Source organism: Natrix helvetica, assembly GCF_964273705.1.
Source record: "Natrix helvetica genome assembly, chromosome: W".
Classification (NCBI taxonomy): domain Eukaryota; kingdom Metazoa; phylum Chordata; class Lepidosauria; order Squamata; family Natricidae; genus Natrix; species Natrix helvetica.
In genome coordinates this window covers 78,159,313-78,231,401 of record NC_138555.1, presented here as the reverse complement: position 1 = coordinate 78,231,401, position 72,089 = coordinate 78,159,313, and the positions used below count along the sequence as shown (strand labels likewise).

The 72,089-nt window shown below is 42.1% G+C and overlaps 6 protein-coding genes across 6 annotated transcripts; all 6 read left to right on the top strand.

Moving 5' to 3' along the window:
• Positions 1-26,169: 26,169 nt before the first annotated feature.
• Positions 26,170-27,114, top strand: LOC309400302 (olfactory receptor 6E1-like; the record flags this gene model as incomplete). The annotated part of the gene is made up of 1 exon (XM_081968718.1): positions 26,170-27,114. One exon carries the CDS (start codon positions 26,170-26,172, stop codon positions 27,112-27,114), a length of 945 nt encoding a protein of 314 aa, XP_081824844.1.
• A 4,225-nt stretch (positions 27,115-31,339) lies between these two features.
• On the top strand, positions 31,340-36,717 carry LOC309400301 (olfactory receptor 6E1-like; the record flags this gene model as incomplete). The annotated part of the gene is made up of 2 exons (XM_081968717.1): positions 31,340-32,152; positions 36,649-36,717. 2 exons carry the CDS (start codon positions 31,340-31,342, stop codon positions 36,715-36,717), a joined length of 882 nt encoding a protein of 293 aa, XP_081824843.1.
• Positions 36,718-37,045: 328 nt separating this feature from the next.
• LOC309400300 (olfactory receptor 6E1-like) lies at positions 37,046-37,990 on the top strand (the record flags this gene model as incomplete). The annotated part of the gene is made up of 1 exon (XM_081968716.1): positions 37,046-37,990. The coding sequence occupies one exon, from the start codon at positions 37,046-37,048 to the stop codon at positions 37,988-37,990; it is 945 nt and encodes a 314-aa protein (XP_081824842.1).
• Positions 37,991-42,748: 4,758 nt separating this feature from the next.
• On the top strand, positions 42,749-43,693 carry LOC309400299 (olfactory receptor 6E1-like; the record flags this gene model as incomplete). Its single annotated transcript, XM_081968715.1, has 1 exon — positions 42,749-43,693. One exon carries the CDS (start codon positions 42,749-42,751, stop codon positions 43,691-43,693), a length of 945 nt encoding a protein of 314 aa, XP_081824841.1.
• Positions 43,694-49,092: 5,399 nt separating this feature from the next.
• Positions 49,093-50,037, top strand: LOC309400297 (olfactory receptor 6E1-like; the record flags this gene model as incomplete). Its single annotated transcript, XM_081968704.1, has 1 exon — positions 49,093-50,037. One exon carries the CDS (start codon positions 49,093-49,095, stop codon positions 50,035-50,037), a length of 945 nt encoding a protein of 314 aa, XP_081824830.1.
• A 10,490-nt stretch (positions 50,038-60,527) lies between these two features.
• On the top strand, positions 60,528-61,472 carry LOC309400296 (olfactory receptor 6E1-like; the record flags this gene model as incomplete). The annotated part of the gene is made up of 1 exon (XM_081968703.1): positions 60,528-61,472. The coding sequence occupies one exon, from the start codon at positions 60,528-60,530 to the stop codon at positions 61,470-61,472; it is 945 nt and encodes a 314-aa protein (XP_081824829.1).
• Positions 61,473-72,089: the final 10,617 nt, after the last annotated feature.

Sequence of the window (72,089 nt, the reverse complement as noted above, 5' to 3'; positions counted from 1 at the left end):
GGAAGGAAGGAAGGAAGGAAGGAAGGAAGGAAGGAAGGAAGGAAGGAAGGAAGGAAGGAAGGAGGAAGATTTAATATATTTGCATGCAAACTTTTTGTTAACCCAGATGCAAAGTGAATGATTTATCAACAGCTTGTAACAAGTGAAATGCCTGTATTTTAGAGAACCCTATCTCTAAAGAAGACATCCTTGTCCTGAACTGAATAGCTCCTTAATAACTTTGGTTTTGCTCAGATTCTGGTATTTTGGTTCTACCTTTTTTTTGTAATATTTCTATGTATTCTCAATTCTGAATCACCAGTTCCTCTCTCAACAGTGTGACATCCTGACATAATTGGATAGGATAGGATAGGATAGGATGGAATAGAATAGAATAGAATAGAATAGAATAGAATAGAATAGAATACCGGTAGAATGGAATGGAATGGAATGGAATGGAATAGAATGGAATGGAATGGAATAGAATGGAATGGAATGGAATGGAACGGAACAGAACAGAACAGAACAGAACAGAATAGAATAGAATAGAATAGAATGGAGTACTGGTAGAATGGAATGAAATGGAATAGGATAGAATAGAATAGAATAGAATAGAATAGAATAGAATAGAATAGGAATAGAATAGAATAGAATACCGGTAGAATGGAATGGAATGGAATAGAATTAGAATTAGAATCAAGAAAGAGAAGAGAAGAGAAGAGAAGAGAAGAGAAGAGAAGAGAAGAGAAGAGAAGAGAAGAGAATACTGGTAGAATGGAATGGAATGGAATAGAATAGAATAGAATAGAATAGAATAGAATACTGGTAGAATGGAATGAAATGGAATAGGATAGGATAGGATGGGATAGGATAGGATAGGGTAGGGTAGGATAGGATAGGATAGGATAGGATAGGATAGGATAGGATAGGATAGGATAGAATTATTTATTGGCCAAGTGTGATTGGACACACAAGGAATTTGTCTCCTGTGCATAAGATCTCAGTGTACATAAATGTGTAAGTGATAAATCATGATAATTGTCATCATAAGTACATCCATCATGAATCATACAACACAACTCTTGGTGATAGTCATAAGATACTAAATAAGCAATCAACAAAAATTATACTAGGACCTCTTTTTGACTTGTGCCCTTCTAATTATCTGCTGAAGGCTGTGTCTGTCTTGTTTGGTTGCAGAGCCAAACCAGACAGTTCGAGAGGGGCAGATGACAGACTCAAACATTCCTCCGTGGAACTCAATCGGCAGCTCCTGATTGATATCGGGAGATTCTGACAGCTTTGTAGATACCTATAGTCTGTACAATAATGTTACTGACATATATTGGAGCTGTTGAAAGGACTGTGTTGTAGATTGGACAGAGATGATGTCACATCATTCAAAGTCCACATTTTGAACAGAGAGGATCGCTGGTTTGAAACAGGGGTTAAAGAGGCCATCTATGTCAACTTTGAACAGCCCTCTCTTGACAGAGGGGAAGGGATAGGACACCATCTATCTTTAGTCTACAACACAGTCCTTTCAACAATTCCAAAAAGACTCCACACACATTTGAAAGCACTCTGGTTACTCTGACAAAACAGGAAAAAAATTCAGGTGACCTTAACAACTTGCTAAAAGGATGCAAAGGACCAGCTGTCTGCGAGGAGTATAAACCTTTCCATTCCCCACCACCCAGTCAGAGCTGAAGAAGCTTCTTGGATGAGAAGCAAAACCTCTTCAAAGGAAACCCAAAAAGTCCACTTGCTTCTTGAAAAAGCATTTTTGGGACAACTCCAGGAGTGGTATTCTACTTACTTCCCCTATCTGTTCGCAAATGTGAACGCCACTCAGCCTTCTGCGCATCCACTTTGCCTTGAAAGCATGCCTAAATAGAATGGCATAGAGTCAGACAGGTGGCCAGGCCCACCTGTGATTTCCCCTACCGGTTTAGGTGAACTGGTCCGAACTGGCTGAATACCAGCACTGGACAACTCTTGTAGTATCTATTATATTCTCTGCAATTATTCACGATCGCAAAATGGTCGAAAAGCTTTTTTCTCCCTGGATGTAACAAAGTTGTCTCCCATGACATTGAATGTGAGTTGTGGAATGAGACATTTAAGTTGAATGCCAGGTTTTCTGCTTCTGATACAAGGAGGGACAGCAGATGTAAATTCTATCAAGAATACCAAACTCATTAAAGATTTAACTTAAGATCAGACCTTAATAGATATAAGTCATTTAGGCAATCTAAGTGTGTTTAGGATGACACCTTCATATGGAATACCGATCGATACCTGTCATCTTGAAATGAAATCCATGCCAATTGAATGAACTCATTAATTTTGGTTAGGTCATTCTGAATGTCAGAATAAGGGTAGCATATACATGAAACATATCAATGTTTAAGTCCATAAAAAGGCAGACAAATGGCCGTGCCTAAAATGCAAATCTCACTTCAAGCACCATTTGCACATGAAATTCATTTTCAATTTTCTAGATGCAGATCCGGGAAATTAGTGTCCTTCTTCTCGGTGTGGAAATGACTTCTTCAGACAGCCTTTTAAGACTTCTTTGACCTTCTGGTTTCTCAGGGTGTAAATAAAAGGATTCAATAATGGAGTTACCACTGCAGTGAGAAGTGCAGTGGATTTTTGCACCCCCCGCGAATGTCCTTTGGTGGGTAAGGAGTACATGAAGATGGAACTGCCATAGAAAATGCTAGCTACTGTCATGTGGGAAGCACAGGTGGAAAAGGTCTTTCTCTGGCGTTTGGAGTGCATCCGTAGGACGGTGGAAATAATATAGACATGCGAAACCCCGTTGATCGATAAGGAGGTGAGCATCACCACTAAGGACAGAGCTGTCTCAAAGTCCAGGAGGAAAGGCACACTCTTGCTGCAAGAGAGCTTTATAATTGGGGCATAGTCACAGAAAAAATGGTCAACAAGATTAGAGGCACAGAAGGACAGATGGAGAAGGAAGGGCACTGGAATGAGAAGGAGAAGAAATCCCCCAGTCCAGCAGCCCAGGGCCAAAATGACACAAAGGTGTTTGTTCATGATGATGGTATAGCGGAGAGGGTAGCAGATAGCAACATAGCGATCGAATGCCATCACAGCAATAAGAACACATTCACATGTACCCAAGGAGAAGTAGAAATAGCATTGGGCAATACATCCCCCAAAAGAAATAGTTTTGTTCAGAGAAATCAGGCTTACGAGCATCTTGGGGCAGATTGTCAAGACAAAGAGGGTCTCCAGAAGAGACAAGTTACAGAGGAAGAAGTACATGGGGGTCTGGAGGCGTTGGTCCACGCTTACCAGGGCGATGATGGCGAAGTTCCCAGTTAACGTGAGCAGAAAAACTAACAGGAACACCCAAAACAAGAAGCATTCCAAAGTCTTGGAAAGTTGGAAGCCAACTAAGATGAACTCAGTCACCACTGTGACGTTGGGAGAGCGCAGTTCCATCGCCAACGTGAGCCTGAAGATTCTTGTAGCATGAATTCCTGTCATTTCAACACATCCCGAAACTTCGGAACAAATTGTCAGAAGTCCGGATTGTTTCAGTGTATAAGCTTCTAATTGTCCACATTTAGAATATGAAGGACATTTATTTCTCCGCTGCATTTGACCGATGGCTTGATATATTTTCCGTAGGGTCACACATTCAGTAAATTATACAGTTTTAAAAAACAGTCCAAAATGCATCGTATAATCCCCACTCGTGTTTTACCCCACAAAACACTACTTCCTTAAGAAATCCACGTTGCCAATGCTTTTCTTTTCCTTTGTAATTTTCCTTATTTTTCATCACCAAGGATTCCTACATATCCTGGGTTTGAAATGCAACATCCCAGCAGAGTATATACCGATTTTAGATTTTATACACTGTTCAAATGATGCACTGTTTTTTTATTTGTTTATTTACCTAGGCAAAAGTGTTAATAGACTTCATTCATATTTATGATTTGCATTCTCATTTGCAGCTACGTTTATTTTGATGGTCTTCTCAGTAATTAAATCACAAGGACATGAAGAAAATGAGACCAACGTCTTTCCTTCTTGCTTATAGATTCGTTTCGCTTCCGTTGACTCCATGGGCTGGATATCCTGGCTTAATGGTGTTTACAGAAAGAAAGCTGAGGCTTGGTTTATATTCGTGTAACCAAGGATTGTCTGTATGTCACTTTAATTGCATCCTTTAGGAATAAAACCTAACCTTGCGTAGCTTCTTCTCTGTTAATATTGTAGTGCTAACTAGAGGATACAAAACATGTGTTAGACCAATTCTCGAGCACAGCTCACCTGTCTGAAATCTGCACTGCATATCGGACATTAATACAATTGAGCGAGTCCAAAGACATTTCACGAGAAGAGTCCTGCACTCCTCTGCTCTCAACAGAAGACCGTATGCCACCAGACTTGAAATTTTGGGCCTACACAACTTAGAACTATGCTGCCTTCAGTCTGACCTAAGTGTAGTACACAAAATTATCTGCTACAATGTCCTACCTGTCAATGACTACTTCAGATTCAACCGCAACAATACATGAGCACACAATAGATACAAACTTAAGGTAAACTGCTCCAAACTCAATTGCAGAAAATTCGACTTCAGCAACAGAGTGGTCAATGCCTGGAATGCACTACCTGACTCTGTGGTTTCTTCCCCAAACCCCCAAAACTTTAACCTTAAACTGTCTACTGATGACCTCTTCCCATTCCTAAGCGGTCTGTAAGGGCCATGCATAAGCGCACCAAAGTGCCTCCCATCCTTATCCTAATGTTCCTTTTTATTCGTATCCATTTCATGAATCCAGAATCATGTTTACACTTATATATGTCATCTAATGCATGCTTGACAAAAGAAATAAAAGAAAAAGAAATAAAATAAATAAATGTTCATCCTGTAAGAAACTTTCTGATGGTTGTCTCATTCTTTAAATAAATTAAATGCCGAGATTGTGAGGCACAAAAGGAAGAAGTATAACATTTGACTGTTTGATGAGAGATAAATTATGTTTGATATTTCTGGAAGCTTCCAATGAGTTATTTTGTTAAACTCATTCAGGACTGAAAAGATTTCTGGCTTGCGTAGTACAGATATGAGTTAGTGTGTGTGTGTGTGTGTGTGTGTGTGTGTGTGTGTGTTGTATTTGTGCTGATAAAAAGGCAACATTAAAAATAAAAATATGATTTTCTGCCTGGGTGGTCCTCTGTAATGAGCCGAAGGACAGAAAGGGGGAGTAGTGAGCTCCCTCCCATATTTGGGCATACCAGGGGTTGTAACACACACACACACACACACACACACACACACACAAGTATGTATGTATGGAGAGAGAGAGAGAAAGTGAAATGTTATTATATTAATTGGTGTTTGGTATGATGAAGGTTGGAATTTACAACCTTATTAGGGACTTTTTTTTCCTTTTTCTTCTATCATTTCTCCTTTCTTCCTTTCTTTTTTCTTGGAAAAAAGTTTGACTCCCTCTTCTTTGTGACAACCCCTGAGATATTGGAACACGGCTATCATGTCTCCCCTAGTCCTTCTTTCTAATACTACTCCGTCTCTTCCTTTCCTTTCCTTGGATTTCGTTGGTTAGCTTGTCCATCTTGGCAAATTCTAGAATCTTTTGTATTATCTCATCCTCCTTTGGTATTGTTTTCTTCTTCCATCTCTGCACAAATGTTATTCTAGCCGCTGTGAGCATATGTAAGATTAAATATAAGGTCTCTTTGTTGTATTTTGTCGTTGTTGTGTCTAGTAAGAACATCTCAGGTTTCCAATCTGTTTGCTTTCCTGTAATGGTTTCCAGCCAGTTTTTAATTTTTACCCAGTATTTTTGGCCACCTCGCATGTCCACCATGTGTGGTAGTATGTTCCATCTGCTTTCTCACACTTCCAACACTTTGGGGATACGCTTGATAATATTTTTGCTAGTCTCGTGGGCAGTAGATGCCATCTATAGAACATTTTGTACTGGTTTTTCTTGTATGCTACAGACAGGCTTGTGTGCTGAAAGGATGTTGGGCAATTCCTATTATGACTTAATGGCTTTGTCCTGGTTTGGATCTTGAGTGAAGGGCCCAATCCTATCACTCTGCCTTTGTTCAGACTTGGCTGCAGGGAATTTCAAGATATCATGTCTTGAAAAATATGGCATATGCTTCACTTAACCCTCCAAGGAAAGATTGAATGCAAACGAGGTCCAGGCAGAAAAAGATGATCATGGCTTCAAAATCTAAGGCACTGGTTTGGACAAAACTCAACAGCACTTTTTTGTGCGGCTGTTGATAAAAATAGGATCTGCAAACACGATGGCCAACGTCCAATGATGCATATTGCACAAGATGATCCTGTCTTGAATGCCTGCAATATTTGCTTTGCCTATGAATAGATCTGTCTCTTCATCTCTTAAGTGCTGACATCTGCTGTGGGCTATTAAGGAAAGTGGGTGTTGCTTCCTGCCTCCAACAACATGTTTCTCCATTCCCCCCTTTAGGTAAATATAATATTTTGCCTTTTTAATATTCTTGAAAATATTTCATTCACTTTGGAAAGGGATAACGGACACGGTGGCTCAGTGGCTAAGACGCTGAGCTTGTCATCAGAGAGGTTGGTAGTTTGGTGGTTCGAATCTCTAGCGCCACCTAAAGAAGTGAGCTCCTGTTAGTTGTCCCAGCTTCTGCCAACGTAGCAGTTCAAAAGGATGTAAAAATGCAAGTAGAAAAGTAGAGACCACATTTGGAGGGAGGGTAACAGCGTTCTGTGTACCTTTGGCATTGAGTCATGCTGGCCACATATCCTCGGAGACGTCTTCAGACAGCGCTGGCTCGCTGGCTCTTTGGCATGGAGATGAGCACCGCCCCCTAGAGTTGGGAAGGAGAAGTGGTTGCTAACTTTCTACAATATGCACTGCAAGTCAGAAAAACATTCTAATATCATTAAAGTTTTTTTTTTTTTTTGAAAAAAAGTTTTATTGGTTTTTTTAAAACATTTATAGGGAAAAGGGTAAATGGAATGGTTACAGATTTTGGCAGTAGCAAGTGTGACAGGGGCCCCCTCCCTCCAGTCTCATAGGTTACATCCATATATCAAGCATTAATCCATAGTCATAAAAGATCAGCATATTAATTCTAGAAGAAAAAAATTTTTCAGTCAGCTTATATTGTTATAATATATAATCTAGATATAATTTCATTATTACTTTCGGTTTGTTTATAACATTGTGGCTTTCTTATTCATTTTTGTGATCTGAGCTTTCTTGGTATTGCCCCTTCTCCCCCTGCTGGCAGAGCTCCGGCCCCTCCCGTGTCCTGTGTGACCATTGTGGTATCTTCTGTTTTTTCTAGGTTCGCTTTGTTTTTTTCCATAAAGGCCTGTGCCTCTATGGGTGTGTTAATTCTGATTCTTTTCTCCTCCCAGAATATCAGCATACCTTCAGGCATCAACCATCTAAACCACACCCCCTTCTGGTATAATTTATTCGCCAATTGCGAATAATTTTTCCTTATCTCCCTAATTTTTTTGGGAATCTGTTTTAGAATGGTTATCTCCCTATCATGGTATGTGAGTGTTTGCCCCCTTTGCACACCCAGAATTTCATCTCTTGTGCTTTTCCTAAGGAATCTAATATGAACCTCCCTGGGCACATTGTGTGTTCTGGCATATACTGAGTTCACTCTATAAGCCAGATCTATCTCCCATTCCATCTGTTGTTTATCTTTGTGTATGTATTCAGCTAAAATATTGGTCATTATGTCCCTTATATTTTCCCCATCTGTTTCTATTACATTTTGAAATCTAAGATAGAAGGACATTCTCTCAAAATCTGTTTTCATTTGTTGGGTATCAAGTTCTTTGTTTCCCCTCTGCAAGGCCTCAACCCCCCCTCTCGCCTCCGCCACCCCACCCTCCACAACGTCCAGTCTCTGTGAGTTCTTATAGATTTGCACTTGATTTTCTTTGATTTCATCCTTCATTTCCCTTAACTGTTTCTTAATTTCCTCTTGGCCCTGTAAAATTTGTTGGAGCATTTGTTGAAAGTCTATCTCTGTAGTCTTGGGTTGCATCAATTCTGTTATCTTTGACTGTGTAGCTGGGCTAGATGTTGCAGATGTTGGAGCAGAAGTAGCAAAACCAGGTTTTCCAGGAGGTGGTCTTTTTGGAGACATGGTTTAGGAAGCAAGGGAATCAATCACTGTAGAGACTGGGCAGCTGGAGAAGGAGAGCAGGCAGACGAGTCCAGGAGACAGAGAATCCAGACAGATGGGAATTTCTTTAGTAACTCTAGCAATAGGTGAAAGTTTTTTTTCTCCAAAGGGTTCAAAGAATCACAATCCACAAGAGATTCCTCTGGGTGGCTCGGAGACAAAGACCGGAAGCCTGAATTTTGAAGGTGGAGTCAAATTTCACAGTTCACAAAGACAACGGAAGTGTGCCATCTTGCCCTGCCAGTTTTGGGCTCAGAGGCATAGCAAACTTTTAAAAGTTCAGAAAATTCTCAGTTCACCCATAAGTTCTGAATCTAAGTCCAAGGAAAGTCACTTTTATAGGGGTGAGGCATCATTAATTGGCTCTCCCCCTCCCTCCTTCCCCTGGGGGCGAGAGCAAAATCTTTTCAAGCCGCTTGTCCAAGGGGGGGGGGGAAATCCCCCTCCCTCTAGCCGCACCTCCAGCAAAAGTCCGAAAGAAACTTTGTTTAAAAAAAAGCTGAAAAGTCCATTAATTCAAAAGAGAGGGAATGGAGAAGGGAAGCCTCTCACCACACCGCCGCTGCTTCATTCAGAAGTGTATTCTCCGATCGGCATGGGGCGAGACGCGCGCACACGGGCGCCCTCCGATACTGCTCCCCGGTGCCTAGAACGAAGCGGAGAAGCCCCCGCCAGCCGCCGCCGACGCCAGGACCCTCCGCAAGCCGTTCCCTTGGCAGGACGCCTCTCCGGGGCGTCCTGTGCCCCCCCAGAAGCGGGGGAAGCCCACCGGGAGAGCGGGAGCAGGCAAAGGCTTGCCTGTCGCCGTAGCCGCCGGAACCGGAAGTCTAATATCATTAAAGTTTTGATGCCACCAGAATGAATAAGTTTATTTACAAACTTTACTCTCTGGGGAACCCATTAGCAAATCTCTCCAAGGAGGTATCTCAACTTATACTTTTTAAATGTTGATTTATTTAACTGATTGTCAAGAGAGATATTGCTGCTGCCTAGGAGTTAATCATCTGCTGAGTTCATTTTGGGAGAAAGTGTCAAAGGATGGAGGAAAATACAAGCATATTCTATGTTTAGGCAGAATGCCAGACTAAAGAAGATTGGATTGGAAGTGGCCACATTTCTTAGTATAACAGACTTGGAAGGGATCTTGAAGGTCTTCTAGTCCATCTCCCTGCTCAGGCTGGAAACCTTACACCACTTGAGACAAATGGTTATCCAACATCTTAAAAACTTCCAGTGTTGGAGCATTCACAACTTCTGGAGGCAAGCTGTTCCATTGCTTAATTGTTCTAATTTATCCTTAGTTCTACGTTGCTTCTCTCTCCTTGGTTAGCTTTTGTCCATGGCTTCTAGTCCTGCCTTCAGGTGCATTGGAAAATAGCTTGACTCCCTCTTCTTTGTGGCAACCCCTGAGTTATTGGAACACTGCTATCGTGTCTCCCCTAGTCCTTCTTTTCCTTAGATATACCCAGTTCCTGCAGCCGTTCTTCATATGTTGTAGCCTCCAGTCCCCTAATCCTCTTTGTTGCTCTTCTCTGCACTCTTTCTAGAGTCTCCACATCTTTTCTACATCGTGGCGACCAAAACTGGATGCAGTATTTCAAACATGGTCTCACCAAGGCATTATAGAGTGGTATTAACACTTCACGTGACCTTCGTAATAGGAAGAGCTATAAGATATGGGGACATTAAACTGGGAAAGGAACTGTTCTAGTTCAGCTTGAATGGCCTCTAAGCCTACAGGTCAATGATATTATAAGCAGAACCCCACTATCCATGATAATTCAGAAATCTGTACCTTCCAGTATGTCATTTGAAGTAGCACAGATGATGAGGGTCATTCATAGAACCTCAGCAATTATGTTTTCACGGTTACATTGATTGGATTGGGACTAATCTTTACATGTAGAACTTCAGTTCCAGAGAACCAGTTGGGTTCTTCCTTCTAGAAGACACAGACTTCACTAAATAGCTGCCTGAAGAAAGCCTTTAGATGAAAGTATCATTCTGCCTGTCAGTCAAGATGATATGACAATCAGCAGCACTGGGAGTTTCAAAGGAGAAGGGTGCAAAACTCCATTGATAGAAGAGAGTACAGGACTTTTCACATCAATGTCACCTAAGAGATTTCATTTTATTATTTCAAGCTCTACTTGACCTAAAAGAAATGTCTCTTATGGCCAATGTGTCTCACTTGTGCCAATAGAACTACTGAAAACCACCTGTGGTAAGTCAATTGAGTTCCTGCATGGATCTCTCCAGTTTCCTCTAGTGTGTTTTTGAGCTCTCCATATTTTGTTGAATGTACATTACTTAGAGAATACTTTGTTTAGCCAAGTGTGAATGTATTTGAGCCGCGGTGGCGCAGTGGTTTGAGTGCAGTACTGCAGGCTACTTCTGCTGCCTGCCAGCTGCCTGCAATTTGGTAGTTCAAATCTCACCAGACTCAAGGTTGACTCAGCCTTCCATCCTTACAAGGTGGGTAAAATGAGGACCCAGATTTTTGGGGGTGATAGGCTGACTCTGTAAACCACTTGTAGAGGGCTGTAAAGCACTGTGAAGTGGTATATAAGTCTAAGTGCTATTGCTATTTCCATCCCCCCTTCCTTCCTTCCTTCCTTCCTTCCTTCCTTCCTTCCTTCCTTCCTTCCTTCCTTCCTTCCTTCTTTCCTTCCTGTGTACATTAGTTACAGTGAAGCATTGCAGGCTAATTCTGCAGGCTAATTCTGCCCCCTGCCAACAGTTTGAATCTCACTGGCTCAAGGTTGACTCAGCCTTCCATCCTTCCGAGGTGAGTCAGGTGAGTCTGTTGTCAGGCATCTGAATGTAAATCATGCGACCATGGGGCTGCTTTAGAGGTCGTAAGTGTGAAAAATGGTCCTAAGTCACTTTTTTTCAGCGTTGTTGTAACTTTGAACGGTTACTATATGAATTGTTGTAAGCTACCTGGACTATATTCATACAAACACACACAAACACACACATCTCCCCCCCCCCTCACGGTGGCACAGTGGTTAGGATGCAGGCTACTTCTGCTGACTGTCAGCTGCCTGCAATTTAGCAGTTCAAATCTCACCAGGCTCAAGGTTGACTCAGCCTTCCATCCTTACGAGGTGGGTAAAATGAGGACCCAGATTGTTGGCGGCAATAGGCTGACTCTGTAAACTGCTTAGAGAGGGCTGTAAAGCACTGTGAAGCACTATATATGCCTAAGTGCTACTGCCATTTACAGTGTAGAAGCTCTTGGTGTTTTACATAATGTGTCTTATATACTTTATATAATATTTCCACTCTAGCTTGAACTCCTAAGAAGTATCTCTATAAAGGCATTCATGCTAGAGTGGTAATATTGTAGACAGTCCTTGACCATGAAATATACAAAGGAATACTTTGAGTGACTATCACATAACAGCAGCAATGCCACCTTCCTTAATAAAACAAATTCTTGTTTTATGAAAAAAAAACACCCATACAAGTATTCAGTGACTGAAAAGCTGTGATCCAACCAAAGTGTCTTCTTTTGCAGACTCACATTCTGAAGGACAGGTGACTATCGGTACTCAAGTTTCTGCTGCATGCTAGATGTCATTTTGATGTTGGTGCATTTCTATGAGAAGGAACCTGGTGGGGTAGACCCCAGTCACTTGGCTTCAGGAGGCTTTGTCTGGCACTCTTTGATGAGAGGTCTCCAGGTTTGAACTTGGGACTTAAGAGAAGAAGGTAAGATAGATAGATAGATAGATAGATAGATAGATAGATAGATAGATAGATAGATAGATAGATAGATAGATAGATAGAAATATAGATGGATGGATGGATGGATGGATGGATGGATGGATGGATGGATGGATGGATAAATGATTAGATACTGTAGATATATAGACAGACAGACAGACAGACAGACAGACAGACAGACAGACAGACAGACAGACAGACAGAAAGACATGCAGGCATGCAGGCATATTTAATGGCACCAATCTGCAGTGGGTTGTGTCTTCACTCTTTGATGAGAGGTCTCCAGGTTTGAACTTGGGACTTAAGAGAAGAAGGTAAGATAGATAGATAGATAGATAGATAGATAGATAGATGATGGATGGATGGCTAGATACTGTAGATATAAGGACAGACAGACAGACAAACAAACAGACTTGCAGGCATATTTAATGGCACCAATCTGCAGTGGGTTCTTTCTTCACTGGATTTTTCTCCACCAGCAAATTCACGATGGGAACTAGGACTCAAAACATCACAACAGAAGTGACAGAGTTCATCTTACTTGGCTTCCAACTACCAAGGCCCATGGAACTCTTCCTTTTTTCACTGCTCCTGGTTGTGTGTGTTTTCACTTTGGCTGGGAACCTCATGATCATCACCCTGGTATGCGTGGACGTACGCTTGCAAACCCCCATGTATTTCTTCCTCTGCAACCTCTCCTTTCTGGAGGTATTTTTCGTTCTGACAATCACACCGAAGATGTTGACCAATCTAGTTTCTCTGAACAAATCCATCTCCTTCTTGGGCTGCCTCATTCAGTGCTACGCTTACTTCTTCTTTGGTACCTGTGAGATCATCCTGATTGCCGTCATGGCCTTTGACCGCTACATTGCTATCTGCCATCCGTTACGCTACACCATCATCATGAATGGACGGGTCTGTGTGAATTTGATGTTGGCATGCTGGGTTGGTGCTTTCCTGAATAATTTTGGCCCCATTGTTCTCCTGAGCCAACTGTCTTTCTGTAGCTCTAATGTTATTGATCATTTCTTCTGTGATTATGCTCCATTGGTCAAGCTTTCTTGCAATGATGTAGATACGCTCCTCATGCTGGAATCTACCCTCTCTGCTCTGGTGTTACTCAGCTCTTTGTGTGTAACTGTTGTCTCTTACCTCTACATCATTGTGACTGTCTTGAGGATGCAGACCAGTGGCAGTCGTAGGAAGACTTTTTCAACCTGTGCCTCTCATCTTACAGTTGCTTCCATCTTCTACGGCAGTGCCATCTTCATGTACTCTTTGCCCAGCAAGGGTCGGTCATGAGATGCCCAGAAAGCTGTGGCCGTTCTTACTGCTGTGGTTACCCCATTACTGAATCCATTTATTTACACTCTAAGAAATGAGAAAGTCAAAGATGCTTTCCGAGACTGCTGGCAGGGACACAAACGTATTTTGTGAGAAGGAAGGATCGTTGGAAGGATTTTGCCAACCTTGGCTGATCTCAAACCATTTTAAACAGACTTGGATTTGATTAATACATGGATGAGAGAACTGTCATCTACTGCGGTAGCAAGGGGCACACGACATGAACTTTGTAATCTGCTACTTAACATAGTTATTTCATATTTTAATTTGATTAATTTTCTATGTTCAGGCTTATTACAGATTGGAATGTAGGAAAACCTCTACCGTATGGTTGCATGGATTGATTTGACAGCTTTTAACATTCCTAAACTGCAATGATATAATTTACAGAAGGAATTCTTATCTCCTGATAAGGAAAAGATTCTCGGGGTCAACTGGCATCTGGTTATCTAACTTCAAACGAGCTTTTGTAGTTCATGTACTGGGCAAGGAACGGTTTTCTCTTATCTTGTCCAACCAATTTTCCCCTTTCATTTTTCTATGTTGTGTTAACTATAGAAAAGGGATGTAAGATGGGTCTCTAGGTCCTCCTTTTCATAGGGAGAGCCCATTTTATCAGGGTACAGTAATGAACTGCTTTTAAATGATCTCCCAATTCAGTTGCTCCTCGGGAAGGTAAACTAAGGCGAAACTTAGGGCCAGATTTGGCTATCGCTAGTCTAGACTGGAATCTCGAAAATACATTCCAGAAGAGCAAGGACTTCTCTGCTCCTCCTAAGGGAACAACATGGGCAAGGGCCACAATTACAACAGAGTTAAATTTTGTAAAAGTGTGTTTTTCATGTCATGATGGATAGTTCAGGGTTGGGAAAGAATCGACATTGTGAAACTGTTGTTCTTTCTTTTTCTACTTCTAATCCTGATCTTGAATGAGGATTAGCACTGAAATGCTCCTCAATTGGGACTAGAATTCTCGTTTGACTGTTTTCCTCTAACGTTTTATGGTGAATGCATTTTTACAATGACTATGATAATGATCTAGTACGATAGTACATTGAGAGACTGAGTTGTATGTACACCAAAGACCAATTCCTTGTGTGTCTAATCACACTTGGCCAATAAAGAATTCTATTCTATTCTATTCTGTTCTGTTCTGTTCTGTTCTGTTCTGTTCTGTTCTGCTCTGCTCTGCTCTGCTCTGCTCTGCTCTATTCTATTCTATTCTATTCTATTCTATTCTATTCTATTCTTACATCTCAGCATCTCTTGTTTGATTTTCCCTCTTCCTGGCTCTTACTTTAGGCCCAGGGTACCTGCGAGACCACCTACTGCCACCAGTAGCCTCCCACCATCCAGTGCGATCCCACAGAGTTGGCCTCCTCAGGGTGCCGTCGGCCGGACCATGTTGGCTAGCGACCCCCAGGGGGAGAGCCTTCTCTGTGGGAGCGACTTCCCTCTGGAATGAGCTGCCCCCGAAAGCTTTGCATAATCCCCGACCTCCGGTCCTTCCGACGCACCCTAAAAAGTTGGCTTTTCCAGCAAGCCAGCGTGGCCTGAACAAAATAAAATAAATGATTGATTTAATTGTTAATGTTAATCTAATTTTTAAAATGTTAGTGTTAATATTAATTGGGTTTGTTTTTTGGATACTCTATCTAATTTCCTTTTTAACTTTTGTAATATGTGCTTTTTTTTAATGTTGTACGCCGCCCTGAGTCCTTTGGGAGAAGGGCGGCATATAAATCCAATAAACAAACAAACAAATAAACTTTCTACATTTCTATTAGAGGAATGTAACCAGTGATGTACCATGTTTTTCAGAGTATAAGATGCACCTTTCCCCCCGCCACCCAAAAAAAGAGGGTGAAAATCTGGGTGTGTCTTATACACTGAATACAGCATTTTTGGCCTCCTGAAATCCTGACCCGTGAATCCCATTTTTCACAAAAATGGACACATAGAGGGTTTGAGAGGCCTGCAGAGTACTCCTGGGGGCTGGGGAGGGCAAAACTGAGTGAAAACAGGCCCGTTTTCCTCACAAATATGGGGTTGTTTTTTTCCCTCCCAAGCCCCCAGGAGCACTCTGCAGGACTTCCAAACTCTCTGCATGCCCCATTTTTTGAGAAGAATGGGCCATTGTTTGCTCCTTTTTGCCCTCCCCAGCCCACAGGAGCACTCTGCAGGCCACCCAAACCCTCTGTAAACAATGGGCCTGTTTTTTGTTTCCCAGACCCCCTATGCATTGCATTTTTGCCCTCTCGGGCCCCCTAGAGCTCTTTGTAGGCCTCCCAAACTCTCTGCATGCCCTGTTTTTCACCCAAAAAAGGGGGCATGCAAACCATTTGGGAGGCCTGCAGAGTGTTCCTGGGGGCCAGGGAGGGCAAAACTTATTTTTTAAAATTGACCTCTTCAAAATCTTGGCGCGTCTTATACTTCAGTGCATCTTATAGTCCCCAAAATATGGTAATTTCTAATATATGTCTAAGTATGCAGCGCTGCCTTTGCTTGTCAGAAGGTCGCAAAATGTGATTGTATGGTCCCAGGCAGTGGTGGGTTCCGGTACGGTTGGAGCGGGCCCGGAGGTGTCCACATGGACTCAGCGGATCATCACACAGGCGCTGTATGCACCGTATGCATGTGCGGAAGCTCCGAAGACTTAAAGGGAGTGCGGGTGGGCAGGCGGGTGGGCCCTCTGGAGCACCGTACAGGAACGGTATCCGGTGCTCCGGACAGGCTCCGGTACGCCCGTACCGGGGCGTACCACCTGCAACCCACCACTGGTCCCAACAACAGTCATAAACAAGAGAGTTGCGAAGTATCTGATTTTTGATCACATGACCATGGGGACACTGCAGTGGTCATAAGTGTGAAAAATGGCCATAAGTCACTTTTTTTCAGTACTGTTTTATCTTCGAAAGGTCCCTAAACAAACTGTTGTATTTTCACCCCTGAAACTGCCATATCATCCTTTTGTGTTGCAGTATCAATTGAGTTTATTTTAAGAAACCTAAAAGAAAAAATAAAGTTGATATGAATGGATTTGTTCCCCAGTTATAATTTAAGTCATATATGAGCAATATTGGCAAAGGGGGAATAGAACAGAACAGAAACGGTGTAAAAAATAGTTATAGATATTTAGTAAAGGTAAAGGTTCCCCTCGCACATCTGTGCTACTCATTCCCGACTCTAGGGGGTGGGGCTCATCTTCGTTTCAAAGCCGAAGAGCCAGCGCTGTCCGAAGACGTCTCTGTGGTCATGTGGTTGGCATGACTAAATGCCAAAGGTGCACGGAACGCTGTTGCCTTCCCACCAAAAGTGGTCCCTATTTTTCTACTTGAATTTTTTACATGCTTTCGAACGGCTAGGTTGGCAGAAGCTGGGACAAGTAACGGGAGCTCACCCTATCATGCGGCACTAGGGATTCGAGCCGCAGAAGAGCTGACCTCTCGATTGACAAGCTCAGTGTCTTAGCCACTGAGCCAGCTTAGATATTTAGAGGTGTGCAAATATAGAAGCTGGGAGGAAACATGTAAGATCCTGTGTCCAGACACAGACCGATAATTTTCAGTTCATTGTAGCGGGCCTCCAGTGGAGAAAATGTGATACATTTCCTACATATGTTTTGACATTCCGGGTAGATCGTACACCATCAATGGTTCAACACAGCACTGCTTTTCACTAAATAACTATGGAGATTCTCAGTCATCCAGGTCATGGTTGTCCCAAAGGTGCTTTTTCAATTCCCTTTTCCCTATTCCCTATCCTACGCTATCCAATCCTATCTTATTCTATTCCTTATTCCATTCCATCCCATCATATCCTTTCCTCTCCTCTCCTCTCCCATCCTCTTTCCTTTCTTATTCTATTCCCTATTCCATTCCATTCTAGTCCATCCCATTCCATCCCATTCCTTCCCTTCCCTTCCCTTCCCATCCCATCCCTTCCCATCCCATCCTATCCTTTCCTCTCCCATCCCATCTTATCCCATCCTGTTCTGACCCCCCTCTCTCCACGCCTGTGAACAAGCCAAAACACAGCCTTGGCTGTTTGCCACTGTTTAATTGCAAGATAACAAACCCTTTGGCTAAGGGCTCAGATAACTCAAAATACAAGAACAACAAACCAGATATTCAAACACAGCTCTAAGACATTGACTTTCTCCACTGCTAATTTCGAACGGTTGTTTCCTGCAAATGTCCCCTCCCAACGTCTCACCTATAAGCTCTTTTGGGAGGGGCCAATCTACAACCACCTGTGCTAATTATCGTCTGTGAGCCTGCCTGCGAAGCTGCTGCTTTAGTTTCTCAGCCCTTCTCACTCTAACATCAGGGGCTGACTGCCTTTGATCCTCCCCACTGCTCCATGTCTCAGGTGCCTCCTGGTGGGGTCAGCGTTCTAAATACCATGTATGAAATCAATCAGAAACCAAGGCAGAATCATCCTTAAAGTTCCCTTTTAATCATACAGTCAAGTTAGCACGTCTATGGAATTCCAACTCTAATGTTCTTCCTGGAATTCCACCCAGTTGAAAGTTCATGATCTTCTCCCCACACCCCATAATCCATCACATGTTCCAATCATCATCTTCCACGCTGGCATCTACACCCCTCTGCTTCCGGTCAGGTGTCGAGGTGCGGAGACAAAAGATGACCTTGAGCTTCTATAAAAGAATGACAACAATACATTCCACAAATCTACTCCTTTCTATTCCCCCCTCCCAACTACTACACTAATGAAACAGCACAGGAAATTATAAGAAAGTGTGGCAGGCCAAAGATCCTAAAAGAAACATAACTACAGGCCTGACAGGTGGCCAATCAGCCCCTCTGGTCCCTGCTCTGAATCTGCAACCTCCACAGGGTCTTCCACATCACCCAGGGCAGGCTAAAACGATCCCTCGCTATCCGAGTCCAGCAGCAGCTCAACCGGATCCTGCTGTGCCACAAACACCATCCTATCCCCTTTTCTATTCTATTATATTCCCTACTCCCAAATCTCTATTCCATTCTATTCCATCCCATAATATCTTTTCCTATCCTATCCTATCTTATCCTGATTTTTGGTGCTTTAAGAAAATGGAATTTATATTGAACCAACACAAGCTAAAGCATGGAGGAGTTTACCTATCACTCTACCATGCTTGATTGTGCATTGCCTTGGGGATGTCTCCTCGTACATCACCTCTCAGGTTTCCAGGTTTTTCTTGAGAGCTGTGACCATTAGAGGAGAGAGCTGTAACCTCCCTTAGTTGGGCTCTTGGTGACTGGCTACTGTGTCTCTTTTGTAGTGGTTGTGTTTTGGTCTGTGACTGTAAATAAAGTATTTATTTATTTATTTATTTATTTATTTATTTATTTATTTATTTATTTATTTATTATTCGTATTTATAGACCGCCCCCTCTCCAGAAAGGGACTCGGGGCAGTGTACAGTCACTAAAATGCGTTATAAAATACATACATAAAACAGTTAAATAATTAAATACGTAGGTGGAGGAGGTTACAAGACTGTATATAGAATAATAAATATAGTACATTAAAAACTCTAATAACCCAAGAGTTAAAATATTACCCAAAATTACCCATTAAAATATATCCATCGGGAGGTAAAAACTAAGAATGTGCCAGGCCAGCTAATTGAAACAGGTGAGTCTTTAATTTTTGACGGAAGGAACGGAAGTCAGTGGTAGTTCTAATGTCAGGGGGGAGGTCATTCCAGAGGGTTGGGCCCATCACAGAGAAGGTCCTACCCCTAGGCGTCACCCGCTGGCACTGCCTAGTGGACGGCACCAGTAGTAGTCCCTCCCTGTGAGAGCGGATTGGTCGTAGGGATGTGTGTGGGAGGATACGATCCCGCAGGTAACTGGGTCCTGTGCCATGGAGCGCTTTAAAGATGGTAATCAATACCTTGAAACGCACCCGAAAAACCACAGGTAGCCGGTGCAGCTCGCGCAGGAGAGGTGTCACATGGGAGTATCTTGAGCTCCCCATAATCACCCGCGCGGCTGCGTTCTGAACTAGCTGTAGTCTTCAGATGCGTCCCAAGGGAAGCCCCATGTAGAGGGCATTGCAGAAGTCCAGGCGAGACGTCACCAGCGCATGAGTGACCGTGCGTAGGGCATCCCGGTCCAGTAGGGGGCGCAATTGACGCACCAGGCGAACCTGGTGGAACGCCCGCCTTGCCACGGCTGCCACATGGTCATCCATAGACAGCCGGGCATCTAGGAGGACGCCCAAATTGCACGCCCGCTCCACAGGGGGGAGTTGTTCACCCCCTATGGCCAGCGATGGAATTAGCTGGCTGAACCGGGGTGCCGGTAGCCACAGCCACTCAGTCTTGGAGGGGTTGAGTTTGAGTCTGTTGTCCCCCATCCAGACCCCGACGGCTTCCAAGCACCGGGACATCACTTCGACAGCCTCGTTGGGGTGGTTTGGGGTTGAGATGTACAGCTGCGTATCATCAGCGTACAGATGGTATTCAACCCCAAAACCACGGATGATCTCCCCCAGTGGCTTCACATATGCGTTGAACAGGAGGGGCGAGAGGACCGACCCCTGTGGCACCCCACAAGAGAGTGGCCTCAGGGTCGACCTCTGCCCCCCTGTCAACACACATTGCGTCCGGTCAGAGAGGTAGGAGCTGAACCACCGTAGAACGGTGCCTCCGACTCCCATCCCCCCCAGCCGGCGCAATAGGATACCATGGTCGATGGTATCAAAAGCCGCTGAGAGGTCTAATAGGACCAGGATAGAGGAACAACCTCTATCTCTGGCCCTCCAGAGATCATCAACCAACGCGACCAAGGCTGTCTCCGTGCTGTGCCCGGGTCAGAAACCGGACTGGCATGAGTATAGATATTCGGATTCGTCGAGGTGTCGCGGAAATTGCTGCGCCACCACATTCTCAACAACCTTCACCAAAAAGGGAAGGTTGGAGACTGGACGGTAATTAGCTAGTTCCGTTGGGTCCAGTGAAGGCTTCTTGAGCAGGGGCCTCACCACCGCCTCTTTCAAGGCGGTTGGCAAGGATCCCTCACCCAACGAAGCGTTCACCAGGCCCAGAAGCCAGCCTCGTGTCATCTCCCAGGATGCCAGTACCAGCCAGGAGGGACACGGGTCCATTGAACATGTGGTGGGTCGCAGCCGTCCACGTAACCTGTCCAAATCCTCGGGGGCAACAGAGTCAAACTCCTCCCAGAGTGGTCTCACAAGACTCGCTGTTGACGGCTCGTCCGGTCCACTGAAGGGGGCCCATCCGCTCCAGATCTGAGCGACTTTGTCCTGCAGATATTCCCCAAACTCCTCTGCTCTTCCCTGCAGGGGTGCCCCCCGCGTCCTCTGTGATAGGAGGGAGCGGGTCACCCGAAACAGGGCGGCAGGGCGGTTATCGGTGGACGCAATAAGGGCGGCACAATGTCTACGTTTGGCCGCCCTTAATGCCACAAGGTAAGTCCGCAAGTAGGCTCTTACCTGTGCTCGATCAGATTCGGAGCGTGAGGACCTCCACCTGCTCTCTAGATGTCTCCTGTGGCGTTTCATCACCCTCAGCTCCTCGGTAAACCAAGGAGCCCGGGTGGATGGCTGCCGCAGGAGACGTCGCAAAGGCGCAACCCGGTCCAAGGCCCCAGCCGCCGCCCTATTCCAGGCGGCCGCTAGGTCCTCCGACCGGGAGCGGGTCAGGGCTATAGGTATTGGCCCAAGCTCCATCTGGAATCTATCCGGTTCCATCAGGTGCCTGGGGCGGTACCAGCTTAGACAGTCTGGTTCCGCCTCCTCGCGGTGGGAGGTAGCGCCAGGGAAGTTCAGCCAGAGAGATGAGTGATCAGACCATGACAGGGGCGTGATGACTAAATCCCCCATTCCCAGATCACTCGTCCACTGTTCAGATACGAAAACAAGGTCCAGTGTGTGACCACCTTCATGAGTGGGGCCCTGAATTAATTGGGTCAGGTCCATGGCCGTCATGGAAGCCATGAACTCCCGAGCCACCTCAGAAGCCTCTCCCGTCGACGGCAAGTTGAAGTCCCCCATAACCAGAAGCTTGGGGGTCTCAACTGCCGTTTCCGAGATCAGCTCGAGGAGATCGGGCAGGGCTGCTGATACATAGCGAGGAGCCAAGTATACAATCAGCAAGCCCCACTGCCTCCCTGGGCCCCATTTCACACCAAGGGACTCACACCCGGGTATCTGAGGAACAGTGAACTCTCTCGGCTCCAAACATTCCCGAATAACTACCGCCACCCCACCACCCTTACCCAGGGCCCAGGGCTGATGAAATGCCCGGAAACCCGGTGGGCACATTATTATTTACCTATCACTCTAGTGAAATGACCTAACATTTTTTGCATGTTTATGCTTCAAAAATAAATAAATAACAAACCCCTAGATCGTGGTTTAAAAATCACAGAGGTTGAGTTCATAGATGTGAAATCAAAAACAAGCCACAACAAAACTTGGTGTGTTGCATGAGAGATGCAAAAATAAGCCACAAAACATGGGTAACGTGCCCATAATGATTTTCTCTGTCTTTGAGTTTGTCATCTATATTAGAAGGAGATACAGGATACTTGATGCAGATGGCTGGCAATGCATTACTTTGTTCCTTAAGATGTCCCTAAGGGATCTTCACCCATGATCTTCACCCATGAGAATTGAATTCTTCCTATACCTCATGTTTCATAACAGTCACTAGCTCTGTTGAGGCTACTTCTGTGTTCATTGCTATGGGAAGATATTGAAGACAAAAGTCGGAGATATTGCACAGGGGGGTCCATCCATATTCCTAGAAGACAAGGCACCTTCTCAAAAGGACTGCGAATGGAGAATGCTACGTTCCCCAAACATTGAATTAAGGGGTAATGTCTTAATAGATGTTTTTTGCTTTGATTTGTAGGCGTAATGAAAGATAGATTAACCAACTAGTGAATGGGCTTCTACTGGCAGAAATTAAATAAGACAATATCATTAAGGTAAAGGTTTCCCTGACATATATGTGCTAGTCGTTCCCAATTGTAGGGGATGGAGCTCATCTTCCTTTCAAAGTTGAAGAGCCAGCACTGTCCAAAGATGTCTCCGTGGTCATGCGGCTGGCATGACTAAACGCCGAAGGCGCACGGAACACTGTTACCTTCTCCTATTTTTCTACTTGCATTTCTACATGCCCTTGAAACTGCTACATTGTCAGAAGCTGGGACAAGTAACAGGAACTCACTCCATTAAACGGCACTAGGAATTTGAACTGATCAACAAGCTCAGCACCTTGTCCCTTATCTTAGAATATCATAGAACCATGCAAACGACATGAAATACTTTTATGTAGATCGCAAGGGTTAAAAATATTTTGCGTCCTAAAAATATGTTTGGAAGCAAAAGTTGATAGCTGATTTTTTTTTCATTTCTAAACATCTGCTTTTATTTGCAAAAACCTGAGGATGAAAACCAATAGAGATTTTTTTTTAAGTATTGTTTGCAAAGGGTGAGTATTTTTACAACTTTTTCATGCCGATGGTTCTTGACCCGTGATATTACTTCGTAAAATTAAGAAATGTTTAGTAGAGTACAAAAGCGATAGATTAAGGCATGTGGGTTTCTAATGTACAATGTTGGGCGCTGTTTTATAACCAAACATAAATTGAATCTGGTGCCAATGTTTCATACGGGAATACAGTACAGAACTTAGTAGCACTTGGTCTACATGTTAGCTTTAATCATTGCTTTAAATTAAGCCAGGATTGGTGGAAGTACGGGTGCCATAATCCAGGAATTACAAGCCTTCAATGCCCACTGCATGCCACATATAAACCACATAAGGGTTAGGTACAATATATCGTTGTTATTATTCAAAACAATCATCAGTTTTAACAGAATAACAGAGTTGGAAGGGACCTTGGAGGTCTTCTAGTCCAACCCCCTGCTTAGGCAGGAGTTGCATTGTGAGGCTGAAAACAGAAGTTTTCCGTGTTTCACAGCTGCAAAGAAAGAAAGCCAGTGAATACTCCTCACCAGTTATCTTGAAGTCGATACTTAAATGTAGTTCTAATGACATATTTTAAGAAACATCATGCATTTCTCTTAGCAAAATGGGAAAACTTCAGATAAATGGAAAAGCAAAATTGCTACCACTGTATCCTGCCTAAACAGAGCATGTGGCTTGTATTACAACTTTTCCAACACCTCTTCTTACTCTAAATTTGCTCTGTTCTATAGACTTTCTGCAGAGAAGTGAAAAATCTGGGAAGGTCCTTAAATTCAGAATAACAGAGTTGGAAGGGAAATTGAAAGTCTTCTAGTCCAACCCTTTTCTCAAGTAGGAAACCCTATACTATTTCAGACAAGTGGTTGTGCAATCTCTTCTTCAAAACCTCCAGTGTTGAAGGACTCGCCACTTTTGAAGGCAAATCATTCCACTGATTAATTGTTCTTATGGTCAGGAAATTCCTTCTTAGCTCTAGCTTGGTTCTCTCCTTGATAAATTTCTACCCATTGCTTCTTGTCCTCCCTTCAGGTGCTTTGGAGAATAGTTTGACTCCCTCTTCTTTGTGGCCACCTATCAAATATTAGAACACTGCTACCATGTCACCACAATCATAAATAGTACAATACAATAAAAGATTTGGCCTTGGTTTATGTTTAGTGTTAATATTGGTGCATGTGGCTATTCCTCTTGAAGTTTTATCCCAGTTAGAATAAGAAAAGTAGGGAATGGAATTCTGTGATTCATAAGAACAATAAAGCAATGGAACAGCTTGTCTTCAGAAATGTGGTTGCTTCAACCACAAGAGGCTTTTAAGAAGGGTCTGGACAACCACTTCTTTAAAATGGTATAGGGTCTCCTGCTTGACAGGGGTTTGGACTAGGAGCCCCTGAAATACTGGAATACTGCTCTCATGTCACCTCTAGTCCTCTTTTTCTTTTCTTTTTAAATAGCTTTTATTACATATTTTTACCTTTAAAAACAGAAAACACACACACAGATACCCAAAAGAAAAAAACAAGACAAACACAACAATATAAAATAGTTATACAGTCTTCTATATCAGCATTCATGTTTAGCCTTTATAGTTCTCCATTCTCCGTTGCCTTCCCATTGAGACTAAAACATATGAAGAACGGTTGCAGGAACTGGGTATGTCTAGTTTATTGAAAAGAAGGACTAGGGGAGACATGATAGCAGTCTTCCAATATCTCAAGGGTTGCCACAAAGAAGAGGGAGTCAAGCTATTCTCCAAGGTACCTGAGGGTAGAACAAGAAGCAATGGGTGGAAACTAAATCAGGAGAGAAGCAACTTAGAACTGAGGAGAAACTTCCTGACAGTTAGAACAATTAATCAGTGGAACAGCTTGCCTCCAGAAGTTGTGAATGCCCCAACACTGGAAGTCTTTAAGAAGATGTTGGATAGACATTTGTCTGAAACGGTATAGGGTTTCCTGCCTAGGCAGGGGGTTGGACTAGAAGACCTCCAAGGTCTCTTCCAACGCTGCTATTGTATTGTATTTGATTTTAACTTCTGTAATAGTGTAATAACAATTGTACTAATCCTTGTAATAATATTAATTGTTCATATCACCATTATACTTGCATTGTGCTCAATATTTTAATAGTAATTAGTAACTTTGGTTAATTTTTATTCAATACTAATTTAGAAAAAAACACAAACAAAGACTTCTATTTCCTGTTTTGGCTTCCGTTTTCTAGCCACTTATAAATTCTATTCTATATTTTATAGAAACCCGATTCTTCTCTTTCTTTTAGTTCCATGGTCATTTTGTCCATCTCTGCACATTCGAGTACTTTTCTAATTATTGTTTCATCTGCGGGTATATTGATTTGTTTCCAGTTTTGTGCGAAGGTGGTTTTAGCTGCAGTGAGTATGTGTAGTATTATGTATTGAATTTTTTTGTCCGTTTTCAGGTCTAACATTCCTAATAAGAAGGATTCCGGTTTCAATTCTATCTTTTGCGCTGTAATTTCTTCCAGCCATTTCTGAATTTTACACCAATATTTCCTTGTGATGGAGCATGTCCACCACGTATGGTAGAATGTTCCACCTAGAACTCCTTTTCATTATACCAGATATACCCAATTCCTGCAACTGTTCTTCATATATTTTAGCTCTCTCTCTCTCTCGCTCTCTCTCGCTCTCTCTCTCTCTCTCTCTCTCTCTCTCTCACACACACACACACACACACACACACACACACACACACACAATCATCGTTTGTGGAGAATGAGATCATCCAAGTTAGGGGAATCTCAACAGCCATAGCACTTCAGTTTACAAAGTGTTTCATAGTATTTTTGCAGACCTATTTAAGCAGTTTACAGAGTCAGGAAAACGCCCCCAACAATCTGGTCCTTATTTTGCTGACCTTGGAAGGATGGAAGGATGAGTCAACCTTACGCTGGCCAGGATCACACACACACACACACACACAATCATCGTTGTCTATTCACATCGGTTTTGATCACATTCATCTATTCACGTTGGTTTTAGGTAAAGGACTCAAAAGAAAATTTGGACCCATCTCAGGAAAACAGACTGGAGGAAACCGAACAAAGGTGAAATCAGAAAAATAAAAATCATCACCCCGAGACAGATCTTTGCATGTCCACAAGGATGAATTGTTTTTGACAGATTGAAACAGGGAGGGATCCCACCTAACTCCACCTTGGGTTAACCAGACCTGGAATTAGACGATAAGGATATGGAGTTCTTAGAATAACATTTTAGAAGAGTCTGGCTTTAATTACAACCATCATGTTTTAACTTCTCTTTGTTTGTAATGCAAAGGATGGAAACGGAGAAGCTGATGCTCATTTGAAACATGCAATGAAAAGAAGAAGGGAGATTAGAAAATTAAAAATTTCACACTGTTTTTAGGAATGGACTGATGACAAATAGGACCACAGTAAGGGAATTCATATTGCTGGGGCTGACTGACAACTTTCTCCTTGAGGTTAGCCTTTTTCTCCTGCTGTCTGCAATTTATCTTTCGACTTTAATAGGAAACATGTTGATTATTATTATCACACAGGTGAATGTTCAGCTCCGTAGCCCAATGTATTTCTTCCTCCGATATTTGGCATGGGTAGATATTGGGTATATGAGTACTGTAATTCCCAAAGCACTGGTCAACATAGCTACAGGGAGTAAGAGCATCTCTTTAGCTGGTTGCTTCATACAGACATTTCTGTATTTGGCCCTTGGTACCGCTGAGTTTCTCTTACTGGCCACAATGTCGGTTGATCGATACATAGCCATCTGTAACCCTCTTCATTACCCAACCATCATGAATACCCGAATTTGCTCGTTGTTGGTCATTTGTTGCTTGGCTGGGGGAATATCACTAATTCTACCTCCATCCATTCATTTATTTCTGATGTCGTTTTGTGGTCCTAACATCATGGATCATTTCTTTTGTGACAGTGGACCCTTAATGAAACTGGTATGTGTTGACACCAGTTTTCTAGAAATGATTAGTTTTGTGATTGCCACATTCTCTCTCCTTGGGACCTTAAGTGTCAACATTGTCTCTTACGTCAAAATCGTTTCCACCGTTCTGCGCATCCCATCCACCACAGGGAGGAAGAAGACCTTCTCCACTTGTGCTTCCCACTTGACCGTGGTCACCATCGCTTACAGCAGTTGCATTTTCATGTACGTCAAGCCGAAAGGCACCATTGGATTGGATTACAACAAAATGGTGGCTCTTTTGAATACTGTTATGGTTCCTTTTCTCATCCCAATCATATACTGTTTGAGGAACAGACAAGTGCAAGATGCTTTGAAGGCTGAATTGAGACAATGGGTTGGGTTTTGCAAGAAATTGAGATGATTTGCTATTGATTCAGAATGAACCTGAATAGAACAGAAAATCCACAGGGAAGGAATGAAACGTGTGTTCCAGGGATAGAGAATGTAGAAATTTATGTCCGTAAGCTTCCTATAGTGACTACAATATGAGGTAGGCAACAAATTGGTTTAATAAATAAAATGAATAAAACAAACTTCTAAGAAAGTGGTATTTGTTGGTTAATTCAAACCAACCCACAAGCTGATGAACTTTTGAAATTGTAGCATCTCATTTCTCAAGACCTACCAAGAATTCACACAAAGTTGCTTTGGCATATTGGGGGAAGATGGTAGGAAAGACCTCCCTTCCTTTCTCTTGCTCACAATAACTTATAGTTCCATGATGTACAGCTACCCTCAGCTAATTGTTTCTTGTGTCTAAATGTATGTTACTAATACACCCTTTGTGTGGATCATATGCAATACAATAAAAGATTCAGTCTTGGTTGATGTATGGAGTCAATATTAGTGAATGTGACTATTTCTCTTGATGTTTTATCCCAACAAGAATAACAGAAGTGGGGAATATTGGTCTGTGATTATGGAATATCATAATTCCATAATCCTGAATAAACCGGAATATAACAGAAGATGCATAGGGAAGGCATGAAACGTGAGATCTGGGGCTAGAGAATGTAGAAATTCATGTTTTTAAGTTGCCCACAGTCACCTCAATATGAGGTGGATTACAAACAGGCTTCATAAATAAAATAAATCAAAGAAGTTCCTAACGTAGTGATTTTATTTATTAATTGAAACCAACACACAGGTTCATAGTAGTAGCATCTCATTTCTCAAAACCTACCAAAAATTCAGGCAAAGTTGCTTTGACATGTTGTGGGAAGCTGGTAGGCAAGACCTCCAGTGGTGGTATGCTGCCGGTTCGGACTAGTTTCCCTGGACTGGTAGTTCTGAGCACCAGCTAGCCCAACCCACCCACTCCAATATTATCCAGTCCTAGATATCTCACTTTCCGGCTTGCTCGCCCTGCACTGCTGTCCAGCTGATTAGTGCACCTTGCCCATTCTGCTAACTGTGGTTGACCTAGCATAGCAATAGAAAATGGCGAACCTTTTTCATACACTGTGCAAGAAATTGTGTTCCTGAACTTCAGGTTGGCCTGTTGGGACCAAAATCAGCCTTCCCAGCTTCCAGAGCCTTTCCTGAAGCATAGTGAGGGCTGAAACAGTCTCCCTCAACCCTTAGGAAGGTTGAAAAATCAGCTGGCTTGCTTGTGCATGCATACCAGAGCTGACAGCTTGCATGTTGGCAAATATGGCTCCATGTGCCACCTATGGCCACCACGCATGCCATGGCTTCACCATCAGGGACCTAGCAGGGGTGCAAGAAGCCTCCCCCATCAGAAAAGCCTTGTTTGAGTTGTGGCACTCTAATGTGGAAGGCACACACGCTTACATTTTCGGCGAACTGGCTTTTAAAGTGTGTGCAGCCCACCTCTGAAGACCTTCCTCCCATTCCCTTGCTCACTGTGACTTATAGTCCTCATTTTTATCCCCCTTTTGGTATCCAAATGTCAAGGAGGGATGGAAAGAAGGGGGAATGTTCTTGAATGACTCAGAATTCAAGCCAAACTCAACTTAGATAAAAGAAAAATGAGTCCAGAGCAAAAATGGACACCGCCGTCCAAGTTCTGATTAGGTTCTCTGATGCTCTGCAATTCTTCCTCAGGTATCTTCTGTCGGAATCCGCTGTCTCACTGGGAGGTTTTGTTTTATTAATATTGGCCAGTGGAAGGAGACACATGCCACTCCACCTGATTTCCACCATTTTCCATGAGTTTTGCAAAAATTGTATTTCTACTTTTCTACTCCAAATTGATTGAGAGTGGACTGATTTGTATTATTTGATCTGAATCGAACAGATAATCAAATCAATCTTCAACTGAAGCAGGGACAGATTTGCACATCCTTTGGAAATAATTGCAAAACGCCTTGGGTTGACTAGGATTTTGATGGGTTGCATTAAACTGTGTGATAAGCAATCAAATCCCATGAAACATAGCTCTCAAATCAATACTAAGGATAATACTAATTTAAAACCATCTAACATTATTAGTATTGACTAATTAGTATAATACTTTTTTTCCCTGAGCCCCTGAGGAATTGCATGAGCCAATCTTGAATACCTCATGCACCATGGGCTACAAAGCAATGATCATATTTAGTACTTATTGAGAGGTGGCTTCTATCTTCATTGCCATAAAAAGATACAGAAGAAAAAGACAGAGGACACAGGAGTCCAGCTGTGAACTAAGAAGACAAGGCACCTTCTCAACAGCACTGAAAATGGAGCAAGCTGTACTTTTCCCCAAAAAACAATGAATTCAGGGGTAATATTTTAAGAATATATTTTCTTTGCTTCTCATTTATAAGCAAAATAAACATAGTTTAGCAATCTAGAAAATGTTTTTTTACTGGATTAAAAAAAGGCATAGAGATTACAAAAATTATGCAGATACTACTATGATTGATATGATTCCAAGTGGTGAACATTCTATGTTTAACCAAAAATATAATAGCGACTGAAAGTTGGATATTTTTGCTTTACTTCTGATTTGTAACTGTATTAAAAATCCAGAATATTGATTTTATCAGGGTGATTGAGATGACAAATATAACAAGGATCTTGAAAATGTGTGAATACATTTTTTTTTAGTGTAGTTTGCCAGGCGTGAGTGTTTTTTGCATTTTTCAATGTTTCTGATTTTCAAGAGTGGTGAGGTGAAATATTACTTTGTGAAACTAAGGAACAGAGATCAGAGTTCAAAAGAAGATTAAGTCAGGTGATTTCTGATTCATAATGCTTGGGGCTGGTTGGGAAGCAAATATCAATTATATCTGCTTCCAATATTTACATAAGAATATACAAGATAACTTAGTGAACCCAATTGCAAACGCCTTTATTGTTCTTAAATGATGACAAGAGTGGTGAAAGTTGCACATTATACTGGTCACAAACCATGGTTTGCAAACCATAAATGCCTACTTCATGCTACACATAAGCTACACAACAACTGGGTGCAATGCAACTCACTGTTTCTAGTTAAATGAAAAGAAGGACTGGGGGAGACATGATAGCAGTGTTCCAATATCTCAGGGGCTGTTGCAAACAAGTGGGGGGGGGAGGTAAACTTATTCTCCAAATCACCTGAAGGCAGGACAAGAGGCAATGGGTGGAAACTGATCAAGGGGAGAATCAACTAAGGAGAAATTTCCTGACAGTTAGAACAATTAATCAGTGGAACAGCTGGCCTCCAGAAGTTGTGAGCGCTCCAACATCGGAGGTTTTTCAGAGGAGATTGGACAACCATTTGTCTGAAATGATATAGATTTTTCTGCTTGAGCAGGAGGTTCCACCAGAAGGCCTCCCAATCGCTTCCAGTCCTTTCATTCTATTAATTTGAATGATCAGGATTTTCCCCATAGGAAACATTTTTTTGCTAGATTTCTTTAATGAGCTTACATTGTGGAAGTCAAAACATCAAAATTCTTTGCCTGTTTGATTACTAGAGAAAATTCGGAAGTGGAGAATTAGATCATCCAAGTTAGGGGAATCTCAATAGCAATAGCACTTCGATTTACAAAGTGTTTCATAGTATTTTTGCAGACCTCTTTAAACAGTTTACAGAGTCAGGAAAATGCCCCCAACAATCTGGTCCTTATTTTGCTGACCTTGGAAGGATGGAAGGATGAATCAACCTTGTGCTGGCATGGATCACACACACACACACAATCATTGTTGTCTATCCACATTGGTTTTGCTCACATTCATCTATTCACATTGGTTTTAGGTCAAGGAATCAAAGGTGAATTTGGACCCATCTCAGGAAAACAGACTGGAGGAAAACGAACAAAGGTGAAATCACAAAAATAAAAATCAATACCCCGAGACTGATCTTTGCATGTCCACAAGGATGAATTGCTTTTGACAGGTTGAAACAGGGAGGAATCCCACCAAACTCCTCCTTGGGTTAACCACACCTGGAATTAGACGATAAGGATATGGAGTTCTTAGAATAACATTTTGGAATAATCTTGCTTTAATTACAACCATCAGGTTCTAACTTCTCTTTGTTTGTAATGCAAAGGATGGAAACGGAGAAGCTGATGCCCAATTGAAACCTGCAATGAAAAGAAGAGAGGAGATTGGAAAATTAAAAATTTCACACTGTTCTTAGGAATGGACTGATGACAAATAGGACCACAGTTAGGGAATTCATATTGTTGGGGCTGACTGACAACTTTCTGCTTGAGGTTAGCCTTTTTTTCCTGCTGTCTGCAATTTATCTTTCGACTTTAATAGGAAACATGTTGATTATTATTATCACACAGGTGAATGTTCAGCTCTGTAGCCCAATGTATTTCTTCCTCCGATATTTAGCATGGGTAGATATTGGGTATGTGAGTACTGTAATTCCCAAAGCACTGGTCAACATAGCTACAGGGAGTAAGAGCATCTCTTTAGCTGGCTGCTTCATACAAACATTTCTGTATTTGGCCTTTGGTACCGCTGAGTTCCTTTTAGGGACCACAATGTCTGTTGATCGATGCATAGCCATCTGTAACCCTCTTCACTACTCAACCATCATGAATACCCGAATTTGCTCGTTGTTGGTCATTTGTTGCTTGGTTGGGGGAATATCACTAATTCTACCTCCATATAGTAATTTATTTCTGATGTCGTTTTGTGGTCCTAACATCATGGATCATTTCTTTTGTGACAGTGGACCGTTAATGAAACTGGTATGCGTTGACACCAGTTTCCTAGAAATGATTGTTTTTGTGATTGCTGTATTCTCTCTCCTTGGGACCTTAAGTGTCAATGTTGTCTGTTACGTCAAAATTGTTTCCACCGTTCTGCGCATCCGATCCACCACAGGGAGGAAGAAGACCTTCTCCACTTGTGCTTCCCACATGACCGTGGTCACCATCTCTTACAGCAGTTGCATTTTCATGTACATCAAGCCGAAAGGCACAATTGGGTTGGATTACAACAAAATGGTGGGTCTTCTGAATATTGTTATGGTTCCTCTTCTGATCCCAATCATATACTGTTTGAGGAACAGACAAGTGCAAGATGCTTTGAGGGCTGAATTGAGACAATGGGTTGGGTTTTGCAAGAAATTGAGATGATTTGCTATTGCTTTGGCTCTAAGTAGATTTTCAGATTTAATGTGTTAGAATGCATTGTTAAGCTATAATATATGTGGCCTTCAGACGTAGTAATCACCCGCTGAGATGCTCTTACAAGGGGACTTGAGAATGCATAGAGGATGAGGTAATCAGGGATGGAAACATCTGATTGACATCAAAGGCAGAATCCCTGAACAGTTGGTTGCTATGGAAGAAAAATGGAAAAAGACAACAGCCACCCTCTCCTGGTTGAGAATTTACAAAACACATCTGGTTGGAAATTGTTTTACATAGGAGACGTGAAAGCTTCACCTAAGGCTTCTTCAAACCTCCCACCATCTTCTGAAGCAGAACATACAGCAACCCTCTGCTAATTGTGTCCAAGTATGTTTTATTAGTAGGTCCTTTGGGTGGAATTACAATAAAAGATTCAGTCTTAGTTGATGTATGGAGTCAATATTGCTAAATGTGGCGATTCCTCTTGAAGTTAATATCCCAAAGAGAAAAAGGGAAGTGGGGAATGGAGGTGTGTGATTATGGAATATCACCAATGATTCGGAATAAATCTGAATCGAACAGAAAATCCACAGGGAGGGCATGAAACGTGTGTTCCAGGGATAGGGAACGTAGAAATGTATGTTCGTAAGCTTCCTATAGTGACTTCAATATGAGGTAGGCAACAAATTGGTTTAATAAATAAAATGAATAAAACAAACTTCTAGGAAAGTGGTATTTGTTGGTTAATTCAAACCAACCCACAGGTTTATGAACTTTTGAAATTGTAGCATCTCATTTCTCAAGACCTACGAAGAATTCACACAAAGTTGCTTAGGCATATTGGGGGAAGACAGTAGGGAACACCTCCCTTCCTTTCTCTTGCTCACAATAACTTATAGTTCTATGAGGTACAGCTACCCTCTGCTAATTGTTTCTTGTGTCCAAATGTATGTTACTAATACACCCTTTGCGTGGATCATATGCAATACAATAAAAGATTCAGTCTTGGTTGATGTATGGAGTCAATATTAGTGAATGTGACTATTTCTCTTGATGTTTTATCCCAACAAGAATAACAGAAGTGGGGAATATTGGTCTGTGATTATGGAATATCATAATCCCATAATCCTGAATAAACCGGAATATAACAGAAAATTTATAGGGAAGGCATGAAACGTGAGATCTGGGGCTAGAGAATGTAGAAATTCATGTTTGTAAGCTGCCCACAGTCACCTCAATATGAGGTGGACTGCAAACAGGCTTCATAAATAAAATAAATCAAAGAAATTCCTAATGTAGTGTTTTTATTTATTAATTGAATCCAACACACAGGTTCATAGTTGTAGCATCTCATTTCTCAAAACCTACCAAAAATTCAGGCAAAGTTGCTTTGACATGTTGTGTGAAGCTGGTAGGCAAGACCTCCATTGGTGGTATGCTGCCTGTTCAGACTAGTTTCCCTGGACTCGTAGTTCTGAGCACCAGGTAGCCACACCCATCCACCCCAATATTATCCAGTCCTAGATATCTCACTTTCTGGTTTGCTCGCCCTGCACTGCTGTCCAGCTGATTAGTGCACCTTGCCCATTCTGCTAACTGTGGTTGACCTAGCATAGCAATAGAAAATAGCGAACCTTTTTCATACACTGTGCAAGAAATTGTGTTCCTGAACTTCCGGTTGGCCTGTTGGGACCGTTTTTCAGCCTTCCCAGCTTCCGGAGGCTTTCCTGAAGCGTAGTGAGGGCTGAAACAGTCTCCCTCAACCCTTAGGAAGGTTGAACAATCAGCTGGCTAGCATGTGCATGCATGCCAGAGCTGACAGCTTGCATGCTGGCAAATATGGCTCCATGTGCAACCTATAGCCACCACGCATGCCATGGCTTCACCATCAGGGACCTAGCAGGGGTGCAAGAAGCCTCCCCCATCAGAAAAGCCTTGTTTGAGTTGTGGCACTCTAATGTGGAAGGCACACAGGCTTACATTTTCGGCGAACTGGCTTTTAAAGTGTGTGCAGCCCACCTCTGAAGACCTCCCTCCCATTCCTTTGCTCACTGTGACTTATAATCCTCATTTTTATCCCCCTTTTGGTATCCAAATGTCAAGGAGGGATTGAAAGAAGGGGGAATGTTCTTGAATGACTCAGAATTCAAGCCAAACTCAACTTAGATTAAAGAAATATGAGTCCAGAGCAAAAATGGACACCGCCGTCCAAGTTCTGATTAGGTTCTCTGATGCTCTGCAATTCTTCCTCAGGTATCTTCTGTCGGAATCCGCTGTCTCACTGGGAGGTTTTGTTTTATTAATATTGGCCAGTGGAAGGAGACACATGCCACTCCACCTGATTTCCACCATTTTCCATGAGTTTTGCAAAAATTGTATTTCTACTTTTCTACTCCAAATTGATTGAGAGTGGACTGATTTGTATTATTTGATCTGAATCGAACGGATAATCAAATCAATCTTCAATTGAAGCGGGGACAGATTTGCACATCCCTTGGAAATAATTGCAAAACGCCTTGGGTTGACTAGGATTTTGATGGGTTGCATTAAACTGTGTGATAAGCAATCAAATCCCATGAAACATAGCTCTCAAATCAATACTAAGGATAATACTAATTTAAAATCATCTAACATTATTAGTATTGACTAATTAGTATAATACTATTTTTCCCTAAGTCCCTGAGGAATTGCATAAGTCAATCTTGAATACCTCATGCACCATGGGCTTCAAAGCAATAATCATATCTAGTACTTAATGAGAGGTGGCTTCTATCTTCATTGCCATAAAAAGATATAGAAGAAAAAGACAAATTACACAGGAGTCCAGCTGTGAATCAAGAAGACAAGGCACTTTCTCAACAGCACTGAAAATGGAGCAAGCTGTGCTTTTCCCCAAAAAACAATGAATTCAGGGGTAATATTTTAAGAATATATTTTCTTTGCTTCTCGTTTATAAGCAAAATTAACAGTTTAGTAATCTAGAAAATGTTTTTACTACATTAAAAAAGGCGTAGGGATTACAAAAATTATGCAGATACTACTATGATTGATATGATTCCAAGTGGTGAACATACTATGTCTAACCAAAAATATAATAGCGAATGAAAGTTGGATATTTTTGCTTTACTTCTGATTTGTAACTGTATTAAAAATCCAGAATATTTATTTTATCAGGGTGATTGAGATGACAAATATAACAAGGATCTTGAAAATATGTGAATACATTTTTTTTTTAGTGTAGTTTGCCAGGCGTGAGTGTTTTTTGCATTTTTCAATGTTTCTGATTTTCAAGAGTGGTGAGGTGAAATATTACTTTGTGAAACTAAGGAACAGAGATCAGAGTTCAAAAGAAGATTAAGTCAGGTAATTTCTGATTCATAATGCTTGGGGCTGGTTGGGAAGCAAATATCAATTATATCTGCTTCCAATATTTACATAAGAATATACAAGATAACTTAGTGAACCCAATTGCAAACACCTTTATTGTTCTTAAGTGATGACAAGAGTGGTGAAAGTTGCACATTATACTGGTCACAAACCATGGTTTGCAAACCATAAATGCCTACTTCATGCTACACATAAGCTACACAACAACTGGGTGCAATGCAACTCACTGTTTCTAGTTAAATGAAAAGAAGGACTGGGGGAGACATGATAGCAGTGTTCCAATATCTCAGGGGCTGTTGCAAACAAGTGGGGGGGGGAGGTAAACTTATTCACCAAATCACCTGAAGGCAGGACAAGAGGCAATGGGTGGAAACTGATCAAGGGGAGAATCAACTAAGGAGAAATTTCCTGACAGAACAATTAATCAGTGGAACAGCTGGCCTCCAGAAGTTGTGAGCGCTCCAACATCGGAGGTTTTTCAGAGGAGATTGGACAACCATTTGTCTGAAATGATATAGATTTTTCTGCTTGAGCAGGAGGTTCCACCAGAAGGCCTCCCAATCGTTTCCAGTCCTTTCATTCTATTAATTTGAATGATCAGGATTTTCCCCATAGGAAACATTTTTTTGCTAGATTTCTTTAATGAGCTTACATTGTGGAAGTCAAAACATCAAAATTCTTTGCCTGTTTGATTACTAGAGAAAATTCGGAAGTGGAGAATTAGATCATCCAAGTGACGGGAATCTCAATAGCAATAGCACTTCGATTTACAAAGTGTTTCATAGTATTTTTGCAGACCTCTTGAAACAGTTTACAGAGTCAGGAAAATGCCCCCAACAATCTGGTCCTTATTTTGCTGACCTTGGAAGGATGGAAGGATGAGTCAACCTTGTGCTGGCAAGGATCACACACACACACACAATCATTGTTGTCTATCCACATTGGTTTTGCTCACATTCATCTATTCACATTGGTTTTAGGTCAAGGAATCAAAGGAGAATTTGGACCCATCTCAGGAAAACAGACTGGAGGAAAACGAACAAAGGTGAAATCACAAAAATAAAAATCAATATCCCGAGACTGATCTTTGCATGTCCACAAGGATGAATTGCTTTTGACAGGTTGAAACAGGGAGGAATCCCACCAAACTCCTCCTTGGGTTAACCACACCTGGAATTAGACGATAAGGATATGGAGTTCTTAGAATAACATTTTGGAATAATCTTGCTTTGATTACAACCATCAGGTTCTAACTTCTCTTTGTTTGTAATGCAAAGGATGGAAACGGAGAAGCTGATGCCCAATTGAAACCTGCAATGAAAAGAAGAGAGGAGATTGGAAAATTAAAAATTTCACACTGTTTTTAGGAATGGACTGATGACAAATAGGACCACAGTAAGGGAATTCATATTGTTGGGGCTGACTGACAATTTTCTCCTTGAGGTTAGCCTTTTTCTCCTGCTGTCTGCAATTTATCTTTCGACTTTAATAGGAAACATGTTGATTATTATTATCACACAGGTGAATGTTCAGCTCTGTAGCCCAATGTATTTCTTCCTCCGATATTTGGCATTGGTAGATATTGTGTATGTGAGTACTGTAATTCCCAAAGCACTGGTCAATATAGCTACAGGGAGTAAGAGCATCTCTTTAGCTGGTTGCTTCATACAGACATTTCTGTATTTGGCCTTTGGTACTACTGAGTTCCTTTTAGGGGCCACAATGTCTGTTGATCGATGCATAGCCATCTGTAACCCTCTTCACTACCCAACCATCATGAATACCCGAATTTGCTCGTTGTTGGTCATTTGTTGCTTGGTTGGGGGAATATCACTAATTCTACCTCCATATAGTAATTTATTTCTGATGTCGTTTTGTGGTCCTAACATCATGGATCATTTCTTTTGTGACAGTGGACCGTTAATGGAACTGGTATGCATTGACACCAGTTTCCTAGAAATGATTAGTTTTGTGATTGCCGTATTCTCTCTCCTTGGGACCTTAAGTGTCAACGTTGTCTCTTACGTCAAAATCGTTTCCACCGTTCTGCGCATCCCATCCACCACAGGGAGGAAGAAGACCTTCTCCACTTGTGCTTCCCACATGACCGTGGTCACCATCTCTTACAGCAGTTGCATTTTCATGTACATCAAGCCGAAAGGCACAATTGAGTTGGATTACAACAAAATGGTGGGTCTTCTGAATATTGTTATGGTTCCTCTTCTGATCCCAATCATATACTGTTTGAGGAACAGACAAGTGCAAGATGCTTTGAGGGCTGAATTGAGACAATGGGTTGGGTTTTGCAAGAAATTGAGATGATTTGCTATTGCTTTGGCTCTAAGTAGATTTTCAGATTTAATGTGTTAGAATGCATTGTTAAGCTATAATATTTGTGGCCTTCAGACGTAGTAATCACCCGCTGAGATGCTCTTACAAGGGGACTTGAGAATGCATAGAGGATGAGGTAATCAGGGATGGAAACATCTGATTGACATCAAAGGCAGAATCCCTGAACAGTTGGTTGCTATGGAAGAAAAATGGAAAAAGACAACAGCCACCCTCTCCTGGTTGAGAATTTACAAAACACATCTGGTTGGACATTGTTTTACATAGGAGACGTGAAAGCTTCACCTAAGGCTTCTTCAAACCTCCCACCATCTTCTGAAGCAGAACATACAGCAACCCTCTGCTAATTGTGTCCAAGTATGTTTTATTAGTAGGTCCTTTGGGTGGAATTACAATAAAAGATTCAGTCTTAGTTGATGTATGGAGTCAATATTGCTAAATGTGGCGATTCCTCTTGAAGTTAATATCCCAAAGAGAAAAAGGGAAGTGGGGAATGGAGGTGTGTGATTATGGAATATCACCAATGATTCTGAATAAATCTGAATCGAACAGAAAATCCACAGGGAGGGCATGAAACGTGTGTTCCAGGGATAGGGAACGTAGAAATGTATGTTCGTAAGCTTCCTATAGTGACTTCAATATGAGGTAGGCAACAAATTGGTTTAATAAATAAAATGAATAAAACAAACTTCTAGGAAAGTGGTATTTGTTGGTTAATTCAAACCAACCCACAGGTTTATGAACTTTTGAAATTGTAGCATCTCATTTCTCAAGACCTACGAAGAATTCACACAAAGTTGCTTAGGCATATTGGGGGAAGACAGTAGGGAAGACCTCCCTTCCTTTCTCTTGCTCACAATAACTTATAGTTCTATGACGTACAGCTACCCTCTGCTAATTGTTTCTTGTGTCCAAATGTATGTTACTAATACACCCTTTGCGTGGATCATATGCAATACAATAAAAGATTCAGTCTTGGTTGATGTATGGAGTCAATATAAGTGAATGTGACTATTTCCCCTGAAGTTTTATCCCAACAAGAATAACAGAAGTGGGGAATATTGGTCTGTGATTATGGAATATCATAATCCCATAATCCTGAATAAACCGGAATATAACAGAAAATTTATAGGGAAGGCATGAAACGTGAGATCTGGGGCTAGAGAATGTAGAAATTCATGTTTGTAAGCTGCCCACAGTCACCTCAATATGAGGTGGACTGCAAACAGGCTTCATAAATAAAATAAATCAAAGAAATTCCTAATGTAGTGTTTTTATTTATTAATTGAAACCAACACACAGGTTCATAGTTGTAGCATCTCATTTCTCAAAACCTACCAAAAATTCAGGCAAAGTTGCTTTGACATGTTGTGTGAAGCTGGTAGGCAACACCTCCATGGTGGTATGCTGCCTGTTCAGACTAGTTTCCCTGGACTCGTAGTTCTGAGCACCAGGTAGCCACACCCATCCACCCCAATATTATCCAGTCCTAGATATCTCACTTTCTGGTTTGCTCGCCCTGCACTGCTGTCCAGCTGATTAGTGCACCTTGCCCATTCTGCTAACTGTGGTTGACCTAGCATAGCAATAGAAAATAGCGAACCTTTTTCATACACTGTGCAAGAAATTGTGTTCCTGAACTTCCGGTTGGCCTGTTGGGACCGTTTTTCAGCCTTCCCAGCTTCCGGAGGCTTTCCTGAAGCGTAGTGAGGGCTGAAACAGTCTCCCTCAACCCTTAGGAAGGTTGAACAATCAGCTGGCTAGCATGTGCATGCATGCCAGAGCTGACAGCTTGCATGCTGGCAAATATGGCTCCATGTGCAACCTATGGCCACCACGCATGCCATGGCTTCACCATCAGGGACCTAGCAGGGGTGCAAGAAGCCTCCCCCATCAGAAAAGCCTTGTTTGAGTTGTGGCACTCTAATGTGGAAGGCACACACGCTTACATTTTCGGCGAACTGGCTTTTAAAGTGTGTGCAGCCCACCTCTGAAGACCTTCCTCCCATTCCCTTGCTCACTGTGACTTATAGTCCTCATTTTTATCCCCCTTTTGGTATCCAAATGTCAAGGAGGGATGGAAAGAAGGGGGAATGTTCTTGAATGACTCAGAATTCAAGCCAAACTCAACTTAGATAAAAGAAAAATGAGTCCAGAGCAAAAATGGACACCGCCTTCCAAGTTCTGATTAGGTTCTCTGATGCTCTGCAATTCTTCCTCAGGTATCTTCTGTCGGAATCCGCTGTCTCACTGGGAGGTTTTGTTTTATTAATATTGGCCAGTGGAAGGAGACACATGCCACTCCACCTGATTTCCACCATTTTCCATGAGTTTTGCAAAAATTGTATTTCTACTTTTCTACTCCAAATTGATTGAGAGTGGACTGATTTGTATTATTTGATCTGAATCGAACGGATAATCAAATCAATCTTCAACTGAAGCGGGGACAGATTTGCACATCCCTTGGAAATAATTGCAAAATGCCTTGGGTGGATTAGGATTTTGATGGGTTGCATTAAACTGTGTGATAAGGAAATCCCAGGAAACATAGCTCTCAAATAAATACTAAGGATAATACTAATTTAAAACCATCTAACATTATTAGTATTGACTAATTAGTATAATACTTTTTTTCCCTGAGCCCCTGAGGAATTGCATGAGCCAATCTTGAATACCTCATGCACCATGGGCTTCAAAACAATGATCATATTTAGTACTTATTGAGAGGTGGCTTCTATCTTCATTGCCATAAAAAGATACAGAAGAAAAAGAGAAACAAATTACACAGCTGTGAACCAAGAAGACAAGGCACCTTCTCAACAGCACTGAAAATGGAGCAAGCTGTACTTTTCCCCAAAAAACAATGAATTCAGGGGTAATATTTTAAGAATATATTTCCTTTGCTTCTCGTTTATAAGCAAAATTAACATAGTTTAGTAATCTAGAAAATGTTTTTACTAGATTAAAAAAGGCGTAGGGAGTACAAAAATTATGCAGATACTACTATGATTGATATGATTCCAAGTGGTGAATATACAATGTCTAACCAAAAATATAGTAGCGATTGAAAGTTGGATATTTTTGCTTTGCTTCTGGTTTGTAACCGTATTAAAAATGACAATCTAGAATATTGATTTTATCAGGGTGATTGAGATGACAAATATAGCAAGGATCTTGAAAATATGTGAATACATTTTTTTTAGTGTAGTTTGCAAAGGGTGAGTGTTTTTTGCATGTTTTAATGTTTCTGATTTTCAAGAGTGGTGAGCTGAAATATTACTTTGTGAAACTAAGGAACAGATATCAGAGTTCAAAAGAAGATTAAGTCAGGTGATTTCTGATTCATAATGCTTGGGGCTGGTTGGGAAGCAAATATAAATTATATCTGCTTCCAATATTTACATAAGAATATACAAGATAACTTACTGAACCCAATTGCAAACGCCTTTATTGTTCTTAAATGATGACACGAGTGGTGAAAGTTGCACATTATACTAGTCACAAACCATGGTTTGCAAACCATAAATGCCTACTTCATGCTACACATAAGCCACACAATAACTGGGTGCAATGCAACTCATTGTTTCTAGTTAAATGAAAAGAAGTACTGGGGGAGACATGATAGCAGTGTTCCAATATCTCAGGGGCTGTTGCAAACAAGTGGGAGGAGGTCAACTTATTCTCCACATCACCTGAAGGCAGGACAAGAGGCAATGGGTGGAAACTGATCAAGGGGAGAATCAACTAAGGAGAAATTTCCTGACAGTTAGAACAATTAATCAGTGGAACAGCTGGCCTCCAGAAGTTGTGAGCACTCCAACATCGGAGGTTTTTCAGAGGAGATTGGACAAACATTTGTCTGAAATGATATAGATTTTTCTGCTTGAGCAGGAGGTTGCACTAGAAGACCTCCCAATCGTTCCCAGTCCTTTCATTCTATTAATTTGAATGATCAGGATTTTCCCCATAGGAAACGTTTTTTCCTAGATTTCTTTAAGGAGCTTACATTGTGTAAATGAAAACCTCAAAATTCTTTTCCTGCTTGATTACTAGAGAAAATTCAGAAGTGGAGAATTAGATCATCCAAGTTTGGTAAATCTCAACAGCTATAGCACTTCGATTTACAAAGTGTTTCATAGTATTTTTGCAGAACTCTTTAAGCAGTTTGTAAATGTCAGGAAAATGCCCCAAACAATCTGGTCCTTATTTTGCTGACCTTGGAAGGATGGAAGGCTGAGTCAACCTTGCGCTGGCCAGGATCACACACACACACAATCAACATTGTCTATTCACATTGGTTTTGCTCACATTCATCTATTCACATTGCCTTTAGGTCAAGGAATCAAAAGAGAATTTGGACGCATCTCAGAAAAACAGACTGGAGGAAACCGAACAAAGGAGATATCCAAAAAAATTAAAATCAATATCCCGAGACAGATCTTTGCATGTCCAAAAGGATGGATTGTTTTTGACAGATTGAAACAGGGAGGGATCCCACCAAACTCCACCTTGGGTTATCCACACCTGGAATTAGACGATAAGGATATGGAGTTCTTAGAATAACATTTTAGAAGAATCTGGCTTTGATTATAACCTTCATGTTTTAACTTCTCTTTGTTTGTAATGCAAAGGATGGAAACGGAGAAGCTGAGGCTCATTTGAAACCTGCAATGAAAAGAAGAAGGGAGATTGGAAAATTAAAAATTTCACACTGTTTTTAGGAATGGACTGATGACAAATAGGACCACAGTTAGGGAATTCATATTGCTGGGGCTGACTGACAACTTTCTCCTTGAGGTTAGCCTTTTTCTCCTGCTGTCTGCAATTTATCTTTCGACTTTAATAGGAAACATGTTGATTATTATTATCACACAGGTGAATGTTCAGCTCCGTAGCCCAATGTATTTCTTCCTCCGATATTTGGCATGGGTAGATATTGGGTATGTGAGTACTGTAATTCCCAAAGCACTGGTCAACATAGCTACAGGGAGTAAGAGCATCTCTTTAGCTGGTTGCTTCATACAGACATTTCTGTATTTGGCCTTTGGTACTGCTGCGTTCCTTTTAGGGGCCACAATGTCTGTTGATCGATACATAGCCATCTGTAACCCACTTCACTACCCAACCATCATGAATACCCGAATGTGCTCGTTGTTGGTCATTTGTTGCTTGGCTGGGGGAATATCACTAATTCTACCTCCATCCATTCATTTATTTCTGATGTCGTTTTGTGGTCCTAACATCATGGATCATTTCTTTTGTGACAGTGGACCCTTAATGAAACTGGTATGTGTTGACACCAGTTTCCTAGAAATGATTAACTTTGTGATTGCCGTATTCTCTCTCCTTGGGACCCTAAGTGTCAACGTTGTCTCTTACGTCAAAATCGTTTCCACGGTTCTGCACATCCCATCCACCACAGGGAGGAAGAAGACCTTCTCCATTTGTGCTTCCCACATGACCGTGGTCACCATTGCTTACAGCAGTTGCATTTTCATGTACATCAAGCCGAAAGGCACCATTGGGTTGGATTACAACAAAATGGTGGCTCTTTTGAATACTGTTATGGATCCTCTTCTCATCCCAATCATATACTGTTTGAGGAACAGACAAGTGCAAGATGCTTTGAAGGCTGAATTAAGACAATGGGTTGGGTTTTTCAAGAAATTGAGATGATTTGCTATTGCTTTTGCTCTAAGTAGATTTTCAGATTTAATGTCTTAGAATGCATTGTTAAGCTATAATATATGTGGCCTTCAGATGTAGTAATTACCCACTGAGTTGCTCTTACAAGGGGACTTGAGAATGCATAGAGGATGAGGTAATCAGGGATGGAAACATCTGATTGACATCAAAGGCAGAATCCCTGAACAGTTGGTTGCTAGGGAAGAACAATGGAAAAAGACAACTGCCATCCTCTCCTAGTTGTGAATTTACAAAACACATCGCCTAAGTCTTCCCCAAAGCTCTCACCATCTTCTGAAGCAGAACATACAGCTACCCTCTGCTAACTGTGTCCAAGTATGTTTTATTAGTAGGTCACTTGGGTGGAATTACAATAAAAGATTCAGTCTTGGTTGATGTATGGAGTCAATATTGCTGAATGTGGCGATTCCTCTTGAAGTTAATATCCCAAAGAGAAAAACAGAAGTGGGGAATGGAGGTGTGTGATTATGGAATATCACCAATGATTCGGAATAAATCTGAATAGAACAGAAAATCCACAGGGAAGGCATGAAACGTGTCTTCCGGTGATAGAGAACGTAGAAATTTTTGTTCGTAAGCTTCCTATAGTGACTTCAATATGAGGTAGGCAACGAATTGGTTTAATAAATAAAATGAATAAAACAAATTTCTAAGAAAGTAGTATTTGTTGGTTAATTCAAACCAACCCACAAGCTTATGAACTTTTGAAATTACAGCATCTCATTTCTCAAGACCTACCAGGAAATGACCCAAAGTTGCTTAGGCATATTGTGGGAAGATGGAAGGAAAGATCTCCCTTCCTTTCTCTTGCTCACAATAATTTTTAGTTCCATGACATACCGCTACCCTCTGCTAATTGTTTATTGTGTCTAAATGTATTTTACTAATACACCTTTTGCGGGGATCGTATGCAATACAATAAAAGATTCAGTCTTGGTTCATGTATGGAGTCAATATTAGTGAATGTGACTATTTATCCTGAAGTTTTATCCCAACCGGAAAAACAGAAGTGGGGAATATTGGTCTGTGATTGTGGAATATCATAATCCCATAATCCTGAATAAACCGGAACATAACAGAAAATGCATAGGGAAGGCATGAAACGTGAGATCTGGGGCTAGAGAATGTAGAAATTCATGTTTGTAAGCTGCCCACATTAACCTCAATATGAGGTGGATTGCAAACAGGCTTCATAAATAAAATGAGTCAAAGAAGTTCCTAACGTAGCGATTTTGCTTATTAATTGAAACCAACATACAGGTTCATAGTTATAGCATCTCATTTCTCAAAACCTACCAAAAATTCAGGAAAGTTGCTTTGGCATGTTGTGGGAAGCTGGTAGGCTAGACCTCCAGTGGTGGTATGCTGCTGGTTCGGACTAGTTTCCCTGGACTGATAGTTCTGAGCACCAGCTAGCCACACCCACCCACTCCAATATTATCCAGTCCTAGATATCTAACTTTCCGGCTTACTCGTCCTGCACCACTGTCCAGGTGGTTAGTGCACCTCACCCATTCTGCTAATTGTGGTTGACCTAGCATAGCAATGGCGAACCTTTTTCTTACACCGTGCAAGAAATTGTGTTCCTGAACTTCCGGTTGGCCTGTTGGGACCGTTCTTCCACCTTCCCAGCTTCCAGAGGCTTTCCTGAAGCATAGTGAGGGCTGAAACAGACTCCCTCAACCCTTAGAAAGGTTGAAAAATCAGCTGGCATGCTTGTCCAAGCATGCCAGAGCTGACAGCTTGCATGCTGGCAAATATGGCTCCATGTGCCATCTATGGCCGGCTAGAATCACACACAAGCACACACACAATCATCGTTATCTATTTACATCGGTTTTGCTCACATTCACTCTCTTGGTTGGGAATTTACAAATCACATCTGGTTGGACATTGTTTGACATAGGAGACGTGAAAGCTTCGCCTAAGGCTTCCTCAAAGCTTTCACCATCTTCTACCAGCTACCCTCTGCTAATTGTGTCCAAGTATGTTTTATTAGTAGGTCCTTTGAACCTACTAGCACAGTAATAGAGAATCTTTTTCTTATATTGTTCCAAAGGTGCATTCCCAAACTTCCGGTCGATCTATGGGGACTATTTTTCACCCTCCCCAGCCTCCGGAGGTTTTCCTGAAGCCTGCGGAGGGCAAAAACGGGCTCCCTCAGCCCTCCAGAAAGGTGAGAAATCAGCTGGCCTGCGAACACATGCACACTATAGCTGACGGCTGGTGTGTGAGCAAATATGGCCCCACGTGCCACCTATGGCCACCACGGATGCCATAGGTTCACCATCACAGACCTAGCAGGTGTGCAAGAAGCCTCCCCCCCATCAGAAAAGCCTTGTTTGAGTTGTTGTACTCAAATGTGAAAGGCACACACGCTTACAATTTCCGCGAACTGGCTTTTAAAATCTGTGCAGCCCACCTCAGAAGACCTCCCTCTCATTCCCTTGCTCACTGTGACTTATAGTCCTCATTTTTATCCCCCTTTTGGTATCAAAATCTCAAGGAGGGATTGAAAGAAGGGGGAATGTTCTTCAATGACTCAGAATTCAAGCCAAACTACACTTAGATAAAAGAAATATGAGTCCAGAGCAAAAATGGACATCCCCTTCCAAGTTCTGATTAGGTTCTCTGATGCTCTGCAATTCTTTCTCAGGTATCTTCTGTTGGAATCCGCTGTCTCACTGGGAGGTTTGGTTTTATTAACATTGGCCAGTGACCATGTTCTTGAATGACTCAGAATTCAAGCCAAACTAAACTTAGATAAAAGAAATATGAGTCCAGAGCAAAAATGGACATCGCCTTCCAAGTTCTGATTAGGTTCTCTGATGCTCTGCAATTCTTCCCCAGGCATCTTCTGTCGGAATCCGCTGTCCCACTGAGAGGTTTGGTTTTATTAACATTGGCCAGTGGAAGTAGACACTGGCCACTCCACCTGATTTCCACCATTTTCCATGGTTTTGCAAAAATTGTATTTCTACTTTTCTACCCCAAAATGATTGAGAGTGGACTGATTTGTATTATTTGATCTGAATCGAACGGATAATCAAAACAATCTTCATCTGAAGTGGAGACAGATTTGCACATCCCTTGGAAATAACTGCAAAATGCCTTGGGTGGATTAGGATTTTGATGGGTTGCATTAAACTGTGTGATAAGGAAATCCCAGGAAACATAGCTCTCAAATAAATACAAAGGATAATAATAATTTAAAACCATCTGACATTAGTATTGACAAATTAGTATAATACTTTTTTTTCCCTAAGTCCCTGAGGAATTGCATTAGCCAGTCTTGAACACTTCATGAGCTATGCGCTTCAAAACAATAATTATATCTCATTCTGATCAGAGGTGGCCTCTATCTTCATTGCCATAAAAAGATACAGAAGAAAAAGACAGAGAAATTACACAGGAGTCCAGCTGTGAACCAAGGAGACAAGGCACTTTCTCAAGAGCACTGAAAATGGAGCATGCTGTGCTTTCCCCCAAAAAACAATGAATTCATGGGTAATATTTTAAGTATATATTTTCTTTGCTTCTGATTTATACACAAAATAAACAGAGTTTAATAATCTAGAATATGTTTTGAACTAGGTTAAAAAAAAGTCGTAGGGATTACAAAAAATATGCAGATACTACTATGATTAACATGATTCCAAGTGGTGAACATACTATGTCTAACCAAAAATATAATAGCGAATGAGAGTTGGATATTTCTGCTTTGTTTCTGGTTTGTAACTGTATTAAAAATGATAATCTAGAATATTGATTTTATCAGGGTGATTGAGATGACAAATATAACAAGGATCTTGAAAATGCGTCAATGCATTTTTTTTTTAGTGTAGTTTGCAAGGCGTGAGTGTTTTTTGCATGTTTTAATGTTTCTGATTTTCGAGAGTGGTGAGCTGAAATATTACTTTGTGAAACTAAGGAACAGATATCAGAGTTCAAAAGAAGATTAAGTCGGGTGATTTCTGATTCATAATGCTTGGGACTGGTTGGGAAGCAAATATAAATTATATCTGCTTCCAATATTTACATAAGAATATACAAGATAACTTAGTGAACCCAATTGCAAACGGCTTTATTGTTCTTAAATGATGACACGAGTGGCGAAAGTTGGACATTATACTAGTCACAAACCATGGTTTGCAAACCATAAATGCCTACTTCATGCTACACATAAGCCACACAACAACTGGGTGCAATGCAACTCACTGCTTCTAGTTAAATGAAAAGAAGGACTGGGGGAGACATGATAGCAGTGTTCTAATATCTCAGGGGCTGTTGCAAACAAGTGGGGGGAGGGGGTCAAGTTATTCTCCAAATCACCTGAAGGCAGGACAAGAGGTAATGGGTGGAAACTGATCAAGGGGAGAAGCAATTAAGGAGAAATTTCCTGACAGTTAGAACAATTAATCAGTGGAACAGCTTGCCTCCAGAAGTTGTGAGCTCCAACATCGGAGGTTTTTCAGAGGAGATTGGACAACCACTTGTCTGAAATGATATAGATTTTTCTGCTTGAGCAGGAGGTTGCACTAGAAGGCCTCCCAATCGTTTCCAGTCCTTTCATTCCATTAATTGGAATGATCAGGATTTTCCCCCTAGGAAACATTTTTTTGCTAGATGTCTTTAAGGAGCTGACATTGTGTCAATGAAAACATCAAAATTCTTTTCTTGCTTGATGACTAGCGAAAATTCAGAAGTGGAGAATTAGGTCATCAAAGTTAGGCGAATCTCAACAGCCATGCCACTTCGAGTTACAAAGGGTTTCATAGTAATTTTTGCAGACCTCTTTAAGCAGTTTAGAGAGTCAGGATAACACCACCAACAATCTGGTCCTTATTTTGCTGACCTTGGAAGGATGGAAGGCTGAGTCAACCTTGCGCCGGCCAGGATATCACACACACACACACATCTTTGTCTATTCACATCGGTTTTGCTCACATTCATCTATTCACATTGGTTTTAGGTAAAGGACTCAAAAGATAATTTGGACGCATCTCAGAAAAACAGACCGGAGGAAACTGAACAAAGGTGAAATCACAAAAATAAAAATCAATATCCCGAGACAGATCTTTGCATGTCCACAAGGATGGATTGTTTTTGACAGATTGAAACATGGAGGGATCCCACCTAACTCCACCTTGGGTTAACCACACCTGGAATTAGATCATAAGGATATGGAGTTCTTAGAATAACATTTTAGAAGAATATGGCTTTGATTGCAAGCATCAGGTTTTAACTTCTCTTTGTTTGTAATGCAAAGGATGGAAATGGAGAAGCTAATGCTCATTTGAAACATGCAATGAAAAGAAGAAGGCAGATTGGAAAATTAAAAATTTCACACTGTTCTTAGGAATGGACTGATGACAAATAGGACCACAGTTAGGGAATTCATATTGTTGGGGCTGACTGACAACTTTCTGCTTGAGGTTAGCCTTTTTTTCCTGCTGTCTGCAATTTATCTTTCGACTTTAATAGGAAACATGTTGATTATTATTATCACACAGGTGAATGTTCAGCTCCGTAGCCCAATGTATTTCTTCCTCCGATATTTGGCATGGGTAGATATTGGGTATGTGAGTACTGTAATTCCCAAAGCACTGGTCAACATAGCTACAGGGAGTAAGAGCATCTCTTTAGCTGGTTGCTTCATACAGACATTTCTGTATTTGGCCTTTGGTACTGCTGCGTTCCTTTTAGGGGCCACAATGTCTGTTGATCGATACATAGCCATCTGTAACCCACTTCACTACCCAACCATCATGAATACCCGAATGTGCTCGTTGTTGGTCATTTGTTGCTTGGCTGGGGGAATATCACTAATTCTACCTCCATCCATTCATTTATTTCTGATGTCGTTTTGTGGTCCTAACATCATGGATCATTTCTTTTGTGACAGTGGACCCTTAATGAAACTGGTATGTGTTGACACCAGTTTCCTAGAAATGATTAACTTTGTGATTGCCGTATTCTCTCTCCTTGGGACCCTAAGTGTCAACGTTGTCTCTTACGTCAAAATCGTTTCCACGGTTCTGCACATCCCATCCACCACAGGGAGGAAGAAGACCTTCTCCACTTGTGCTTCCCACATGACCGTGGTCACCATTGCTTACAGCAGTTGCATTTTCATGTACATCAAGCCGAAAGGCACCATTGGGTTGGATTACAACAAAATGGTGGCTCTTTTGAATACTGTTATGGATCCTCTTCTCATCCCAATCATATACTGTTTGAGGAACAGACAAGTGCAAGATGCTTTGAAGGCTGAATTAAGACAATGGGTTGGGTTTTGCAAGAAATTGAGATGATTTGCTATTGCTTTGGCTCTAAGTAGATTTTCAGATTTAATGTCTTAGAATGCATTGTTAAGGTATAATATATGTGGCCTTCAGACGTAGTAATCACCCACTGAGATGCTCTTACAAGGGGACAAAATCAGTGATGGAAAAATTTGATTGATATCAAAGGCAGAATCCCTGAACAGTTGGTTGCTAGGGAAGAACCATGGAAAAAGACAACTGTCACCCTCTCCTATTTGTGAATTTACAAAATACATCTGGTTGGACATTGTTTGACATAGGAGATGTGAAAGCTCTGCCTAAGGCTTCCTCAAAGGTCTCACCATCTTCTGAAGCAGAACATACAGCTACCCTCTGCTAATTGTCTCCAAGTATGTTTTATTAGTAGGTCACTTGGATGGAATTACAATAAAAGATTCAGTCTTGGTTGATGTATGGTGTCAATATTATTGAATGTGGCGATTCCTCTTGAAGTTAATATCCCAAAGAGAAAAACGGAAGTGGGGAATGGAGGTGTGTGATTATGGAATATCACCAATGATTCAAAATAAATCTGTATAGAACAGAAGATCCACAGGGAAGGCATGAAACGTGTGTTCCGGGGATAGAGAACGTAGAAATTTTTGTTCGTAAGCTTCCTATAGTGACTTCAATATGAGGTAGGCAACGAACTGGTTTAATAAATAAAATGAATAAAACAAATTTCTAAGAAAGTGTTATTTGTTGGTTAATTCAAACCAACCCACAAGCTTATGAACTTTTGAAATTACAGCATCTCATTTCTCAAGACCTACCAAGAATTGATCCAAAGTTGCTTAGGCATATTGTGGGAAGATGGTAGGAAAGATCTCCCTTCCTTTCTCTTGCTCACAATAATTTATAGTTCCATGACATAACGCTACCCTCTGCTAATTGTTTATTGTGTCTAAATGTATTTTACTAATACACCTTTTGCGGGGATCGTATGCAATACAATAAAAGATTCAGTCTTGGTTGATGTATGGAGTCAATATTAGTGAATGTGACTATTTCTCCTGAAGTTTTATCCCAACCGGAAAAACAGAAGTGGGGAATATTGGTCTGTGATTGTGGAATATCATAATCCCATAATCCTGAATAAACCAGAATATAACAGAAAATGCATAGGGAAGGCATGAAACGTGAGATCTGGGGCTAGAGAATGAAGAAATTCATGTTGGTAAGCTGCCCACATTAACCTCAATATGAGGTGGACTGCAAACAGGCTTCATAAATAAAATGAATCAAAGAAGTTCCTAACGTAGCGATTTTGCTTATTAATTGAAACCAACATACAGGTTCATAGTTATAGCATCTCATTTCTCAAAACCTACCAAAAATTCAGGCAAAGTTGCTTTGGCATGTTGTGGGAAGCTGGTTGGCAAGACCTCCAGTGGTGGTATGCTGCCGGTACGGACTAGTTTCCCTGGACTGGTAGTTCTGAGCACCAGCTAGCCCCACCCACCCAATCCAATATTATCCAGTCCTAGATATCTCACTTTCCGGCTTACTCATCCTGCACCGCTGTCCAGGTGGTTAGTGCACCTCGCCCATTCTGCTAACTGTGGTTGACCTAGCATAGTAATGGTGAACCTTTTTCTTACACCGTGCAACAAATTGTGTTCCTGAACTTCCGGTTGGCCAGTTGGGACCAAAATTCAGCCTTCCCAGCTTCCAGAGGCTTTCCTGAAGCATAGTGAGGGCTGAAAAAGTATCCCTCAACCCTTAGGAAGGTTGAAAAATCAGCTGGCTTGCATGTGCATGCATTCCAGAGCTGACAGCTCGCATGCTGGCAAATATGGCTCCATGTGCCACCTATGGCCACCACGCATGGCATGGCTTCACCATCAGGGACCTAGCAGGGGTGCAAGAAGCCTCCCCCATCAGAAAAGCCTTGTTTGAGTTGTTGCACTCTAATGTGGAAGGCACACATGCTTACATTTTCGGTGAGCTGGTTTTGAAAGTATGTGTAGCCACCTCTGAAGACCTCATTTTTCAGAGTTCTCCTTTTTATAGCCCTATTGGTATAAAGGAGAGATTGAAAGAAGGGGGAATGTTCTTGAATGACTCAGAATTCAAGCCAAACTCAACTTAGATAAAAAAATGTGAGTCCAGAGCAAAAATGGACATCCCCTTCCAAGTTCTGATTAGGTTCTCTGATGCTCTGCAATTCTTCTTCAGGTATCTTCTGTCGGAATCCGCTGACCCACTGGGAGGTTCGGTTTCATTAACATTGGCCAGTAGAAATAGACACAGGCCAGTCCACCTGGTTTCCACCAATTTCCATGAGTTTTGCAAAAATTATATTTCTACTTTTCCACTCCAAATTGATTGAGAGTGGACTGATTTGTATTATTTGATCTGAATCGAACGGATAATCAAATCAATCTTCAACTGAAGCGGGGACAGATTTGCACATCCCTTGGAAATAATTGCAAAATGCCTTGGGTGGATTAGGATTTTGATGGGTTGCATTAAACTGTGTGATAAGGAAATCCCAGGAAACATAGCTCTCAAATAAATACTAAGGATAATACTAATTTAAAACCATCTAACATTATTAGTATTGACTAATTAGTATAATACTTTTTTCCCTGAGTCCCTGAGGAATTGCATGAGCCAATCTTGAATACCTCATGCACCATGGGCTTCAAAACAATAATCATATTTAGTACTTAATGAGAGGTGGCTTCTATTTTCATTGCCATCAAAAGATACAGAGGAAAAAGACGGACAAATTACACAGGAGTCCAGCTGTGAACCAAGAAGACAAAGCACTTTCTCAAGAGAACTGAAAATGGAGCAAGCTGTGCTTTTCCCCAAAAAACAATGAATTCAGGGGTAATATTTTAAGTATATATTTTCTTTCCTTGTCATTTATAAGCAAAATAAACATAGTTTAGCAATCTAGAAAATGTTTTTTTACTAGATTAAAAAAAGGCATAGAGATTACAAAAATTGTGCAGATACTACTATGATTGATATGATTCCAAGTGGTGAACATACTATGTCTAACATAAAATATAATAGCTAATGAAAGTTGGATATTTTTGCTTTGCTTCTGATTTGTAACTGTATTAAAAATCCAGAATATTGATTTTATCAGGGTGATAGAGATGACAAATATAACAAGGATCTTGAAAATATGTGAATACATTTTTTTTATAGTGTAGTTTGCGAGGCGTGAGTGTTTTTTGCATGTTTTAATGTTTCTGATTTTCAAGAGTGGTGAGCTGAAATATTACTTTGTAAAACTAAGGAACAGATATCAGAGTTCAAAAGAAGATTAAGTCAGGTGATTTCTGATTCATAATGCTTGGGGCTGGTTGGGAAGCAAATATAAATTATATCTGCTTCCAATATTTACAAAAGAATGTACAAGATAACTTACTGAACCCAATTGCAAACACCTTTTTTGTTCTTAAATGATGACATGAGTGGTGAAAGTTGGACCTTATACTAGTCACAAACCATGGTTTGCAAACCATAAATGCCTACTTCATGCTACACATAAGCCACACAATAACTGGGTGCAATGCAACTCATTGTTTCTAGTTAAATGAAAAGAAGGACTGGGGGAGACATGATAGCAGTGTTCTAATATCTCAGGGGCTGTTGCAAACAAGTGGGGGGAGGGGGTCAAGTTATTCTCCAAATCACCTGAAGGCAGGACAAGAGGTAATGGGTGGAAACTGATCAAGGGGAGAAGCAATTAAGGAGAAATTTCCTGACAGTTAGAACAATTAATCAGTGGAACAGCTTGCCTCCAGAAGTTGTGAGCTCCAACATCGGAGGTTTTTCAGAGGAGATTGGACAACCACTTGTCTGAAATGATATAGATTTTTCTGCTTGAGCAGGAGGTTGCACTAGAAGGCCTCCCAATCGTTTCCAGTCCTTTCATTCCATTAATTGGAATGATCAGGATTTTCCCCCTAGGAAACATTTTTTTGCTAGATGTCTTTAAGGAGCTGACATTGTGTCAATGAAAACATCAAAATTCTTTTCCTGCTTGATGACTAGCGAAAATTCAGAAGTGGAGAATTAGGTCATCAAAGTTAGGCGAATCTCAACAGCCATGCCACTTCGATTTACAAAGGGTTTCATAGTAATTTTTGCAGACCTCTTTAAGCAGTTTAGAGAGTCAGGATAACACCACCAACAATCTGGTCCTTATTTTGCTGACCTTGGAAGGATGGAAGGCTGAGTCAACCTTGCGCCGGCCAGGATATCACACACACACACACATCTTTGTCTATTCACATCGGTTTTGCTCACATTCATCTATTCACATTGGTTTTAGGTAAAGGACTCAAAAGATAATTTGGACGCATCTCAGAAAAACAGACCGGAGGAAACTGAACAAAGGTGAAATCACAAAAATAAAAATCAATATCCCGAGACAGATCTTTGCATGTCCACAAGGATGGATTGTTTTTGACAGATTGAAACATGGAGGGATCCCACCTAACTCCACCTTGGGTTAACCACACCTGGAATTAGATCATAAGGATATGGAGTTCTTAGAATAACATTTTAGAAGAATATGGCTTTGATTGCAAGCATCAGGTTTTAACTTCTCTTTGTTTGTAATGCAAAGGATGGAAACGGAGAAGCTAATGCTCATTTGAAACATGCAATAAAAAGAAGAAGGGAGATTGGAAAATTAAAAATTTCACACTGTTTTTAGGAATGGACTGATGACAAATAGGACCACAGTTAGGGAATTCATATTGCTGGGGCTGACTGACAACTTTCCCATTGAGGTTAGCCTTTTTCTCTTGCTGTCTGCAATTTATCTTTCGACTTTAATAGGAAACATGTTGATTATTATTATCACACAGGTGAATGTTCAGCTCTGTAGCCCAATGTATTTCTTCCTCCGATATTTGGCATGGGTAGATATTGGGTATGTGAGTACTGTAATTCCCAAAGCACTGGTCAACATAGTTACAGGGAGTAAGAGCATCTCTTTAGCTGGTTGCTTCATACAGACATTTCTGTATTTGGCCCTTGGTACTGCTGAGTTCCTCTTACTGGCCACAATGTCTGTTGATCGATACATAGCCATCTGTAACCCACTTCACTACCCAACCATCATGAATACCCGAATTTGCTCGTTGTTGGTCATTTTTTGCTTGGCTGGGGGAATATCACTAATTCTACCTCCATCCATTCATTTATTTCTGATGTCGTTTTGTGGTCCTATGTGTTGACACCAGTTTCCTAGAAATGATTAGTTTTGTGATTGCCGTATTCTCTCTCCTTGGGACCTTAAGTGCCAACGTTGTCTCTTACATCAAAATTGTTTCCACCGTTCTGCACATCCCATCCACCACAGGGAGGAAGAAGACCTTCTCCACTTGTGCTTCCCACATGACCGTGGTCACCATCGCTTACAGCAGTTGCATTTTCATGTACATCAAGCCGAAAGGCACCATTGGCTTGGATTACAACAAAATGGTGGCTCTTTTGAATACTGTTATGGATCCTCTTCTCATCCCAATCATATACTGTTTGAGGAACAGACAAGTGCAAGATGCTTTGAAGGCTGAATTAAGACAATGGGTAGGGTTTTGCAAGAAATTGAGATGATTTGCTATTGCTTTGGCTCTAAGTAGATTTTCAGATTTAATGTCTTAGAATGCATTGTTAAGGTATAATATATGTGGCCTTCAGACATAGTAATCACCCACTGAGATGCTCTTACAAGGGACAAAATCAGTGATGGAAAAATCTGATTGATATCAAAGGCAGGATCCCTGAACAGTTGGTTGCTAGGGAAGAACAATGGAAAAAGACAACTGTCACCCTCTCCTATTTGTGAATTTACAAAATACATCTGGTTGGACATTGTTTGACACAGAAGATGTGAAAGCTCTGCCTAAGGCTTCCTCAAAGGTCTCACCATCTTCTGAAGCAGAACATACAGCTACCCTCTGCTAATTGTCTCCAAGTATGTTTTATTAGTAGGTCACTTGGATGGAATTACAATAAAAGATTCAGTCTTGGTTGATGTATGGAGTCAATATTGCTGAATGTGGCGATTCTTCTTGAAGTTAATATCCCAAAGAGAAAAACGGAAGGTGTGTGATTATGAAATATCCCCAATGATTCGGAATAAATCTGTATATAACAGAAAATCCACAGGGAAAGCATGAAACGTGTGTTCCAGGGATAGAGAATGTAGAAATTTTTGTTCGTAAGTTTCCTATAGTGACTTCAATATGAGGCAGGCAACGAATTGGTTTAATAAATAAAATGAATAAAACAAACTTCTAAGAAAGTGGTATTTGTTGGTTAATTCAAACCAACCCACAAGCTTATGAACTTTTGAAATTACAGCATCTCATTTCTCAAGACCTACCAAGAATTGATCCAAAGTTGCTTAGGCATATTGTGGGAAGATGATAGGAAAGATCTCTCTTCCTTTCTTTTGCTCACAATAATTTATAGTTCCATGATATACCGCTACCCTCTGCTAATTGTTTATTGTGTCTAAATGTATTTTACTAATACACCTTTTGCGGGGATTGTATGCAATACAATAAAAGATTCAGTCTTGGTTGATGTATGGAGTCAATATTAGTGAATGTGACCATTTTTCCTGAAGTTTTATCCCAACTGGAAAAACAGAAGTGGGGAATATTGGTCTGTGATTGTGGAATATCATAATCCCATAATCCTGAATAAACCGGAATATAACAGAAAATGCATAGGGAAGGCATGAAACGTGAGATCTGGGGCTAGAGAATGAAGAAATTCATGTTGGTAAGCTGCCCACATTAACCTCAATATGAGGTGGACTGCAAACAGGCTTCATAAATAAAATGAATCAAAGAAGTTCCTAACGTAGCGATTTTGCTTGTTATTTGAAACCAACATACAGGTTCATAGTTATAGCATCTCATTTCTCAAAACCTACCAAAAATTCAGGCAAAGTTGCTTTGGCATGTTGTGGGAAGCTGGTAGGCAAGACCTCCAGTGGTGGTATGCTGCCGGTACGGACTAGTTTCCCTGGACTGGTAGTTCTGAGCACCAGCTAGCCCCACCCACCCACAACAATATTATACAGTCCTAGATATCTCACTTTCCGGCTTACTCGTCCTGCACAACTGTCCAGGTGGTTAGTGCACCTCGCCCATTCTGCTAACTGTGGTTGACCTAGCATAGTAATGGTGAACCTTTTTCTTACACCGTACAAGAAATTGTGTTCCTGAACTTCCAGTTGGCCTTTTTGGACCGTTTTTCCACCTTCCCAGCTTCCAGAGGCTTTCCTGAAGCATAGTGAGGGCTGAAACAGGCCTCTCTCAACCCTTAGGAAGGTTGAGGTTCCTTCAATCCTTAGGAGGTTGAAAAATCAGCTGGCTCACATATGCATGCATGCCAGAGCTGACAGTTCGCATGCTGGCAAATATGGCTCCATGTGCCACCTATGGCCACCACGCATGCCATGGCTTCACCATCAGGGACCTAGCAGGGGTGCAAGAAGCCTTCCCCATCAGAAAAGCCTTGATTGAGTTGTTGCACTCTAATGTGGAAGGCACACATGCTTACATTTTCGGCGAGCTGGTTTTCAAAGTATGTGTAGCCACCTCTGAAGAACTCTTTTTTCAGAGTTCTCCTTTTTATAGCCCTTTTGGTATAAAAAGGGATTGAAAGAAGGGGGAATGTTCTTGAATGACTGAGAATTCAAGCCAAACTAAACTTAGATAAAAGAAATATGAGTCCAGAGCAAAAATGGACATCGCCTTCCAAGTTCTGATTAGGTTCTCTGATGCTCTGCAATTCTTCCTCAGGTATCTTCTGACGGAATCCGCTGTCCCACTGGGAGGTTTGGTGTTATTAACATTGGCCAGTGGACGTAGACACAGGCCACTCCACCTGATTTCCACCCTTTTCCATGAGTTTTGCAAAAATTGTATTTCTACTTTTCTACCCCAAATTGATTTTAACTTCCTCCACATATATGCGTATATTTGTAGATATTTGTATTTTATCTGTTATTTATTGTGGACTGTACACCGCCCAGAGTCCCTTTTTGGGAGAGGGGGCGGTTTAGAAATACGAAGAATAAATAAATAAATAAATAATAAATTGAGAGTGGACTGATTTGTATTATTTGATCTGAATCGAACGGATAATCAAAACAATCTTCAACTGAAGCGGAGACAGATTTGCACATCCCTTGGAAATAACTGCAAAATGCCTTGGGTTAATTAGGATTTTGATGGGTTGCATTAAACTGTGTGATAAGGAAATCCCAGGAAACATAGCTCTCAATAAATACAAAGGATAATAATAATTTAAAACCATCTGACATTAGTATTGACTAATTAGTATAATACTTTTTTCCCTAAGTCCCTGAGGAATTGCATTAGCCAGTCTTGAACACTTCATGAGCCATGCGCTTCAAAACAATAATTATATCTCCTCCTGATCAGAGGTGGCCTCTATCTTCATTGCCATAAAAAGATACAGAGGAAAAAGACAGACAAATTACACAGGAGTCCAGCTGTGAACCAAGGAGACAAGGCACTTTCTCAAGAGCACTGAAAATGGAGCATGCTGTGCTTTCCCCCAAAAAACAATGAATTCATAGGTAATATTTCAAATATATATTTCCTTTGCTTCTGATTTCTAAACAAAATAAACAAAGTTTAATAATCTAGAATATGTTTTGTACTAGATTAAAAAAAGTCATAGGGATTACAAAAAATATGCAGATACTACTATGATTTATATGATTCCAAGTGGTTAACATACTATGTCTAACCAAAAATATAATAGCGAATGAGAGTTGGATATTTCTGCTTTGCTTCTGGTTTGTAACTGTATTAAAAATGATAATCTAGAATATTGATTTTATCAAGGTGATTGAGATGACAAATATAACAAGGATCTTGAAAATGTGTGAATGCATTTTTTTTTAGTGTAGTTTGCAAGGCGTGAGTGTTTTTTGCATGTTTTAATGTTTCTGATTTTCGAGAGTGGTGAGCTGAAATATTACTTTGTGAAACTAAGGAACAGATATCAGAGTTCAAAAGAAGATTAAGTCGGGTGATTTCTGATTCATAATGCTTGGGGCTGGTTGGGAAGCAAATATAAATTATATCGGCTTCCAATATTTACATAAGAATATACAAGATAACTTAGTGGACCCAATTGCAAACCCCTTTATTGTTCTTAAATGATGACAAGAGTGGTGAAAGTTGGACATTATACTAGTCACAAACCATGGTTTGCAAACCATAAATGCCTACTTCATGCTACACATAAGCCACACAACAACTGGGTGCAATGCAACTCACTGCTTCTAGTTAAATGAAAAGAAGGACTGGGGGAGACATGATAGCAGTGTTCCAATATCTCAGGGGCTGTTGCAAACAAGTGGGGGGAGGGGGTCAAGTTATTCTCCAAAGTACCTGAAGGCATGACAAGTGGCAATGGCTGGAAACTGATCAAGGAGAGAAGTAACTTAGAACTATGGAGAAACTTCATGACAGTGGATCAGTGGAACAGCTGGCCTCCAGAAGTTCTCTGTGCTCCAACACTAGAGGTTTTTCAGAGGAGATTGGACAACAATTTGCCTGAAATGGTATACGTTTTTCTGCTTGAACAGGAGGTTGGACTAGAAGACCTCCAAGGTCCCTTCCAACTCTGCTATTCTATTCTAGTTCTTTTATTCTAAACGATCTGAACGATCATGGTTTTCCCCTTAGAAAACATTTTTTGCTAGATTTCTTTAAGGAGCTTACATTGTGTGAATGAAAACATCAAAATTCTTTTCCTGTTTGATTACTAGAGAAAATTCAGAAGTGGAGAATTAGATCATCAAAGTTAGGGGAATCTCAACAGCCATGGCACTTCAATTTACAAAGTGTTTCATATTATTTTTGCAGAACTCTTTAAGCAGTTTACAGAGGCAGGATAACACCACCAACAATCTGGTCCTTATTTTGCTGACCTTGGAAGGATGGAAGGCTGAGTCAACCTTGCGCCGGCCAGGATATCACACACACACACACACGCACACACATCTTTGTCTATTCACATCAGTTTTGCTCACATTCATCTACTCACATTGGTAAAGGACTCAAAAGAAAATTTGGACGCATCTCAGAAAAACAGACCGGAGGAAACCGAACAAAGGTGAAATCACAAAAATAAAAATCAATATCCCGAGACAGATCTTTGCATGTCCACAAGGATGAATTGTTTTTGACAGATTGAAACAGGGAGGAATCCCACCTAACTCCACCTTGGGTTAACCACACCTGGACTTAGACAATAAGGATATGGAGTTCTTAGAATAACATTTTAGAAGAGTCTTGCTTAGATTACAACCATCAGGTTTTAACTTCTCTTTGTTTGTAATGCAAAGGATGGAAACGGATAAGCTGATGCTCATTTGAAACATGCAAGGAAAAGAAGAAGGGAGATTGGAAAATTAAAAATTTCACACTGTTTTTAGGAATGGACTGATGACAAATAGGACCACAGTTAGGGAATTCATATTGTTGGGGCTGACTGACAACTTTCTACTTGGGGTTAGCCTTTTTCTCCTGCTGTCTGCAATTTATCTTTTGACTTTAATAGGAAACATGTTGATTATTATTATCACACTGGTGAATGTTCAGCTCCGTAGCCCAATGTATTTCTTCCTCCGATATTTGGCATGGGTAGATATTGGGTATGTGAGTACTGTAATTCCCAAAGCACTGGTCAACATAGTTACAGGGAGTAAGAGCATCTCTTTAGCTGGTTGCTTCATACAGACATTTCTGTATTTGGCCTTTGGTACTGCAGAGTTCCTTTTAGGGGCCACAATGTCTGTTGATCGATGCATAGCCATCTGTAACCCACTTCACTACCCAACCATCATGAATACCCGAATTTGCTCGTTGTTGGTCACTTGTTGCTTGGCTGGGGGAATAGCACTAATTCTACCTCCATCCATTCATTTATTTCTGATGTCGTTTTGTGGTCCTAATATCATGGATCATTTCTTTTGTGACATTGGACTCTTAATGAAACTGGTATGTGCTGACACCAGTTTTGTAGAAATGATTACTTTTGTGTTTGCCGTATTCTCTCTCCTTGGGACCTTAAGTATCAACGTTGTCTCTTACGTCAAAATCGTTTCCACCGTTCTGCGCATCCCATCCACCACAGGGAGGAAGAAGACCTTCTCCACTTGTGCTTCCCACTTGACCGTGGTCACCCTCGCTTACAGCAGTTGCATTTTCATGTACGTCAAGCCGAAAGGCACCATTGGGTTGGATTACAACAAAATGGTGGCTCTTTTGAATACTGTTATGGTTCCTCTTCTCATCCCAATCATATACTGTTTGAGGAACAGACAAGTGCAAGATGCTTTGAAGGCTGAATTAAGACAATGGATTGGGTTTTGGAAGAAATTGAGATGATTTGCTATTGCTTTAGCTCTAAGTAGATTTTCAGATTTAATGTCTTATAAAGCTGTAATATATGTGGTCTTCAGATTTAGTAATCACCCACTGAGATGCTCTTACAGCATCTCACGTTTTAAGGGGACTTGAGAATGCATAGAGGATGTGGTAATCAGGGATGGAAACATCTGATTGACATCAAGGGCAAAATCCCGGAAAAGTTGGTTGCCAGGGAAGAACAATGGAAAAAGACAATGGCCACCCTCTCCTAGTTGTGAATTTACGAAACACATCTGGTTGGACATTGTTTGACAGAGGAGATGTGAGAGCTTCGCCTAAGTCTTCCTCAAAGCTCTCACCATCTTCTGAAGCAGAACATACAGCTACCCTCTGCTAATTGTGTCCAAGTATGTTTTATTAGTAGGTCATTTGTGTTATGTATTATAAGTTTTCCCTCTGGTCCGTTGCACTAGGGGGCACTGTGCTAAACACTGATTGGCTGACTGCTTGACAGCCGGCATATATAAAGGCTGTCAAAGCAGAGCTCAGCTGTTGCCTGTTAGCTTAAACGCGCGAAATGTGAAGTCCCGTGTTTGGCAACCTGTTAGCAATAAACTGTTAGCATTTGTTAAGTCCTGGCTCGCCTCCGTTTGTCCACCCATGTTCTCCCAGCTAGAACATTGGCGACCAAGGTGGGATACTCAGGAGGAGCCCAGGCAGAGCTGTGAAAGTCACTAACCTACAAGCTGAGTCACTAAGAGCTGAATTCCCTCAGGGAATCACTCGACGAGAGGTCGAGTAAGTCACTTGCCTACAAAGACTGCCTCTGGTTAATCGACAAAGGAAGAATTTACCTCAGAGATGGCCTCAATGTACACCTTAGCCGCTTTCAACGCGACCACAGAGACTTGGGGCTCATACATTTCACGTTTTGAGTGTTTTTTAGAAGCCAATGGCTTTACAGACTTAACTGAACAGCGAAAAAAGGCATGTTTTTTAAATTTATGTAGTACGGAGATGTTTAATCTGGCAGAGACCCTGGTTGCCCCACACTCCATCCACGATGTAATCTGGGACATTTTCATGTCCAAGTTAAAAAATCATTACGCCCCAGCGCTGTCCCGCACAACGCGTAGATTTGCTTTTTATCGAAGGGTTCAGCTTGAGGGAGAGTCAATAAACAACTATGTGGCTGCCTTACAAGCCGCAGCTGTTCATTGTAGATTTAAAGATTTAGATGAAGCCCTGACAGACCAGATTGTGGGGGGTGTTAGAGACCTCCGTATACAGCGCCACCTGCTGGCCAAACCTGAACTCGACTTACAGACAGCCCTTGACGAAGCCAGGGCTGTAGAGCTGTCAACAAAATCTACAGAAGAAATCCAGAGATTCTCAAAGCCCCAGCCCACAGACAAGACCACTGAGGTTCACCATGACGATGTTCTTGATGATACTGGGGCCATTGGAAATGATGAAGTACATCGCCTACGGGGTGAGCAATCCAAGGGGCGACAGGGTAAGGCTATGTCCCGAACAAATTGCCCCGGGTGTGGGGGTAGGCACGATAGGGCGGACTGCCGTTTCAAAAACGTGTCCTGCCTCCGTTGTGGAAAAAGGGGCCACTTGGCAAGGGTTTGTAGGGCAACTGCGCCTTGCGCAAGTGCCTTAGAAGGGAACTCCCCCAGCAACAGCCAGGGTTTCAGGAAAACCTCCAATGTTGGTAGGAACGCAGGTTCCAGAAAGCAGGATTCCTGTTTTACAGTCAGTGAGGACAGGGATGAGTCTGAAGTAGATCCGATCATCCATGCCCCGAGGGGAAAAATATTCCTCACCGTTAGAATAGAGGGCAAACCCTGTCAGATGGAGGTAGACACTGGCTCAGCCATGTCTATCATATCGTGGGCAGAAATTAAGAGACTTGTGCCAGACATCTCCCAAGCGAGATTATCACCATGCCCGTTGAAGTTGAGGGATTTTCAGGGAAATCCCATTCCAGTACTGGGGAATTTTTTCTGTAAGGTGTCATTTAAACAGTATCATAAGAGGCTCCCTCTTATTGTAGTCAGGGGTCCCAGGCCAAGCTTGTTAGGGTTGGAATAGTTTGAAGCTCTGGGTCTAGCCATAATGGGCATAGATCAGATTCAGACCACCCCACACCTTGACATGCTAATTAAGGAGTTTCCCAAAGTTTTTGGGGACGGATTAGGGAAATACACTGGCACCCCCATCTCTTTCAACTTAGACCCCCAGGTACCACCACAGCGTCTTAAGCCGCGCAGGGTACCATTTGCATCAAAACCCAAAGTAGATGCAGAATTAGACAAGTTATTGGCCCAGGGGGTGTTAGAACCTATTGACCATGCCCGTTGGGAAACTCCCATTGTCACACCAGTGAAGCATCATGGCTCTGTGCGCATCTGCGGAGATTTTAAGTGCACTTTGAACCGCGCATTGCAGCCGAGCGCATACCCCGTGCCAGTGGTGCAGCATTTGCTGCACTCTCTGGGTCAGGGAACCATATTTGCCAAGCTTGACCTAGCTCAAGCATATCAGCAGTTGCCTGTGGATGAGGCAACTGCTGAAGCCCAGACGATAGTTACACATAGGGGCACCTTTAAGTGCAACCGTTTACAATTCGGGGTCAGCGTAGCACCTGGGCTGTTTCAAAATTTGTTGGAAAGGCTGCTGCAAGGGATACCAGATGTCGTGCCTTATTTTGACGACGTCCTGGTATCAGCCCGTTCCCTGTCACACCTTATGGCCCATTTGCGAACCGTACTTCGGCATTTCCGTGGTGCTGGCTTAAAACTTAAGATGACCAAGTGCCAGATTGCAGTTCCCCAAGTCGAGTTTTTGGGTTTCTTAGTGGACAAAAAAGAGATCCATCCGACCGCTGAGAAGGTGCGGGCAATTAGTCAGGCTCCCCCACCTACAACCAAAGCCGAGCTTCAAGCCTTCCTAGGTCTGCTCAATTTTTACAATATTTTCCTGCCTCACAAAGCGTCTGTTTTGGAGCCCCTCCACAGATTGTTAGACCGCTCAGCAAAGTGGGTTTGGGGCAAGAAGGAAGCCACAGCTTTTGAGAATGTTAAAAAGTTTTTAACTTCTGAGAGTGTTTTGCACCAATACGACGAATCCTTCCCGGTTATTCTGACTTGTGACGCATCCCCCTATCGGGTCGGAGCAGTTTTGAGCCACCGTCTGCAGTCCGGGCTAGAAGCCCCTGTGGCGTTTTTCTCTCGCACACTGTCATCACCCGAAAGGAACTATAGCCAGCTCGATCAGGAAACTTTGTCTATAGTGGCTGGGGTGAAGCGTTTTCACTCGTATCTCTATGGCCATCATTTCCACATAGTGACTGATCACAAGCCCCTGCTTTGCATCATCGTTGGGGACAAACAAATGCCCCAGATTCTATCTCCCAGATTCACGAGATGGACGGTGTTCCTGGCTGCCATTTGCCATGCTGACGCCTTGAGCAGATGCCCTTTGCCCATCGCTGTTCAGGACCCTGCGCCTGCCTCTGAGGTTCTACTGATTGACGAGATGCAGTTACCCATCACAGCAGCTGACGTGGCCTCACACACATGGCGGGACAAACTACTCTCCAGGGTGCTGGCTTGGACTGAACGAGGATGGCCAGCTAAACCACTGGGCACTGAGTGGCAACCCTTTTCGACCAGGCAACACGAACTCTCAACCCAGCAAGGTTGCCTCCTATGGGGTGGCCATGTGGTCGTTCCTGCCTCCCTACAAGAAGCAGTGCTGACAGCTCTCCATGAGGACCACCCAGGCATCATCAGAATGAAGTCACTGGGCTGGAGCTAAGCTTGGTGGCCGGGCATGGACCAGGACATTGCAAGGTGGGTCTCTGGCTGTTCTAAGTGCCAGGAGTCCCGACCTGCCTGTCCCAGAGCTCCCATCCAGAATTGGGAGCAGACAAGGGCTCCGTGGTCCAGGACTCATATGGACTTGGCAGGCCCAGTAAAGGGCCAGACTTTTATTGTTATTGTTGATGCTTATTCTAAGTGGGTTGAAATTGCATTGTTGTCTAGCACCACTGCCCCTGCCATTATCAAGGTATTAAGGAGGGTGTTTTCCACCCATGGGTTACCTGATCTGGTCGTGTCAGACAATGGGCCCCAATTTACTGCTGCCTTGCTAGACAAGTTCTTTACCAAACTGGGGATTCGACATGCGTTTGTAGCCCCCTTCAACCCAGCGGCCAATTGCCTAGCGGAACACGCTGTCAGGTTTGGGCCACTCAACTGGCAGGAGGACATAGACACATATCTCTTTTGGCAGCATGCCACCCCATGCTCCACAACAAACAAAAGCCCGGCTGAGTTATTAATGGGTCAACGAATCAGAACAACGCTAGGCAGGCTACATCCAGAGTATGCCCCATCAAAGCCTTTAGACTCACATTGTCAGCTTAAGGGTTTTCCATTAAACGCCACAGTTTATGCCCAGAATTATGCCGGCCACCCACTTTGGGTCCAGGGAATTGTTAGGAAAATCACAGGCCCCTGCTCTTACCTAATAGAGTTAGAGGATGGCCGAGTATGGAGGCACCATAACAATCAGCTACGAAATCGGCAAGGGGAGTCAAACACAGCAGGGGAACAACAGGGCCTAGCCTACAAAAACACGCAAACGCCTCGATCCCGGTCTTCCTCCCCTGAGCAATCTCGCAATAGAGTAGAAAAACCTAGAGACTTACCTGATCTTCCCCGTGAGCTTCCAGTGGTGACAGAGTCTGATAGGGCAAGGCCCGAGTCCTTGGAAACCACGGCCACTAACTCCGAGGCAGAAGTCACTCTGCGGAGATCAGGGCGGGTCCGACGCCGCCCAGGGTATTTGAAAGACTACGCATGCGCACTCTAAGTGTGAAGGAGTGTTATGTATCATAAGTTTTCCCTCTGGTCCATTGCACTAGGGGGCGCTGTGCTAAACGCTGATTGACTGACTGCTTGACAGCCGGCATATATAAGGCTGTCAAAGCAGAGCTTTGACTACAGGGAGTAAGAGCATATCTTTAGCTGGTTGCTTCATACAGACATTTCTGTATTTGGCCCTTAGTACCGCTGAGTTCCTTTTTGGGGCCACAATGTCTGTTGATCGATGCGTAGCCATCTGTAACCCTCTTCACTACCCAACCATCATGAATACCCGAATGTGCTCATTGTTGGTCATTTGTTGCTGGGCTGGGGGAATATCACTAATTCTAGTTCCATCCATTCCTTTATTTCTAATGCCGTTTTGTGGTCCTAACATCATGGATCATTTCTTTTGTGACAATGGGCCCTTAATGAAACTGGCAGCCGCTTCCTAGAAAAGATTTATTTTGTGGTTGCCGTATTCTCTCTGCTCGGGACCTTAAGTGTCAACATTGTCTCTTACGTCAAAATCATTTCCACCATTCTGCGCATCCCATCGGCGACGGGGAGGAGGAAGACCTTCCCCACTTGTGCTTCTCACAGGACAGTGGTCACCATCGCTTACAGTACTTGTGTTTTCCTGTACATGAAGCCCAAAGATACTAACAAATTGATCTCCAACAAAATGATGACTCTTCTGAGTACTGTCGTGATTCCTTTTCTGGTCCCCATCATATTCTGTTTGAGGAACAAACAGGTGCAGAATGCTTTGAGGGCTGAACTGAGGCAATGGGTTGGGTTTTGCAAGAAATCGAGATGATTGGCTATTGATATAGCTGTCTACTGTCCAGTTGGTGAATCCAGAAAAAGAAACTCCTGGGACATTATGTTACCAAGAGTATAAACTTTACTGGATAAAACCACATTGGCACAGAAGAAGCAAAACCAGCTCTGGATTTCCTGCTCAAATACACTCTTTTCCTATGAGCCACCCATAGTCCATTACATCCACCAACCACTTCTCATTTCCTATGGGAACCTCCCAGCTACTCTGGAACATCTGCTCGGTGTGTCCTTGAAATGGAAGCAATTCACAAAACGAGCCGTTGTAAGTCAAGGACTATCTGTACTCACTTGGTTGTTTTTTAAAAAAGAAAAAGGAAAAAATCATCTTGTTTTAATGACCTCATACTCGCTTCTGGAGCAGAGTCTATCCAAAAATATATTGGTGAGTAAAAGTTGGATTTTATTTTATTTTTTTGCTTTACTTCTAGTTTGTAAATATATCTTGTAACTTGACAGCTTTAAGACTTGAACACTTCAATGCCAGAATTCCTGAGCCAACATGACTGGAGGAGGAATTCTGGGAGTTGAAGTCCACAAGTCTTAAAGCTGTCAAGTTTGAACACCCCTGGGTTTTTTTTTTACCTAAAGGGTTAGGGGTGCAAGGGCCTTGTAACTTGACAGCTTTAAGACTTGAACACTTCAATGCCAGAATTCCTGAGCCAACATGACTGGAGGAGGAATTCTGGGAGTTGAAGTCCACAAGTCTTAAAGCTGTCAAGTTTGAACACGCCTGGGTTTTTTTTTTTTACCTAAAGGGTTAGGGGTGCAAGGGCCTTGTAACTTGACAGCTTTAAGACTTGCGTGCTTCAATGCATTAACACTTAAAACATCATTCACATTGATATTAACTTCCTAATCTTAAAATTATAGTAAATTAAACAATTGAGCATAGTAAACCAGTTTGTCCCACCCCCTTAACGCATTGTCTGATAAAAGTGTAATAGACCATAACCTACTACTAGATAAAGTAGAAGAATGTGGGTTAGACAGCATCATCACCAGATGGATTCGTAACTGGCTGACCAACCGCACTCAACGTGTAGTCCTCAATGGAACTGCATCTACATGGAGGGAAGTATGCAGTGGAGTACCCCAAGGCTCTGTTTTAGGCCCAGTACTCTTCAACATCTTCATCAATGATTTGGATGAGGGGATAAATGGGGAACTCATCAAATTTGCAGATGACACCAAGCTGGCAGGAATAGCCAACACTCCAGAAGATAGGCTTAAGATACAGAAGGATCTTGACAAACTTGAACATTGAGCACTATCTAATAAAATGAAATTCAATGGTAAAAAGAGTAAGGTTCTACATTTAGGCAACAAAAATGGAATGCACAGGTACAGTATAGGTCAGTGATGGCGAACCTTTTTTGGTTCGCGTGCCACAAGTGGGGGGAGCGCAGGGGGTCGAGTGCGGGCGTGCCGCACCCATAATGCAACGTGCAACCCCTCCAGTGTGCATGCGCGCAAAACGCGCGACCCCCCCCATTTTTACATGGGGTTTTTTTGCCCTCCCCATGCTCCAGGAGCTTTATAGGAGCCTGGGGAGGGCGAAAAGAGCCTCCCCTGACCCCCCGGAGGCCCTCTGGAGGCTTCAGGGACTGTCCAGAGGCTTCCCTGAAGCCTTCGGAGTGCTTAAAACCACCCTCCGAGCAAACCGGAAGTCTTCCGGTTTGCTCGGAGGGTGGTTTTAAGCGTTCTGAAGGCTTCAGGGATGGTCCCTGAAGCCTTCAGGGGGGCAGGGGGGCTCTTTTCACCCTCCCCAGGCTCTGATAAAGCCTCTGGAGCCTGGGGAAGGTGAAAAATAGCTTTTAAAAAGGTGAAAGGTTCGCCATCACGGGTATAGGTGATACCTTGCTCAGTAGTAGTAACTGTGAAAGGGACCTTGGAGTCCTAGTGGACAACCATTTAAATAGGAGCCAGCCGTGTGCAGCAGCTGCCAAAAAAGCCAACACAGTTCTAGGCTGCATCAACAGAGGGATAGAATCAAGATCACGTGAAGTGTTAATACCACTTTATAATGCCTTGGTAAGGCCACACTTGGAATACTGCATTCAGTTCTGCTCGCCACGATGTAGAAAAGATGTGGAGACTCTAGAAAGAGTGCAGAGAAGAGCAACAAAGATGATTAGGGGACTAGAGACTAAAACATATGAAGAACGGTTGCAGGAACTGGGTATGTTTAGCTTAAGAGAAAGAAGGACTAGGGGAGACATGATAGCATTGTTCCAATATCTCAGAGGTTGCCACAAAGAAGAGGGAGTCAAACTATTTTCCAAAGCACCTGAGGGTAGAACAAGAAGCAATGGGTGGAAACTAATCAAGGAGAGAAGCAACTTAGAACTGAGGAGAAATTTCCTGACAGTGAGAACAATGAATCAGTGGAACAGCTTGCCTCCAGAAGTTGTGAATGCCCCAACACTGGAAGTCTTTAAGAAGATGTTGGATAGCCATTTGTCTGAAACAGTATAGGGTTTCCTGCCTAGGCAGGGGGTTGGACTAGAAGACCTTCAAGGTCCCTTCCAACTCTACTATTGTATTGTATTGTATTGTATTGTATTATTGTATCCTGTTCTGATCTAGGCTTCCCCAGCAGTATGAAACCGAGTCCTCATCCCGAGAACCCCCTGTTATTTAATTTACAGTGAATTCCTCTCCAGCAAAGTCTCTCCTCTCCCACAGAAATGAAAGGGAGCTGAAGGGAGAGAATGAGAGAGAGAGGAGAGAGAGGGGAACAAAATAGAGAGAGAAGGAGAGAGAAATGAAAGAGAGCTGGAAGGAGATCATGGGAGAGAGGGAAAAGAGAGGGGAACAAATCAGAGAGAGAAGGGGAAGAGGGAGAGAGAAATGAAAGAGAGCTGAAGGGAGAGAATGAGAGAGAGAGAAGAGAGAGGGGAACAAAATAGAGAGAGGAGAGAGAAATGAAATAGAGCTGGAAGAAGAGAATGGGAGAGATATATATATTTGTGTGTGCGTGTGTGTTTGTGTGTTGTATTTGTGCTGATAAATAAATAAAGGGAGACTAGTATGGATCCATTTCAAGCTATTTAGCTCTCATCAGGTAGCCATACCCTTACTGGGATTCGAACCAGGGCTGTATTGCATATTAGGCCAATGTAATTGCCACTCAGCCACAGGCTCTCCTCCTTTATCAGCTAAGCCAGGGAAATAGGTATGTATTCGAATCCCAGTAAGGGTATGGCTAGCTGATGAGAGCTAAATAGCTTGAAATGGATCCATACTAGTCTCCCTTTATTTATTTACTTTTATGTGAAAGGGTTGGCTCTACATCAACAAACAGACAAGTAGATTTTCAGTTTTAACTTCCCACAGCACATTTTTAAACTACGGTAGGTGGTGCCATCAGATATACTGGTAATTATCCTCAAAGTGTCCGGGCACACACACACACACACACAGAGGGTGAACAGTGACTGAAATGTCCAATTGTGATCCAAGGTGGAACACCCAAAATACTGTTTGTGGAAATAATAGGAGGCCATCGCCCTTGTGAGGCCCGATTCTGAGTTTACCAAAAACACCTAGTTGTGACCTAGCAGGCCTTCACTTAATGCAGCCCCAGAACTCTTCTCATCCTCTGAAGTGGACTATGTCATCTTCTGACAGTCACGTTGAAGAAACCAATAGAGACACAAGTTTGTTTGATGCAAGGTTTTTATCTCTGCCTAGCAATCAAGTGTTATATATATATATCATTACCCCACCCAGTTCCACCCACAACTCCACCCAGATGACTCCCAACCACTAGCACCAATCACCACTCAGTGTCATCATTGCCTTCTTCCTGATCAGCTGCACCCGGGCAGAAGAGTTACTTCAGAGTAGGCAGTTGCACCCGGGCAGAAGAGTTACTTCAGAGTAGGCAGTTGCACCCGAGTAGAAGAGTTACTTCAGAGTAGGCAGTTGCACCCAGGCAGAAGAGTTACTTCAGAGTAGGCAGTTGCACCCGAGTAGAAGAGTTACTTCAGAGTAGGCAGTTGCACCCAGGCAGAAGAGTTACTTCAGAGTAGGCAGTTGCACCCGAGCAGAAGAGTTACTTCAGAGTAGGCAGTTGAACCAGAGCAGAAGAGTTACTTCAGAGTAGGCAGTTGCACCCGAGCAGAAGAGTTACTTCAGAGTAGGCAGTTGAACCAGAGCAGAAGAGTTACTTCAGAGTAGGCAGTTGCACCCGAGTAGAAGAGTTACTTCAGAGTAGGCAGTTGCACCCGAGCAGAAGAGTTACTTCAGAGTAGGCAGCTGAACCCGAGCAGAAGAGTTACTTCAGAGTAGGCAGTTGAACCCGAGTAGAAGAGTTATTTCAGAGTAGGCAGTTGCACCCGGGCAGAAGAGTTACTTCAGAGTAGGCAGTTGCACCTGAGCAGAAGAGTTACTTCAGAGTAGGCAGTTGCACCTGAGCAGAAGAGTTACTTCAGAGTAGGCAGCTGAACCCGAGTAGAAGAGTTACTTCAGAGTAGGCAGTTGAACCCGAGCAGAAGAGTTACTTCAGAGTAGGCAGTTGCACCCGGGCAGAAGAGTTACTTCAGAGTAGGCAGTTGCACCTGAGCAGAAGAGTTACTTCAGAGTAGGCAGTTGCACCTGAGCAGAAGAGTTACTTCAGAGTAGGCAGTTGAACCAGAGCAGAAGAGTTACTTCAGAGTAGGCAGTTGCACCCGGGCAGAAGAGTTACTTCAGAGTAGGCAGTTGCACCCGAACAGAAGAGTTACTTCAGAGTAGGCAGTTGCACCCGAGTAGAAGAGTTACTTCAGAGTAGGCAGTTGCACCCGAGTAGAAGAGTTACTTCAGAGTAGGCAGTTGCACCCGAGTAGAAGAGTTACTTCAGAGTAGGCAGTTGCACCTGAGCAGAAGAGTTATTTCAGAGTAGGCAGCTGAACCCGGGCAGAAGAGT